At 36.1% G+C, this 72,089-nt stretch overlaps 1 long non-coding RNA gene across 6 annotated transcripts; it reads left to right on the plus strand.

The window, feature by feature from the left end:
• The first annotated feature begins 16,713 nt into the window (after positions 1-16,713).
• Positions 16,714-35,635, plus strand: LOC122029361. 6 transcript variants are annotated; one of them, XR_006125021.1, is made up of 8 exons: positions 16,714-16,885; positions 18,434-18,478; positions 22,567-22,617; positions 27,310-27,503; positions 32,518-34,472; positions 34,769-34,838; positions 34,913-35,035; positions 35,142-35,635. It is a non-coding gene; the product is annotated as an uncharacterized LOC122029361 (long non-coding RNA). The 6 variants fall into 6 exon arrangements; XR_006125024.1 differs by lacking the exon at positions 27,310-27,503 and having other exon boundaries at positions 22,567-22,631; XR_006125019.1 differs by lacking the exon at positions 27,310-27,503.
• The last annotated feature ends 36,454 nt before the right edge of the window (positions 35,636-72,089 follow it).

Here is a 72,089-nt window from a genome sequence, read left to right on the forward strand (position 1 = left end):
TTATTTCTAGGGTTCAGCTTTGGGTTATAGTATTAAAGTTATTTTTTTTTAGATTTTACCTCTAAGGTTCAGGCTTTAGGTTATAGTATCAAAGTTATTTTTTTTTAGATTTTACCTCTAGGGTTCAGGCTTTAGGTTATAGTATCAAAGCTATTTAGGGTTCAGGCTTTGGGTTATAATATCAAAACTATTTTTTTTTAGATTTTACCTCTAGGGTTCAGGCTTTAGGTTATAGTATCAAAGCGATTTTTTTTTTTAGATTTTACCTCAAGGGTTCAAAATTTTCAATTAGGTTATAGTGTTTGGTTTAAAAAATAAAATAAAATAAAATAAATTTAAGTATTTATTGAGTATTGAAATATGTTGAGGGGATATATTAATGTATTAAAAATTTATATAAGGAAATGTTAATTTTTTTAATTAAAAATATTAAAAAAATAAAAAAACACCTATTGATTGATCTCTGCACGATGCGCACAGTCACACACTGTGCGCGTCGCGCATGAGATCAGATCTCTCTCTCTATCTATCTATATATATATATATAATTTCACGTTGAAGATATATCCATATCTTCAATTAAAATCTCCTATATATATTTTATAATTTTCCTATTTCCATTATTTATACTATATACTTTATAGAGTTATGTTATCCTGTGCGACGCGCACAATCGCGCACGCGCATTGTGCGCGTCGCGCAGGAAATTAGTATTTTTTTGTTCTTTTAATTTTTAAAAAAAAATTTGAATTAAGAAAATTCAAAATCAAAATAATAGATATTCATTATTTATTATTATTATTATTTTAAAATTTTGAATTAAAAAAATTGATTAAAATATTTTTAAGATTTTATTTTAGGGTTCATGCATCCCAATTGAATTATAATTTTCAAACTATTTTTTTTAAAGATTTTACCTCTAGGGTTTAGACATCCTAATTGGGTTATAGTGTTTAGTAAAAAGAAAATTTAAAAATAAAATATATTTAAATATTTATGGAGTATTATAATGTGTTTAGGGGCTATATTTATATATTAAGGATTTATATATAGAAATATTGATTTTTTTAATTCAAAATTTAAAAAAAATTATAAAAAAAATTACTAATTTCCTACACGACACGCACAGTCGCACACTGTGCGCGTCGCGCAGGATAACATAACTCATACTTTATATTTCTTATATATATCCATGGTTATATAGATTTTTATATAAAAAAACTAAGTAGTCAATTTAATATAATTTTACATGGATATCCATATATATAATATAGATATATAATTCATACTAGTGTGATCGTGCACACGCGTTGCGTGTGTAATATAATAATAAATATATAAATTATTTGGGTCTTTGAAAATCCAAATTGTTTTGGATTTTCTAGTGTCACCCTTATAAACCAAGAATTAATTATTTGGGTAAGATTCTTCAGACCCATGCACTAGTGACGCTAGAGAATCTCAGCAACAAACTACTGTAATGGGCTTTCCTATGCAAAAAATTATTTTAATTTAATATTATACTTTCTTAGTAAAAAAACTAAGAAAAGTATATTTTTTAACATCGTCGGACTAAAATATTTATAAAAGCTTCTTTGATCATAGTGTTGTCAATTCTAAGATATGAGACTAAAGAGAACTATATTTTTTTTATATAAAACAACCAGAGAAAATTAATGATGAGAAAAATTCATAATAATACGCTGTAGTTGAGTCTCAAACTCTAGATCACTGATTGGTTCGCTTGTGGAATTATTAATAAACCTTGAAATTATTTTTAGTGTAAATAGAAAAAAGGACATTAACGTAAATGCATTTTAGGCTTCACCAAAGTTAATTAGTAAAGGGGGAGATATATATATATATATATATATATATATATATATATATATATATATATATATCACACATATATGGTAATATATTTAATTCATATTATAGTTTCTTAATACTAAGTCATTAATTTCATTTTTGAATCAAATTATGTAAAATACGGTACTCAAATAATATTTAAATAATAAGGTTATTTGGCAAATAATTTTAATGAAATTTTTAGGAATTTTCTGAGATTTAATCGAAGCTTGTATGACGTACTTAGAGGGGATACATTTATGAGCTCGAAAAAAACTTGTTTGAGATACTCGGAGGTGAGAGTTGATTGAGGAATTGATCTAAGGTTTAATTTATAACTTAAAGTTATGTGTTGCGCCCTAGCTCTCCACGCCGACCCCTCTCTTCCCTCTCCTCACTTGATCTCTTCTCCCCGACGCTGATGCCTCACCGAAGCTTCATCTGCGTCGCCCACAGCCGCACCGCCGAATCTTTCCTTCTCTGTTTCTCCTTTGTTGAGCTAGGACTGTCGACCCCTGTTGTCTCTCCATTGTCGGCACTTGTGCACTGTCGATCGCCACCACCATAGCTAGGCGGCAGCGTTGTCGGAGAGGAAGGAGCCAGTGCAAGGGGGCGAGGCTACCACCGACAAGGTCTCTACTCGTCTCCTCCTCAACCCTAGCGCCGGTCGTCTTCCTCCTCAGCCCTAGCGCCAACCCTCTTCTTTTCTGCCCTGGCTCCCATCATAGTTGTCGTCGACTCCGATCAACCCACCGTCGGTCAAAAGGAAGAGGATCTGAACCCTAGATTCGATCCCTCGTTGCCTCACCCGTGTGTTGTGGTTTCAACCACTAGAACCTCTGCTCCAGTCGAGATGCTATTGCCATCTACACTGTCGCTGGTCACTGGTTGCAAGAAATGCATATTAGGCCAGAGAACCATTGGAGAAAGGGTTGTTGACATGGAGTTAAGGTAAGGCTAAGAACTGATCTTGTATCTTATTATAGGGTGATTGATAGATTTCTTTGATTTGGTTGTTAGGTTAGTAGGTGATGGAAATGTGGGCAGCAGTAAGCATCACACCTGTGATTTCCAACAGTGATTTACTTTGATCGCAAGCTAACAGTGGAGAATGGAATGCGTAAGTTGTGCTATGGATTCATTACAATAGGTATTGGATTAGATTAAGAAATTCAATATAGATGTTGATGTTGGGTGGTTAATTTAAGTTTATTGTGATTGATCATGGAATTGGAATTAAGTATGGAATGAAGATTTGAATTGGGTTAATATTGAATTAAATCTGCTATTTTGTTTGGGACTTCATTTTGAAGTGGAGGGTGTTAATTGTGAGATAGGATCGATTCATTTGTGTATGTGGAGATTAGTGTGTATTTTGTTGATGAATTGGTTGTTAAGTGATGATGGTGTTAGATTGGGTAGTAATTGAACTACTAAATATAAATGTGAATTGGAAGGGGGAATGATTGTGTTAATTAAGGATTATTTGGTGGATTATTCAGAGATCAAATTTGTTTGGAGTGATCCTAATTAGGATAAGGATTTTATTTAGCTATTTAATTTATATGAATTTAGCTAAGTAAAATATATATATTGATTGATGTAGGACTTTGATATGGGGCGATCATCATGACGTGGGATTGGTTATTTGACACAATCGACAGATAAAAGTGGGTACTTCTTGCTTTGTTTCTTTTAGTATTTTGACCTTGGTGCATGAGCTATTTTGGATAAGAAACTGTTTTTACCTTGACTCCACTCTTATTTTCCTGCGCTTGATACTTCCACCGATCTTTGAGAAACTCGTTTCCATATCTATACAGTCTCTCGTTGTTGTTCATAATAGGTAGCAGATACTAGATACCATGGTTGTATGCTTTGATTTTGTTTATGTACTATATTGAGCATGCTGACTTCATGTAGCATACCTAATTTCTGCTTATATTTGTATGATGACTGTTGTATGTTGCGCATCATATCATGACATGCATATCAACGACCAATTCTCCCTTGCGGTCCAGAGAGTCGTTGACCAGGACAGCATCCTCGGCCACTCGAGAGAGTGGTAGTTGGAGTTGATGTCGCTTGTCCTGTCGTGCCACATTCGGCCACTCGTGGGTAGTGGTAGCTGGAGTTGCGAGCAGCAGGGACCCCCTTTGCTGTGTAGCTAGTTAGCTACTTAGTGCTTGTCCATCCGGTCACTCGAGAGTAGTGGCGGCCTTTGGGTGGTACAATTGTCATCGATCCGGCCTCTCGACCATACAGGGGTCATGGTGCAGAGAGGTGGGCGGGGTGACCATCCGTGCATACGCTGTTATTATACTTGCTTTGACTGTTGCTGTTTACATATGCTGTTGTTGTTGACTTACTGCTGTTGTTCACATATGCTGATATGCTTACCTACGTTGAGATGTACTCTTATTGTAGATGTTTAGACATTGGTTTATTCATTGGAAATTTGTATATACCTTGCTTATTACCTCTGTAGCTGTGAGCAGTATTGTAGCAGATTAGTACTACTTCTGACCTTCTATTGCTAGCCTAGGATATGGTTTCAGGTATGAATATTTATTATGATTTTATTTTAGTATATGTTACTCTCCTTATGAGACTGTATTCCTTTTGCCATTCTCCATTTGTTTATTTTGTTCATGCACTATCTTACCTTTACCCGTTGAGTTCCAATACTCACCACCTCGCAAATTGGTTTTTTCTTTCGTCAGGTAGCAGTAGATGATTCATGTATGCTTGGAGAGATGTCGGCTACCAGCCCTGGGTCCTGCGTTATATCGATTTTATTTCCGCTTTACTTGTATTTTTAGTATACAACGATTTTGGTATTGTATGAATTGGTCTGTGTTCAGAGTTTGATTTGTGATGTTTTGCTTTCATGATCTTGTGGTTGTTTTATTCATTTATGTTCAGCCGGGTAGGCTGCGTATATTAACTGCATGGTTCTGTTGTTTCTATTTTATGTATGTGTTAGCCATGTGGGCTGATGAGTATGTTGTATATGTTATTAGGTTGTGTGTGTTTGTATCTATTGTCTCATATTGTCACCGGTACAAGGGAGATGCTGTCGAAATTTTATCGGTAGAAACTCCTCTGGGGGCGTGAAAAATTATATATTTCCATATACTAATTTCATATATATAAATATCCATGTATACAATACTGATATTATACGCGATTTTATTTTACGCGCCCGTACGCAACAATAAACGTGGCATCTAACGTGGCATCTCATGCATTTTTTTTCCTTTTATTTTTCTTTCTTTGTCGCATCATTTGTTATTTCCTTTTATTTCTTAAACCTAACTTTCGACGCTGTTCTCGCGACGCCGCTCGTCGATCCCCGCCTCGACGCTCCTCTCTCACCAATCTCCGCCGTCTTTCGTCACTGCCGCCACTGGGATCAGCGAGAGCCTCCTTCCTCGCTCTATGATCCTCGCAGCCCTAACCTCGGCATTCCTCGCTCATCGATCCCTGCCGTGTTTTGTCGCTGCCGTCGCTGTTTGTCGAGAGCCACTGACGCCACACCGTCGCCTCTCCGTGAGACCCCTCCCTATTTTGTTTCTAATATATAGCAAAACTTTTTCTTGTAACACAACCTTGTTGTGCCTATCCTGTTCACTCTCGAATATAGCCTCCTGTTTGAATCGAATCAATCTTCAGTTCTAGTAGTTCAACTTGCTTATAGAAATCATTATTTCTTTTTTCATCCAATTCAATTTCAAGAAGTGTATCCTGTCGATGCAACTCTATCTCCTACCTCTTTAACTTTTCGGTTAGTTTGTGAAGAGTATAAGACTTTCAATTGTAACATGCAGTTTTGTATTTGATCGACTCAATAGATCATACTCCTCTAACACTTCCATACAGCGATTTTTTTGTCTCTTGTAGCTTTTGTTTAGTTCTAGTTTCTATCATTATATGTGAAACATCAAGAGAGAAATTATTTTCCAAAATAATGTTACTGACATTTTGTGCCAAATAATGACACCCCTCTTGATCATGCCTAGAACGTGTAGAAAATGAGGTACTGTACATCTGATGTAACGCCCGAAAATTCTCAAACTTGCATTAGAATTATTCTATGATTTTTCTGGAATTTTTAGATATTTTTCCGGAATTTTTCCGAGTAGCGGAAGTAGCAAAAATAATTAGAACCGCAAAATAGCTTAGGCGGGAATCGAACCCGAGACCTATGGTGTAAGGGATAATGCTAGTAACCAGTTGAACCCAGCAGGGTCGTGCTGAAAGAAGAGGGAATCAATTATATTTATAATTGATTTTTGGATGAATTAATTAGTAAATATAAATAAGGATTTAAGTGAGAAGTTTTAGATTATTTCTCACCGTAGTTTTTCCTCACCCGAAACCTAAAACCGCCGCACCTCTCTTCTTCTCCTCTTCCTCACGCACGGCACACCAAGCCAAGGGGCAAGGGAACATCTTCCAGCGACGACTCCAACACGAAAAAGGTTCTTCTCCGCGAGAGGAACGCGATGACGTAAGCGGTTCGTCGAACGGAGCAGTTTTTCCGGAAAACCTAGCGGATAGAATCGTAAGAAAACCTTGCGATTGAGGTAAGAAACCCCTCACCTGCAGTATAATTGCTCTCGCTTGTTAGTTTTGGCATTAGTTCAGTAGTTCTACAGTTTTCAGTTTTAGGGTGTGCTTTTAGTGCACACCAAGCATTCGGTAGAATGCCCAGTTCAGAAGGATGCACCAGTAGGCGTCCTAACAGCATGTAAAATGTATTAGAAACATTTTATTCAGCTTATTATCAGTTATTATAGCTAAATGGATCAGATATCCATTGGGTGGGCTCCCACAGTAGCCTCTAGGTTCAGATAACCTAGCTCTAGGTTCAGATAACCTAGAACAAAAGTAAAATAAAGCAGATTCAAGATTTTACTTTTATTGGGTATGTACTTGGATCGATATCCATGGATCGGACTCCCACGTCCCCTAGGTTCGAGATAACCTAGTAACCTCTTGGATTCGAACTTGCAATCCCGGGTCTCGTGGGGATGCGCGCACAGTAAATACAGTTGTAGGGCCCCAGCAGCATGTTTAGTATTTTCATCTATTATATGTATAGTTTTCGAATTTGAAACCAGTGATGAGAACACTAATTTAGCTTTCAGTTCAGTTCAGGTTCAGTTTTCATGATTTGAGTTCATGTACAGATTAGATATATGCATGACTAGTTCAGTTTCATGCTCAGTTTATAAGTATGCCATGTTCAGTTTAAAGCATGTTTAATTTACATGCTATGCCATGTTTCAGTTCCAGTTTATGCTTTTATATACCATGCCATGTTGTCATGCTCAGCTCGGTTTTCAAATAGCATGTTTTAAAAGTCATGAAATGCATCGTTGCATGTTTTTGTGAGGTAGATGGTTTCTTACTAAGCTTAAAGCTTACAGATACTATTTTTCTTATACTGCAGATACAGGAAAAAGGAAAATGGATTAGCAGTGGAGGCTGGAGGTCAATGCAGATGAGGATGTGTGTGGAAGGAACTGGAATAAAAGACCCTTTGGGGATTTAGCATTTACTTTAGCACTTTTCAGTTTATTAGTTCAGTTTCATGCTTTAAGTAATTAGAACTTTTAGAAATTCATACCTTCATGCACTTTAAGTTGTTAAAATGCCATGAACTAGTAAACCTGGCTTTAGCTTAAGTTTAGAATTGTTATTACATGTTGCTAGAATGTTTATTATGCATTAGATAGTGGTAGTGTGAGGTTTTGGCACGAATCAGTGCTGGAAATCAGAAATTCTGATTTCGTTTCAGACTATCAGAACCTGGATCGGTCAGCAGACCGATCCAGTGTTATTCCTCTTCCTGGATCGGTCACCGACCGATCCAGATGGATACAATAGCCTACTGTATCCCGCGTCTCCAGTGCCGGATCGGTGCGGATCGATCCAGACACCTGGATCGGCCCGCCGACCGATCCAGTCTCGGATCGGTCCGCAGATCCGAAGGCCTGAAGTTTGATCGATCCGTGGATCGAACAGCAGCTAGCTGGGAAGTTAGATTCGAGTTCTAGCTCAAATGGGAGGTCAAGTATCCTCCTCAGCACATATACCCCAATCGGAAAGGTCTTGAACCCTTCCTTAGAACAGCATGGGTGTACCAGTTGTCAGTTTAATAGAGTCAACTAATGAAATTTTATTTTACCCAGTTTCCGCACAGTAGCATCAGTAGATAATGTAGCGTTCCGGCTCACAGATTAGTACCCAGGAGTCGGGTTGTTACATCTGAACTCTATCTCCTGCCGCTTTATTTTTGAATTGGCTTCCAGATGATTCCATTCAAGTTTAGTTTATCTGAACGCAAGACAGATGCCTCTTGCACGACATCTAATGCTATTTTTCTTAGGTCACCTTGGTTTGAGGACTGATAGGGCATCCAAGTATTTCCCATATGTAGAATAAAAGAAAATTTTCTTGTACAAATGTTGCTAAGCAGTGGATGAGTGTTAAATTTGTTTTTTAAGCATTTTTCTTTTTCTTTCTCTTTCAAAAGATATTGTGCTTAAAAGGGATTACCAATAACAAAATGTGGTCAGGACTTGGATGACAAGGTTGGGGTTGTATATATTGTTTCGCTTACAAATAATTGAGGCATGAAAGGTTGAAGGTATTTAGTGAATCTTGTTGGTGTTAAGCTGAAGGTATTTAGATTTTTTATTTGTTTTCAATGTGGGACTTTATTTGCAAGAAATAAAATAGGGAGGGGTCTCAGGGAGATGCGACGACGGTAGGGACGGCATGGCGTCAGTGGCTCTCGACATACAGCGGCGGTAGCGACAAAACACGACAGGGATCGACGAGCAAGGAATGCCGAGGTGAGGGCTGCAAGGATCGGAGAGCGAAGAAGGAGGCTCTCACCGATCCCAGTGGCGGCAGTGATGAAAGATGGCAGAGATCGGCGAGGGAGGAGCGTTGAGGTGGGGATCGGCGAGCGGCGTCACAGGAACAACGTCGAAAGTTAGGTTTAAGAAATAAAAGGAAATAACAAATGATGCGACAAAGAAAGAAAAATAAAAGGAAAAAAACGCGCATGAGATGCCGGGACCGGATCCTCTGATTCCCTTATCCTGGTCCGCTCCTGGATCGGGACAAGAGGATTGGTGGGAGACAATGACCCCTATCTGTTAATAGGTGGGGTCCATTGTCTCCCATCAATACAAAGGCTGGACCATGAATTGGTCCAACCTTTGCGGACCAGAAGATCCGTCGCCTGAGATGCCACGTTTACTATTGCGTACGAGTGTGTAAAATAAAATCGCGTATAATATTAGTATTGTCAATGTATATATCACATATACATGGTAATATATTTAATTCATATATAGTTTCTTAATAATCAGTAATTTAATATTGAATCAAATTATATTATATTTTATATATATATATATATATAATTTCACGTTGAAGATATATCGATATCTTCAATTAAAATCTCCTATATATATTTTATAATTTTCCTAATTCCATTATTTATACTATATACTTTATAGAGTTATGTTATCTTGTGCAACGCGCAGGAAATTAGTATTTTTTTGTTCTTTTTAATTTGTTTTTAAAATTTTGAATTAAGAAAATTCAAAATCGAAATAATAGATATTCATTATTTATTATTATTATTATTTTAACAAATTTGAATTAAAAAATTAATTAAAATATTTTTAAGATTTTATTTTAGGGTTCATGCATCTCAATTGGATTATAATTTTCAAACTATTTTTTTTAAAGATTTTACCTCTAGGGTTTAGACATCCTAATTGGGTTATAGTGTTTAGTAAAAAGAAAATTTAAAAATAAAATATATTTAAATATTTATGGAGTATTATAATGTGTTTATGGGATATATTTATATATTAAGGATTTATATTTAAAGATATTGATTTTTTTAATTCGAAATTTTAAAAAAATTATAAAAAAAATACTGATTTCCTGCGCGACGCGCACAGGCGCACACTGTGTGTGTCGCGCAGGATAACATAACTCATACTTTATATTTCCTATATATATCCATGGTTATATAGATTTTTATATAAAAAAACTAAGGGGGCGTTTGGTTCTTTCCTAGGAATAGGAATCGGAATGGGAATCATTGTATTGTGGAATGGGAATGAGTATGAATATGGATATCACTATTAAAAGCAATGTTTGGTTAGTTGCATATCTTCTATCGGAATAAATCAAAATTTCCTTTTCTACCCTTAAAGGAAAATAAGAGAAAAAATTAGATGTGAGAGAGATGAATGTGAGAGAAAAATATGATGAAAGAGAATGATGAGAGAAAAAGTGTGATGAGAAAGAATGAAGAGAGAGAAAGTGTAATGAGAGAAAATGAGAAAAGAGAGTATGATGGGAGAGAGCATGATGAAAGAAGATGAGAGAGAAAATATGATGTAAGAGAAAGTATGATGGGAGAGGATGAAGAGAAAGAAAATATAATGAGAAAAATTGAGGAGAGAGAGTGTGATGAGAGAGATTAAGGAGAGAGAAAGTATGGTGAGAGAGAAAATATGATGAGAGAGAAAGTGTGATGAGAAAAAAAAAGAACAGTGAGTATGATGGGAGAGATTGAGGAGAGAGAAAATATGATGAGAGAGAGTGTGTGTGTTGAGAGAGAAAGTTTGTTGAGGAAAAAAGGAGGGAGTGTGACAAGAGAGATTGAGGAGAGAGAAAGTGTGATGAGAGAGAAAGTATGCTGAGAAAAAAGAGAAAAGAGAGTGTGATGAGAGAGATTGAGGAGAGAGAAAGTGTGATGAGAGAAAGTTTGATGAGAAAAAAAGAAGAAAGAGAGTGCGATAGAAGAGATTGAGGAGAGAGAAAGTATGATGAGAGAGAAAGTGTAATGAGAAAAAAGGGAAAGAGAGTGTGAAATGAGAGATTAAGGAGAGAGAAAGTATGTGATAAAATGATGAGAGAGAAAATATGATGAGAGAGAACAAGGAGAGAGAAGTGATATAAAAGAATAAATAAATAAATATATTTTGATGTTTGATATTAATGGAGAAGATTTTAGTTTTAAGTCAAGGGTATTTTTGGAATAAAGGAATATTTTGATTGATGAAAATAGGGTAATGGCTCATTAAAGGGGAGGTACATGGGAATGAGTCATTACCCAATTTCAAGGATTCATTCCCTTATTTGTATTCCTATTCCTATAATTCAAACATTAACAATGACAATCAATAATTCCCATTCCTATTCCCCTAAACCAAACGCCCCTAAATCGTTCATACTAGTGTGATCGTGCACACGCGTTGCGTGTGTAATATAATAATAAATATATAAATTATTTGGGTCTTTGAAAATCCAAATTGTTTTGGATTTTCTAGTGTCACCCTTATAAACCAAGAATTAATTATTTGGGTAAGATTCGTCAGACCCATGCACTAGTGACGCTAGAGAATCTCAGCAACAAACTACTGTAACAGGCTTTCCTATGCAAAAAATTATTTTAATTTAATATTATACTTGTCTTTGTAAAAAAAACTAAGAAAAATATATTTTTTAACATCGTCGAACTAAAAAATTTATAGAAGCTTCTTTGATCATAGTATTGTCAATTTTAAGATACGAGACTAAAGAGAACTACATTTTTTTTTATATAAAACAACTAGAGAAAATTAATGATGAGAAAAATTCATAATAATACGCTGTAGCTGAGTCTCGAACTCTAGATCATTGATTGTTTTGCTTGTGGAATTACTAATAAACCTTGGAATTATTTTTAGTGTAAATAGAAAAAAGGACATTAACGTAAATACATTTTAGGCTTCACCAAAATTAGTTAGTAAGGGGAAGGGGGGGGGATTTTTAATAAAATAGTAAGATAGTAAGATATTATATGATTAAATTTCTTAATCATTATTTACACTATATTTGTTATACGTTACTTACATAATATATTAATCTTTTATATATATATATATATATATATATATATATATATATATATATATATATATATATATACACACACACGAAGTTGTTATCCTGCGCGACGCCACAGTGTGCGACTGTGCATGCGCGTCGCGCAGGATAACAACTGTTTTTTATTTTTATTTTTTATTTTTATTTTTTAAATTTATAAATTAAAATATTTTTTTAAGATTTTATTTTTAGGGTTCAGGCTTTGGGTTATAATGTTAAAGCTGTTTTCTTTTTTAGATTTTATCTCTAGGGTTCAGATTTCCCAATTAGGTTATAGTGTTTGGTTTAAAAAGAAAATTAAAATAAAATTAATTTAAGTAGTTATTGAGTATTGTAATATGTTGAGGGGATATATTAATATATTAGAAATTTATATAAGGAAATATTAATTTTTTTAATTGATTTTTTTAATTTAAAATATTAAAAAAATAAAAAACTACTGAGCGATCTCCCGCGCGCACAGTCGCGCACTGTGCAAGCGCCCAGGAGATGACACCTATATATATATATATATATATATTCTTATTTAAATTATAAGTTTTATATTATATATATTATTTACAATACACACGCTACATAAAATTTTAGTCTTGTATTTTTTTTTATTCTTATTTAATTATATATTATATATTATATTTAATATATCTTATTATTTTCTTAATTTGATTAATCTAAATTTCATAATTAAAGATTAACTTGATTAATCCTAACTAACTCATCTATTTAAATTTATAATTCTTAATAAAATATGAATTCTAATTAAATTTCAATTACTCAAATAAATATCCTTAATTAAATAACTTCAAAATCAAATTAAATTACAATTAATCTCCTTAATTAGATAAATTTAAATTCTAATTAAATTATAATTTAACTCAATAAATTTCATTAATTAATTAAGTGGTTTCGGACACTACAATGTCAAAGCATCGGGTCATTGTATGGTTACTTGCTCATGGTAGACTACAAACAACTGATAGAATGTCTTATGTGGAGAACAAGAATTATATGTTTTGCCAATGTTAAGATGAATCGAATAGTCATTTGTTCTTTAAGTGTCCTATCACATGTGCTCTTTGGAATAAGGTGAAGAGTTGGTTGGAGATAAGTTATGAAGTTAACTTAGTGGCGGAGTTATTTCACATTCTTGGTCAACACTATAATGACACAAGCCGACGAATGAAGGCCCGATATCTTGGAGTTTCTAGTATGATATATATTTTGTGGGAAACTCGCAATAGGTATCGATCGCTATGAGGGAGTGGTTCCTGATATTGACAGAATGTTGCATAAGATTCAAATCTATATTTATCGTTTTATGGACTTATGTTGAAATTAAAGAGGTTAACCTCACCTTGAGATGATCTTCTGGTTAGGGCTGGAAAAAAATATCGAAATATCGAAATACCGAAAAATCATACCGAAAAAATACTGTATATACCGAAATTTTCGGTATACCAAAAAATTCGGTACGGTATCATATCGTACCGAATTTGTCGGTAACGGTAACGGTAACGGTAACGATTTAAAATATTTCGGTATACCGAAATACCGAGTAACTATAGATTAAATGATTAATTTAGATTCCCCTAAAGCCTAAACCAAACCCTAAACGGCCCCAAACCATGTTCGCACACGTCGCGACTCGCGATTCTTTCCTTCCACAGTCGACCACCGCACGTAGTCGCTGGAGAAGATGCACAACAACTTAGAAACTTCTTCTCCATCCCTAATATTTTTTTCCCTTCATTGAATCTGAAGAAATCTAATCACCGAGCTCTGTTCTGACAGTTATGCTTGCGCAAGTTCTTGTCCGATTTTCCGCTGAGTTTTAGCTTTTGTTTCTTTGGTGGATTTATGGTATTTTTAGTAGGGATTGAAGCCTATATGCTTCCCCTATTTTTCCAGCTAACATTTAGTTATTTCTGGCAAGATTTCGACAAATCTCCGGCGAGCCACCACCCTGGGACCACTAGCTACTGGTTTAATCTTCAATCTTGCATATTTGGGTCCGAAATCCCAACTCTTGTTCTTATATGATCACTGCCTTCATTACAAGAGAATTATTTTTTATATATTATATGTAATATATATATATAACTTCGGCATGACGGTATTTTACCGATACCGTACCGATATTTCGGTATATCGAAATTCGGTATACCGAAATATCAGTACGGTATCAGTATCATTTCTTAGAATACCGATTTTTTTGATACGATATACGGTATTTGACTTTGGATACGATATATCGTACCGATTCAGACTTACTTCTAGTAGCTCGAGCAGATTGCGGATTGTGCAGATAGCGCGGGAATGCACGTTGGCCATCTTCGTGGTCGTTGCTGTGTAATTTTACTTTGGTGGGTGGCAGATTGACTTTGGTGGCTCGTTGGTGGCAAAATGTGGTAATATGTTGGCACCATTTGATAGGACTTGTATTGCATATCCTTGCATTCTTTGTCTTATATAGTTTTGTACGCAAGCCAAGAGATGTCATGCACTCTCTTGTTGATTGACAACTCATACCTGGCACCGTGAGCTCATGTGTCTAATTCATGATGTATTTTTGATTGCATGTTTAAGGTTGTAAAAGTTTGAACATTTATAATATATTTATCTATTTTCGTGAAAGAAAAATATTTTCCGAGTTTTGAGAAAAACAAAAGTGAATTAATAGATTCTTAACTTGCAGGGGTGCAATGCAACTATTTGAAAAAGCTATCTATTTATTATTATTTATTATTATTATCATTTATTAATAGACTATTTGACTAGTCTGGAAAGTGAGTGAGCTTCTCCTAATTGGTTCCTCAGATCAATTCGTTCTCTTGACACGATAGATTAGTTGTCTTGGTAGATTGAGGACTCATTGTGCCTCTTTACCCAACTAATCCTTGAGGCAATTATCCCGATCCATGGAAATTTTTCATTGGTTTGTAGAGTAAATCATGGAAGCACTACAATAAGAATTTTCGCCATCCCTATGAGATCGTCCAACGTCGAATCGATATTTCATTTGTGAAGGCAAACTCATGGTGAGCCAGGATTTCCTGGACCACTTTTTGTGGTTTAGGGGATGTGCCACTCCTATTTACGGCCGGATCATGAATGCGATCCGGCCACAATTGGTTGTGATCCCTTATAGGGTTCAACGTCCCCACCAGGTTATAGTTTTTGTTCGGAGCGAGCAGCTGGAGGCCGCCCAGAGGACACCCTCGCTCGGCGCCTAGTAACCTGACCACTTATCCATCATCGGAGGCCTTCCGGGCGGCCTCCGGCCGCCCGCTCCGAACAAAAACTATAACCTAGTGGGGACGGTGAACCCTAGAAGGGATCGCAACCAATTACGGCTGGATCGCGATCACGATCCGCTACAAATAAGAGTGGCACATCCCCTGGACCACATAAAAGTGATCCAGGAGATCTCCTCTCTTTTTTCCGCTCATGGGTACTAATGTGATGATAAAGGAGGGCCCGTTCGGTACAAGTCAACTGTCAAGGTAGAGGTCAAAGTCAAGATGGTCAACGCTAGGGTATTAAAGGTAGATCCGCTACCTTAGCGGCCCCCTAGTGCCGGTCCCACGGATATGGAGGGAGGTTCATACAGGTACACAGGCCATAGGCGTATAGCGGGGTAAACCCCAGGTCGTCAGTTCCTGAGAATCGACCCCTGACCATTACGCCAGAGATACCATGCGCCCACGTCTGTGCTACGCCCTAGGGGCAACGCTAGGATATTAAAGAGCTTGCCTACGGTGGTCGAGCGGAGGTTGACTAGAAGGGCCGGTCAGTCAGACAACATCTGATCGAAAATAGGCTCAACCGAGCTGACTGCTGATCTAGCTTAGAATAGTATGGTAAGATTGTCAGACGCTTGGTATGGAGCTGCAGAATGCCAAGAGACTGGATCGCTTATCCTATCGGGAGGTGATAATTTCTATACCCAATCACCATAAAAAAGAACAGTCGAGACCGATTGAGTGGAGTAGTCCCCTACCGAGCGACTACCTCGCTCGGTCAAGTAGCGGGATCATCATTGTATCTCTCAACATCCTTTTGGGAGATAGTGCTGCTGACACAAGGCATGGTCAACAGGCGGATTGTACAACGGAAACTTCTACTTTCTTGTCAGGGATATACACGCCCTATTAAGGTATGATGTCAGAGACACTTTCCAGACAAGTCCTTTCATAGGACACATTGGAGAATGTGTCCACACCTCAAGGAGCATGCATATCGTCCACCAGAGCTCTATATAAAGGGGGTCCATACACCGACGGAGGTACGCGTTAGTCACTATTCACGCTTGTCCTACTGTTGCTCCACATTCTTCTACAATTCCAGTGACTGACTTGAGCATCGGAGGACCAACACCGAGGGCCCTTTCTCTGTCTCGACATTGACGTTACTTGTTTTGCAAAGCAGGGTGCGATCTACATCAAGTCAACGCAGTAGCTACATCTCTAGCTAGTCACCTTCCTATTTTTGGATAGGATCAGGTACTTTGGCCCACGACCACTCAACCCAAGTTTTTCTACTAAATTTAATGCCAACACATACGCCAGCAGATGATCGAACCATGACACTCACTTTATCTATGCTACGTCTTGACCATTGTGCCACACTAGTGGGGCACCCCTGCTTCTTATGGTGGTAAAATATGACTACGCTCGCCTCCAACGATCCCACCAATTTACCTCAAGACCAACACGGAGGAGGTAAATCATAATTAACTATTAGCTTTTAGACCCTTGCTTCTTATCGTTGCACGAGAGGGGAATAAAATAAAAAATGAATGCAATTTTGGAAAATGGGCTGTTTAGTTGGGCTGACTGGAGAAACTTTTGGGCCAATAAAAATGAACACCCTCAACGGAACGACAAGGGTTTTTATCGTGACTGTTATTGTGGGCAGCCGAAGAGCTCTCCGACGGGGCTCTTGGTCTGATCCCGATAGTGCCATGGCGACGTCGTCCAGATTCGCCTTCTTCCTCTTCTGCCTGTCACTCCTGTACTCTACGGCGCTCTCCGACCTCGTGATCTCGAGATTCGATCGACGGGTGAGCAGATCTGTTTCTCTCGCCTTGCTTTTGGCGGATCGTTGGTTGACTAGGATTATTTTTCCTCGAATTCGATCGTTGGATTACATACAGGTTGAATGTGATGCTCTTGTTACTGATCTGTTTCACGAAAATGGATCTTCTTTTATAGAAGAAAAAAATTTGTGATGTGGTAGCTAGGTGAGCGTACGAGGTTTGCAGAATGGAGTGTTTGTTCGATTACCTTTCTTCTTCACTTGGTGCGCACAATGACGTATATTTGATGGGTTAGTCATCGGGGTGTCAAAAAAAATTCGAGTTTGAATTTGTCCTAGTGTATATTCTTTCGCGAGTTGAAAGCATCTTATTGCTGAGCATTTTGTATACTTGGAAGCTGTATGCCAATGGATGGGTTAGCTCTCTCCATCTTTGGAGTGACAGAGATCTGTTTTAAAATGTTTAATCGCAGTGCTTTGGTGCTGTGACTAAAAGAGAAAAAAAATATCTTGAATTTGTTATTTCAGTGTCGTAAGCTTCTTGTTATTTTGGATCGAAAGTAAGCAGAGATCCAGATAAGTTAACTTAGATGGTTTGGAAGTAATAGGTTAATATTATTAGAGTTGAGATACTATTATTATTATTAATAAAAATCAAGCTCACAAGCAATGACACTATATCAGGCAATATGAAGTCTGTCACATTTTTTGGTAACTGTAACCACGATATTTATCATTAGTATTTCTTGAACTTTCCTAGTGGAATCAGTGGTTACATATAAGTAGGAGAAGGTCCTTTACATTAAGGTTGTCCAATAGATTCGGATAGATTTGGAGCAGTATTTTTGACCAAGTTCAGTGTGAATCTGTAGAATCAGAATCAATCACTGGTCTAAATTGTTTTGATATGCTAAAAGTTAACTTGAAAATGATTGCCGAATATATATATATATATATATATTCAAGTAAGACTAACTGATTCTTGTTGTTCTCCGGCTAACTATTTTGTTCCTCACTACAAGGATGCACTGGGAGGGGAGATGTATCACTTAATAGAGTTATATGACAAAGTCACTAATATTTATTGATAATGACATCTTTTCAGGTCTAGAATTTTACATTGAAAACTTGAAGTTTTCTTCATTTCAATATGCTTATACAACAGATGGATGTGTGCCAATTAAAATATATAATTCATTGTTTGCTTTTTCAACATCTTCTTGCTGTATAATTGTTTTACACAGATTTTGTTAATGTTCTTGTCAATCTTATATGAGGACACCACAATTTGTTTCTTGTTTGAAGCACTTTTGATTTCATTGATCTAATGCTGTTGCATGTTTGTTTAGTTCTTCATTGTAGCTTTAGTGCCCTTTATAAATCACTGTGTCTAGCTATGATTCTGAGAGACAGATATGGTAATAACTAATAAGGTTGGTTCTGCTTTGTCAAAGATATTCTTGGTCACTTAACATTCTTTATCCTTTTTGGTTCCTGACCTTATTTTGATCTATATTTATGTTGCTTTCCACCTTCGCATTGTTCACAAGAATGAAACATCTATTTCCAACAGGTGGATTTGACTTCCCACGTTGTACGGATGTTGTCCTCGTGAAAGGTAATATATCACTTCTCTACATATTTTTCATGATCTTTAGAGTACTAATTGGGATTTTGTTGTACCGTTTGATATTTACAAGTTTCTTCCATCTAATCTCTGTGAGAATCGCCATAGTTTTTCTTTATTATTTTCTTGTTATTGAAACCTAGCCATTTCGTTCTACCATCTGCACCATATTTCAAAGTCACAATTGAGTAACCAATTCCTTTGGTTCTTATATCTGTATTATTAGGTTGAGTTGTGGATGTGAATGAAATTCTAAAGAATCACCATTTCAGAATAATCTCTGTTGACAATTGTTCTTATTGTTGATTCTTGTGTTCCATGACGATTTCTTTTTTAAGAATTATTAAATAAAAGAATCATGATTCTGACTTCTAAAGTTTTAGCCTAAGTTTTAGAATTCATGTCTCTTAAGGTAGGAAGGTTATTGTCTCCATTGAAATCATTCTGTTATGGTAAAATTCAAGCTATGAATTGGTTATCCTCCTCAATCATTCTAAAGCTTTTTTCTCACTGTTATTCTAATTAGATTAGCATTGCACGTCCATAGACGAATGCATTTTCAACAGCAGTGACTTCAACATAATGCTACTGTTCCTTGAAGAATCAATGTGATCAATATGAAATTCACTAGCACTACCATAAACATGTCATTTTCTTGCCTGTGTTCAGATCCCGTGAAACTAATTCATAGTTCCTGTTTTTTGCTTTCCCAGCATTTGCTAAAATGCCTTTTCCTGCATATAGATTTTCTAAATTGCGAAAGCAATGTGAATGCAACTATACAATTTGCAGGTGTTGATAATAGTTTTTAAAATTTTAATTGGTAGTAAAAATATTTTTATCAATTAGTACAAGTCAGGTTATGCAGTACTAGTGTCAGGAACTATCAGATGCTCTGGTTATTTGTATCAAATATTTTCTAGGAAAACTTTTACAAGGAAAATGAATTATTTTCCGTGGTTGGGATATGATAATAAAATATGTTAGAAAATATTTTTATGTGGTTGGTGCAAAGGGGAAAACATATTTTCCTCCTCTTTAGGTTGGTCCGGAGTGGTCTGGTTGAGTTAGGTTAGCTGGTTGGTCCGGAGTTAAGGAAAAGGAAAAGAAAAGGGTTCTAGTGTTAGTCTTCCTAGTACACTAGTTGAACCAAAAGGAATTCCTCAAGAGTTGACTTTTTATTCTGTGTCCTTACCTAAAGGTTTAGGAAAGGGAGGAGCTATTACTTTGGATGTGCTAACTGTATTCACTCATTCTCCGCAACCATTTTCTGAAGAAATTAGTCAAGCTGAGGTGCAACTTGTACTCTACCAGGATAGTGCCTACTATCTATCTCCTTACAAAGTGAAAATGCAGACTCTTGGATGGAAAGTATATGCAGACTCTTGGATGGAAGAAATATCTGGGTACTTTTGATGAGACTTAGTTAAGTGTTTGATGAAATCACTTCCATATGAAATATATTATTATTAATCATCCATCTATATTTAGAAATAAATTTTGTCTTTCTATAACAAAATAAACTGTCTTTATATAACAAATTAATATTTTAAAACTCTATCACCTTGAATCTGTTTTCCATATTAATTATTCACTAAAAAAATTCTCACAATTATGATTGAATTAATTTTAAAACGAAAAGAATTATTCTTTTCCATTAATAATTTTCTGAATTGTTTTTATTGAAAGAAATCAATTTTTTTTAATTAAATAAAATTAAGGTAATATTTCAAATTTAGTACATGTTTTCAATTAACATTGATTTTTTTTTTTTTACATTTTAATAATTTATTACTTATAAATTATCTAAGGTTGTTAAATGGATTGGGCAGCTTGACATGTCGGACCTAACTTTACGTACCTGTGTGGCTAAGCAAAGATGGCTGGCCCACTGTGATGAGAGATTCGATCGTGCTCAACTTCGTACGGAATTGAGTTAGATATTGTTCTAGTTTTCATGTCATTTTAAACCTAGTAACACTAAATATAAAGCCACGAGTTAGCAAAGTTGGTAATTATATGGATAGTTGTTCTAATAGATTTTAGGATTAGGATTGGGTGTTTGACTTTCTACATGCAAAGGGCCTTTGTGTTAGGGTAAAAATGCCTCCGTGATTTACCTGTCTGTATCTAGTTGGGGGTCGATAATAATGGGCTGTTTAAAGTGAGTTATTCCCTTTTGTCCTCACGAGTTGACATAGTTGGTAACTACATATGGTTTTAAAGCTTGATATGCGATTTGATATTATTTAATCATGAAAGGATGAGAGATTGTTGTGCATTAACTGCACCATGCAGTGGAATGGGGGCACTTGCCAGTTTGGGAGAGTGCCCTATGGCGTATGCAATCTGCAATCACAAGTGGGATGTGGATACAGAAAAATCCTCGCTGCAAAAAGTTGTGCAAACTGTTTGTTTCGTGACTCAAAGAATTGGACTTGCTGATTGCCAAGGAGAAAGACTTGGAAGACAAGATGATGTTGAAACACTCCACAATAGTTGATTGTTTTGAAAAGAAGTACGGTGGATAAGATATAGAGAACCACATTGCTCCTCAGCAGCAGAAATTAACTGTCCTGAGGCAAGAGATGGATGACCTTCTCGATTTCCTTGATGAGATCTAAGATCATCACAATTCCCATCGTAATCCTTAACATGATGAAATGTTATTGAGAGTTTTGTGGTACAATGAGATGTCTTGATTATTAACAGTACTAGATGTTTTAATTTGTTTTATCAGTAGGTGGCTGGAAAACAATCTGTTTTATAGATACTCAGCATTCTCTATCATGGAACCTGACATCCCTCAATTTTTTTTTTTGGCTAATGCAAATCCGCATAGCTAGTAGAAGCTCGAATTATGGCATGAAGATGGAGAAAATAATTGTCACCGAAACAAAATATCTCATAGTTCATGTTATTTTCAAGTATTCAAGTTTGCAGAAATATTATGCTGCACACTTATCCGTGAGCATTTAATATTATTTTTTTAAAAAAATTATTTTTTAGGATTTAGGATATAGTATTTAGGTTAAAAAAAGTGAAAATTTAAAAAATATTATAGTAAAATTATAGTAAAAAATGATTACATTCATTCTAGACGCCCTCATAGTGCATCCCCATGTTTATGTGAAGGAAAGTAAACCACAAGGTTAGTTTATAGTCGACCGTCAAGTAGTTAGGGAGTGGGAGGAGTTTTTCTCCGGAAAAAAAGATTATTAGGTGTTCATGAGGTGTTCATGGATAACATTCATTGTTATTGTGTTCACATTGTGATGCTTTTCATTGCTATTGTGTTCAGATGATGAATAATCTACGTGAATCAACCATTAGCCACTTTTAAGAAGAGGGTTTGCAAGCATGGGAAACAGAACAATACCAGCAACCAAAAGCCTATGCTAATTTTTACAATTAACAGAGGCCAAAACTAGAATGAAAAATGAGACCAATTCACAAGTTAAGGTCAATGAAAATCAACTTGGAGAATGAACTCATATGATGATTTGAGGAGCAAAATTCTTGAGTCATCAAAGAAGGTAGTTCCCATCAATTCCAAAACAAAAGAGCAAGAAACACCCATTACACTAGAACCAAACTGGGTTTGACATATTGATAACAAAAAGAAGATACAAATGTGTGAAGTTATTAAAAAGGAACAACTTGTAAATGATAGGGGAGCCCATCCAGTAAGTCTAATATTCTCCAAGTTGCCATGGTTAGCACCAACAATGATTAGTCAGATAAATGGAATGGAAGCAAAAGGGTCAATTTTGAATAATTTTCTGAGGTGATATTGCCCATCCCAAGTGGTCTTAGTATCGTTGACCCTATGGTAAGATATAAATCACGAAAGATATTTTGGTATTTTATATGGAAAAAGTCAGACACCCAACTTAAATAATATGATGAGGGTATCATGAAAGCTAAAAATGAAAAAAATCAAATCAACTCAAATTTTGGTCATTCAGGGCTTCAGGCTCAGCTCACCAAGTTATAATCAATATGGGTCTGACCCAAATACGCTATATCTGTGCTTTAGCTCTTTTAAGTTCTAATGACCTTCTTGTGCTCTTCTATAGGAGAGTGAGAACTCGCCGCCGCCACTTCGACCTCCACCTCTGCTGCTCCTGGTGCGAACCCCTTGGTCTCTTTTTGTTCCATTTGGCTTATTTTTCGAGTTTCGATTTGTAGATTGGTTCTTCTAGATAGCGTGTTCTTTGTCAATATTGTCTCCTTTTCTTTTTGATTTGATTACTAGATGTAGTGGATATAGTGGGATCTTGTTGTTTGGTTGGAGATCTTCGTTTTTGATTAATTATAGGCAAGGTTCTAAAATTCGCTATTCGCTAGGCACTTGTCGGGCACCAGACCAACGCTTAGGCCACTTAGGCGGGGACTAGGCGCCGCTAGACGGATTCCATGGTATCAACATAAATCACATTCTATAACTTCAACACTATAACATCAAATTTAAAATGAGTTCAAAATTACATAATTAATAAAATATCACAAATTTATTCTACTTCTCCATAATTTTCAACAACTTGATCTTCATCGGACATTAACTTAATATCATCATTGTGATCCTTCTCTTCTTCTTCGGATGCAAAATCATCCTCGTAAAATTCTCACTCTAGAGCTTCTTCAGAGTTGTCTGATGAAATAATGTTTCCAAAGGATGAGGCTTTGGCCAACCTTCGATTCAATTGCTTCGAAGTCGCTCAGTTGAAGAAAGATTAAACAATAATTTTTCTTCAAATCAATTTCTTCAGCCTTTAAACTATCTAATTTATCATAAATGTGGGTTTTTTCATTTGCTCTAATTTCTCCTGCTGAGTAAACGATGAAGATGAAGTTTGGTACTAACCGCTAGGGCAAGCCAACAAACCGATTTTTTTATTGGACAAAAGTTTAGGGCTTATAAAACTTAAGCCCAATATAAAAAAAATATTACATTTCTATTTTTTTTAATTGGGCTTTAAATTTAAAAGCTCAAACTAAAAAAAATCATGAAAACCCTGCACTATTTCCGTTGTGCATAGACGATTCGATCGATTAGTCGGCGCCTAAGGCTGCCTAATCCCACTTAGGCGTCAAGACCGCTTAGGCTGACCGACTAGTATGTTTTCAGTGCGACTGACTGACACCTAGCGCCTAGGCGACCCTAGATCGATTTTTAGAACACTGATTATAGGTAGTTGTTTTTAGTTCAGAGGTCATGTTTGTTTGATTTGAGGGAAAGATTTCTTGTTCCCTTTTACTTAGCTTCGGTTTATAGATTGGTTCCAGATAGTGTGCTCTTTGTTGATATTGTCCCCTTTCTTTTTGATTTGCTTACCAAATGAGTCGATTTGGTGGGATCTTGCATTTCTTGCTGTTTGGTTGGATAGTTTTTATTTTGATTAATTTGAGGCAGATTTTTTTAGTCGAAAAGTCAACTTCCCTTGATTTGAGGGTTTATCACTTTAATTAAATTGTGGATTGACCTAAAAAGCAATAATGCTCAGCTTTGATTTTTATTGTGTAATGTAAGTATGTACCGAGAAAGCTCTTATCAAATAAAGAACAACTAAAGGTTTGACTTGCTAAAAAACTTATTTACTTGTCAAATTACTTGGTCTATACCAATCATGATTAGTTGAATGTTGATTTAAGACCTTTAGTTGTCTATATCAAGGATGTTGTAAAATGCGAGAATGCATGCCTACTGGGCATCATTACTGAAATGATTGACCGTTTAAACTTAGAACAAAACATTATAGATGCTGATGACAAAGAGATGGATAACGATTCACATTCAAAAGACAGAAAGCGAGAGTGATATTGAGAACTATGATGATAATGTGTAAGTCGAAATAAATCAGATTAATGGCTAAGAGACAATATAAACTACTAGTGATATCACCGTAGTAGATTTAAGGTTCTTGTATGGTGATTACAAGAAAACACACAAAAAAAACTGATCATCGTTTTAAATCGTTAAAACATATCTAAAATAAACAAGAGTATCAGAGTTCAAATCTTAATAAAAACAATGCTTTGAAAGTTGATTTCTGAGTATGTGTAAATTATGCTATTAATTTATTAGATAGATGAATAGGGAGAAAGTTATCTATCTACCTCTAGAATTAACCAGACGAAATTTAGACACCTAAATTATATAAAAAATTAAAGGCATGCGATACATTGACTGCAGAATTAATTTGATTAATATATTATATAAAATATAGGAGCCAACTCAAATTATATATTTATTTATTTAATATTATGTGGAAATATTAATTTTGTTGTAGATAGCTAAATGTTCGGTTAGTAATTTTAAATGTTACTGGTCAAAATATACTTGTCTATTAAATTTAATAAAAATATTGATTATTTTTTATTAATTTATCAGTCATTTCTATAAGGAAACAGTGGGTAAATTTTGAAATATTGGTCAAAGTTACATTATTAGTTTATGTGAATAAAAGAAGTTGATGAACTTTCTCTTGTTGGAGCAAATTGTGATATTGCTCACCCCAAGCAAGCAGTATCATTGGTCCCATGGTAAGATTCAGGCACGTAAAAATCACGGGGATATTTTACCCTAGCGGTCCCATGGTAAGATTCAGGCACGTAAAAATCACGGGGATATTTTACCCTAGCGCAACGACTGTTTGCATGGAGAAGATTAGACACCCAACGAGGCATTTTGCACCACTAGGAATCCAAGACCTATTAGAGTAAACACTCATGCAGTACCAATTGTGTCAACCCGTGGGGATAGATAAACTTACTCTTCTTTGGAGTATTGCTCATCATATTATAAATTAAATATTCTGCTATACAACTTCTAGTGTTTCTTTAAAGATCCCTGCTTCACTTTATGAATTAATCATAACTAGCAATTAAGTGAATAGGTGCCAAGCTACCAATCCTAATCTTTAAGCATGATCACTGCAATTTGGGTGGGTCTAACCAAGCGATTAACAAGTTGAAGGACCAATTGAAGATTGATAAGGAAAAAATCAAGGAAAGGGCTAAAGTTTCTCCTTTAAGGATTTAAGAAAGACGGCAGGAGGATAAAGAGAGGGGACAGTAGGTTTGCACTTGGGACTAGGAGAAAATATGATTTCTCATTGTGAACCAATACTTGCAGTTTCTAACCACAAGAATAATAAACCGACTAGAGAATTATACTGAATAATATAATATTATAAAATGTAGGAGCTAAGACAATTAAAAGTTTATTTTATTTGATATTATTTGGATGTAGATAGCATAGATGTCTAATCCACACTATCTACATCTCCTAATATGACTCATCATACAACATGGTCTGATGTGTTTAGATAGGATAAGTTAAGGATGGTAATGGGCGAGGCGGGGCGGGGGCGGGTTTGCCATCCCCATCCCTATCCCCGTCCCATCCTCATTTTTTCGGGTTCGGAGATTCCCCGAACTAATCCCCGAACCCGAACCCATGGGGATCAAATCCCCATCCCCAAATTTAATTTATATTATTATCATTATTATTATTTTATCATTATTATTAATGATAATATTAATATTAATATCAATATTAATAATAATAATATTAATAATATTTTCAAAAACTTTAATATTAATATTAACACTATTATTGATATTTTTTAAAAATTATTATTATTATTTATTAATATTAATAATAATAATATTCGGGGCGGGTTTGGGGATGGGGATAGTATTCCCATACCCGCCCCATCCCCGAAAAAAATCGGGAATCCCAATCCCCGTTTCAGATTTTCCCCGTGGGACCCCGAATCCACGGGGAAAATTGACATCCCTAGGATAAGTTAGTGTTGATGCTTGGTTAAGAAAAAACTCCTCCATTGTACCATTGTAATATTAATATTATCATTAATAATAATGATATTAATAATATTTTCAAAATTTTTAATATTAATATTAACACTATTATTAATACTTTTTAAAAATTATTATTATTATTTATTAATATTAATAATAATAATATTCGGGGTGGGTTCGGGGATGGGGATAGTATTCCCATACCCGCCTCATCCCCGAAAAAATCAGGGATCCCGATCCTCGTTTCGGATTTTCCCCGTAGGGTCCCGAATTCGCGGGGAAAATTGACATCCCTAGGATAAGTTAGTGTTGATGCTTGGTTAAGAAAAAACTCCTCCATTGTACCATTGTACCCAAATATTATTCATGATAGCTTCCTGCTTAACGTAGGGTTATTACAAACCAAGTCTGAGGTGTTGAACATTTTGTAGGAGTTTAGTTTGCATGATTAGGGTTGTAAATGAGCCAAACTAATTAAGCTTTGTGATGTTTAAGCTTGTTTGATAAGATAACCAAGCCAAATCAAGCCGAGTCTAAAATGAATTAAGCCATTAAAATGATTGTTCAAGTTTGGTTTCATAGTTGTCAAAAGCGCAAAGTGCAAAAAAGCGCTCAAGGGTCTTGGGGCTTAAAGCGCAAAGCACAAGGCGAAGCACGAGCTTTACGGAAAAGAACATAATAAACAAAAGGGCTATTATATCTATTAAAAAAACTTTCAAAATGTCTTTGAAAATCCAAATAACCATAAACAAAATATTCTTTGATGAAGTTGCAGATTACTGAAAATTAAAAGTCTTTGAAAATATGATACATGAAATATCAAATATCAAAATAATCATCTTCTTCATCTTCATTGTCCAAATCTATGTCATCAGCTCCATCGCTTGATTTGTATCCATCAGTATCTTCTTCTTCAGTTTCATTATCAAGATTAGTTTCTTCTTCATTTACAAGACTAGTTTGAGCTGAAGACTACTTTCTTTTTGCTAATGCAGATGATGATGTCCCTTTTGAAGAAGACGCATTTCGAGATCGAAAGCCATATGCACTTTCACCAACCCCAGATGCTTGTGCTACATCACTCCAACGCAAATCTTCACCTTCAAAGACAAAATCATTATCATCGTCTTTATCACTGTCATCCAATTTTCCCAACAACCATTCATTACTATCATCTATCTCTGACAAAGTAATAGGATCAATCTTATCTCGCATGTCATATCTTCTCCTCAAAGCTCTATTGTACTTGATATATACCAAATCATTCAATCATTGTTGAGACAACCTATTTCTTTTCTTAGAATGTATCTACAAAAAAATTAAAAAGTAAAAGGTTAAGTTCATAATATAAATTTTAATATGTATTAAAAAAAATTCAACTTACATGTTCAAAAACACTCCAATTACGTTCACATCCTGAAGAAGAGCACGTGAGGTTTAAAATCTTCATTGCAAATGTTTTTAATTCAGGCGTTGATGCACCATAAGAAGACCACCAATCAGCTTGAAAAATAAAAACATATAAATTATAAGATTAACTTTATTACCATCCAATATTGATATTGATTATTGCACGATATATTATTTATAAATTTACCTGGAGATTTTAAAGTTCTTTGTCGGATAGCCATTGGCAAACCAAAAAGTCCTTCTGCTTTCTTGTATTTTTCCAATTGATTCGTGATCTTATCTTGTAAATCCTCACCTCTCACCAATCTAGATATGCACTTGTACAAACCCTCCATCACTTCTGTATCATTTTCTATATCAGGGTTTGAGTAAAAACACTCTGGATTCAAGAAATATCCGGCTGCGTGCAAAGGTCGATGCAGTTGAATGTTCCATCTTTTGTCAATGAATTCAAAAATGCTACGATATTTCTCTTCATTATTGTTAAATGATGCAGCAATAGCTTCTTTGGCCCTGTCCATTGCCTCATAAATATAACCCATAGGAGATCGTTTTTCACCGTCTACCAGCCGTAATACTTTTACCAATGGACCACCAACTTTTAATGCAAAAACCATATTTTTCCAAAAAGAAGGCATCAATATCACTTCTGCTACACGTTTTCCTGCGACCTCTTTGGAAAATCGACTATTTGCCCACTTTTCAGTTGTAAACATTTTTCTCAGATTTTCTTGTTGTACATGAAACCGCTTTCAAGTAAAAAAAGCGGTTGCGAAACGTGTCTTTGCGGTTCTTACCATGTCTCTCTGTCCAGTAAACTCTTTCATCATACTCAATACTTGTGGTCTGTTGTAAATATAACCATTCACCATCAATGCCCGTTCATGCAATTTTTTGAGATGAGGAATTTTGAATATATCCTCAAGCAACAAATCTAAACAATGAGCTGCACAAGTCCAGTATAAGTGTGGAAATCGGTTTTCCAAAAGACGACCTAAAAAAAATATTTAATCAAAACAATTAAAAATATAATTCAATTATTAATTGGAACTTGGAAATAACAGACTAATATTTAACAAAAATTTAAAATATTACCTGCACTGACATTGCAGCTTGCATTATCTGTTACAATCTGAACCACATTTTTTTCTCCAATGCGATACACAAATTTAGAAAGTAACTCAAACATTTTGTCCGCTGTGTGAGAATAGCCTGAAGCATCAACTGATTCGACGAATAGACTTCCTTTGGGACCATTCACCAAAAAATTTATAAGAGTCCTACCCTTTTTATCTGTCCATCCATCTGCCATGATTGTGCACCCAAACTTGCATGATCTTCTTAATGGGATTTGAGAAGTGAGTTCGTATTTGCCAACTCCTTCTTCAAATACTTAACCCTCACTTCATGATATGATGGAGGTTTCATCCCAGATCCAAATTGTCCAATAGCTTCAATACAAGGCTCAAAAGAATCATATTTAACAGCATTGAAGGGAATCCCAGCATCATACATCCATCTTGCAAATTTCTCAACTGCAATATCTCTTAACTTCTTTTTATTTTCATCAAATTGTCCTTTGCTTTTTGCACGTCTTTGTTTGACAATTCCATCCACATCTTTCATAAAATAAAGATTAATAGGCCCGGTTTGTTTACACTTTTTACCTTGGGTCGTAGGATGGTTGCTTGAATCTGATATTGGTCGTTTCCCTTTCACTTTAGTTTGATGATCATCTTCTTCATCTTCTTCCAAATCTTCCAAATTATCAACATCATCAGAATGAGGAATTTCATCCATTTGATTCTTCAAATTATTCTTTTTTTTGCATAAACTCTCTAATTTCTTCTTTAACATGCTCAGGACATTTCGGGCAAGCTTTCACATTTCTATTGCCCCCGACTAAATGTAACTTGTGTCGATAAATTCTACCGTTTGTTATTTTACCACAAAAAATACAACTGACAACATTTGGATTTTTAGGATCTGAACATGTTGCATAATTCCAAGCAATATCTTTTCGAGTGGATGAAATTGTTATATTTGACATGGTTAACTCAAGAATCAAGAGCCAAGAGCGCTGCAATTAGTAATAAACAATCAATAAGTAAAACAATATAAAATAGTAAAAAAAATATCAAAATATAAATTTTATACGAATTAATTACAATTTTAAATTTTAAATATATATATTTTTATATATTTAAATCTGATTTATATGTCTTAATAAAATTTATTAGATTTTTTATTTTACATATATTTTTTATATATTTAAATTTTAAATGATTAAATCTGATGTATATGTGCTAATAATATTTATTAGATTTTTATTTTTTATATATATTTTATATATTTAAATCTGATTTATATGTATTAATTGAATTTATTAGATTTTTTATTTTAAATATATTTTTTTATATGTTTAAATAATTAAATCTGATTTATAATTAATAAAGTTTATTAGATTTTTTTTAAAATATTAAGGTTAAATTTTAAATAATTAAATCTAGTTTAAAATTAATAAGATTATTAGATTTTTAAAATATTTTTGATACATTTAATTAAAATTTAAATAATTAAATCTGATTTAGAAATTAGAATTAATAATATTTATTAGATTTTTGTTTATTTTAAATAATTTTTATATAATTAAATCTGATTTATATAAATTAATGCAATTTATTAAATTTTTTAAAATTTTAATTTATCTTTTATATCTTTAAATTAAATTTATATGAATTAATAAACTTTATCAATTTTTTTTATATTTTTTATTTCGTTTATATATTTAAATTTGATTTAATAAAATCAAACTTTTTCTCCCCCACTTTCACGCGAGTCCGACCGCGATGCCATCGTGATGCCCGCGACGCGGCCAGAGCCGTCGCCGGAGGCCACCGACGTTGCCGGAGGCGTCGCGGGAAGCCTCCGGCGGTGTCGCAGGAAGCCTCCGGTGTCGGAGAACTCGCGCGGCGCCGCTGAAGGCGTCGGGTCCCTCTCGCGACGCCGCTCGAGGCGTCGGGGCCCTCCCGCGACGCAGCTGGAGGCGTCAGAGGCCTCCCGCGACGCCTCCGACGCTGCCGAAGGCATCCCGCGATGTCGCCGGGGGCGATCGCAGAATGGCCAGGATGCTTCAAACTGAATTTAAGTAACAGAAATTGAAAACTTACTTGCAGGCGACGCGTGAAGAAGCAGCAGCGAAGTTGCCACGGCAAATCCGTCTAGTTGCAGCAGCGGCGGACGCAACGAACAGCCGCGGGAGACGAAGAGACAGGTTTAAAGAGATTAATTAGGGCTTTAAATAAAATGTAAAACAAAAAAGGAATCTTAGGGTCGCGCAGAAGAGCTGCGCTTCGCTCGCTTCTGCGCGAAGCGCAGCGACGCGCGCGCTTCTTCAACCTGCTGCGCTTCCATGTTCTCGGAAGCGCAAGGGCTGCGCCTCACTTCGCTTTGCGCTTAAGCGAGCGAAGCGAGCGCTTTTGATAACTATGTTTGGTTTGGTTTTTTTTTTATGAGCTTAAGCTTGGTTCAAGTTTGTCTTGAGCTTGGTCGTTTAGATCTTATAAGCTCTCGATTCAAGCTTATTTGATTGTTTGAAACTTTTATATTTTAAGCTTGTTTGATCGGTTATTAAGCTTGATAATATAAACTTATTTATTCATTTTGAAAGTTTATTTGTTTATTTAGTATGTTGATAAGAGTTTTATTTATAAATATTGTTCAGGAATATGCTCATGAATATTAACGAGCTGAGCATATATGTTTAAGCTTATTCGTTTAGTTTTACGAGTTGTTTAAGATTGTTCATTTAATTGATCTTGTGTGTGTTGAACAAATATAAATAAGCTATTACCAAGCCTAACACCAAACTTTTTCACGAACGTTTAGTCCATTTACAATCCCATGCATGATCATTTGTTTTCTCTGGGTCTACTTGTTTAATTAATAAAACATGAGGGAGGAGGTGTTGTCGTTGTCATTTTAGTTAAAGAAAAGGTAAGAAGGGTCGGTCAAAGGAAAAGACTGGTGCAGCTATGTTGTCCTTAACTAAATTGAGGAGTATGTAGAGGCATTTAAATTTAGATTTCCTCTACAAAGTTATGTCTCAGTAAAATGTTAGACTTGGTAAGAGCACCATATATTTTGCATATGATGCACATCATGATTCAGAGTAACGTGCAACGTACACGAGGAATGTAGACTCATAATCTTGTACACATACTATCTCTTCATGTATGATATGCCATCAAAAAGAGACTTACATGCACACTTTGTTCTCCATACATACACTAACAATCCATGATAACCTTGAATTTTGTGATCAATATTATTCTCATGTACGTGCAGCCAATTCTGGGTATGTTTTGAGAAGAAATCAAAATCAATCAACCCCTTCCTTTTGGGATGACTTTTAAACATCATATGTTTTTAGAAAAAAGTGATTCTATAAAGTCTCACTCTGAAATCTTTGAATGATCAAAATGGGCAACAATATTCTAAATTGAAAAATTGCAAAAAGGGTAAAAAGACCATATAAAATTTAAATTTAAGAATCAACTTATATATAATGGCACTTGATACACTAATTAAGCCAGCTTGGTTGGTTTCATATAATGTCATAATTTAATTTTGTAACATGATCGTAATTGATGCTACAATTAGGATAGTATGTTGTTGCATATGGTTATAGTAAATGCTACTAGTTCATTATATTATGTGTTGCAGTTTAGTTAAAGTGATACAATTTTATTTTATTGTATATTGGCACACTAAAAATCGTACTTGAATTACAGTGGTTGTTACTATAGTTGTACTGCCGTTTTGCACTGTTACAGTGCTCTTACTATAGTTCTCTGATTCAGTTTCCCAGAATGGAAGACAAATATTAAAAATAAAAAAGGACAATATTAACAAGTAAAGGATGAACTTAATGAACCAACCATTCCATTAAGACTCAAGTCTGAATTAAATTTATCTGTCTTATTGTCATCAAATAAATTTCTTGTGGTCCAATTTGAAAAAAAATAATATGATTAAAATAGATATAACAACTTCTGCAACCAAAAAAATTAAGAAACTTATAGATTTGGAATTTTTGTTAATTCTATGAAGGCCTTTACTCTTAGATCCAGTCCAACTTTCTAAGATAGATGATATGCTTTTGAGATCATTCCATCTGTCCATGTAACTTCAATATAATCATCTTGCCGATCAATTATACTTCAACCCAATATAAGTTAGCAAACTTCTCATAAACTTCATTTTGACTTGATGTGTCGAAAGTTTAGATTTTGTTGAATTAAGAGAAATAATTGGAGTGGTAGAGTGCACAACATTATCATATCAGTTATAATAATTCAGATGTGGATCAAGTGTATATGCCCCAACAACTTACAATCGAATTCCAAGTTTCAAGCTTAGACCATTTTACACATGTAGTTTGTTTTTGAAAATTCACATTTTTTACTATAGTGTGGCTACATTCAATGGAATTGTTCTTTTTTGAATATCTTTTCAATGACATATTGTCTTGGGAAAAATTCATTATTTTGTGTATGTCCAATTAACAATGTTGATTGCAGCCCATATGCTTTAGTTCCATCTTGCTAGAGCACATCCATCTTGATAATTATGTTTGCAATGAGAAAAGCTCTTTCACAGTCCTCTTCTTTCCTGAGCTTTCTTAGCAACAAATGGCAGAGGCTGACAGAAATTGGTTAGCCTCTGCCATTGTGAACAAAGGGTTGCTCTTTCTTAATGAAAGAGCTCTTCTCATTGTGAACATACCTACCAAGGTGAATGTGCTCTAGCAAGATAGAACCAAACCATATGCGTTGCAATCAACATTCGTTAATTGGACGTCATACTTAAAATAATAAATTTTTCTCAAAACAATATGTTATTGAAAAGGCATTTAAAGAAGAAGATAGTTCCATTGAATGTAGCCGCACTGGCATAGCAAAAATGTCAATTGTCAGAAATGAACTACTTGTGTAAGATGGTTTAAGCTTAAAGACTTGGAATTTGATTGTGATGAAGTTGTTGGGGTATATGCACTTGATCCACATCTAAATTATCATTACTACTATGATGATGTTGTGTGTTCTATCACTCCAACTATTTCTCTTGATTCAACATAATCTGAATTTTCGGCACATCAAGTTAAAATGAAGTTTGTGAAAAGTTTGCTAGATTATATTGGGTTGGAAGTATAACGGATCGGTAAGATGGTCATATTGAAGTTACATGGATAGATGGAATGATCTCAAAAGTATATTATCTGTTTTGAAAAGTTGCACTGACTCTAATACTTAAAGGCCTTCATAGAATTAACATAAATTCTAAATTTATAAGTTCCTTAATTTTTTTAGTTGCAGAAGTGGTTATATCTACTTTAATTATATTACCTTTTTTCAGATTGGACCACATGAAATTTATTTTGTCAATTGGTATGATAATGAACTCACTCAGAATGGTTCTAATATTGATGAAAATAAGACAGATGAATTTAATTTAGACTTGAGTCTTAGTGGAATTGTTGATTTAATAAATTCACTCTTTATTTGTTAATATTGTTTTTTTTTAATTTTTGATATTGGTCTTCCATTATAGGAAATTGAATTAGAGAACCATAGTGAGAGCATTGCAACATCGCAAGAAGATAATACTGGCAGACTAGAAGCCGGAGAAATGGAAGTTGATGACATTTTGGACCAATCATCATCAATACAACAAACTGATGACAAAGGTAGAAATATTCTGGATGATGTGTATAATTTCAAGAACTTTGATGTTGCTAAAAACCCACTGGATCATCATTATCTTGGTGGTGTTGGGATGATAATTGATTATCTATTCAGTTTTATGCTCAATTTTTTAGGCAAAATTTTCACTGCTAAATTGTACATTCTTCATATATCTGCTTTACTTGAAATCTGTCACTATTTATTTCATTCTCAAATATGTAAAATTTGTATTTAGATTATGTGCGTGTTTTTTTTTTTGAGTTTGTTTGCTGTATTAATTATGGTAATGAAAATGCAGCTTAGTGATGCAAGGAACTGGATTAAAAAGATCCAACAAGAATGGAATATTCTTGGGACGAATCTATCTGGTAAGTTAAGATGACTGATCAATCAGTATTCAGTATTTATGCAAGCATGAATTCTACTTATGCTCTCTTTACAGATGCTATTTTTGTTCAAGTATCTGAGGAGCGGTAATAGTTGGAGCAAGTGGAATGTCATACCATGATAGCATTTTCTTCTTTGATTTTTTTATCTTCGTCCATACTACCCTCAAGTCCCACCGGTAATTATAATATTGTTATCTTCTGTCCAGATACTAACATTCAATTCACTATACACTTTGCTAGTTGTTTATTCTGAACTGACCAAAAAGTAATCCTATTCCGCAGTCTGTCTATTATCATTCTGGTGGCTATGGGATATACCCAAATCTGTTTGTTGATGGGAATGTATGCTTAAGTTTGCTAAACACATGGAAAGGGAAATGAAATCTGGGTTCCATCTTCCACAATCCTCCAAGTCTTTTTTTCACTACAAGGACTGGTTCTCAATGATAAGCCCTATTTCAATGCAGCTGGTTATCATCAGAAGATTCAAACAATTGAAGATGAGAAGAATGGAATTTTGTACAATGAGAACACCTATCTACTCAACCTGAAAACGATGCTGTATCTTTTGTAAAGATCTCCTAAGGTTGGTGCGACAAGCACATCCTATCACCAATTAATTTTGACTGCAAACCATGGTGAATTCATATTATTTAGTTTAGTTCTTCCTATTGTGTAAACATTTATGCAGTCATATTTGAATTATAGTTGGTCATAATTTTTCTGTGATGTGGCTGTTTGGACACTTGAAAATCAAGTATGACTTTTGATTCATAGATTCTAAAACTCTCTTCTAGTTATTGTTGTTGATGACTACAACCAACAGTTGCATATCATCCTTTTGCATTCCAATTTTTCCACTTTGTTTATTTGGAGAGACAAATCCTATCAATTCAACAATCTTTTTATTGTATTTTCTTTCCACGTCGTTTTTGCTGATGCATTTAGGTTTTGTTTTTGATGGTTATGTAATTGGTACAACTCTGCCTATGATGATCGGTCATGGTTGATCTTAAGTCAGGATAAAGATGGAGGATTGCGTTAGGTTGTTAGTCAGCGTTAAAACTATGACAAATATTCAATAAATGAATTCATTAAACAATTGTACTAATACTATATTGTTTTTCAGAAGGAATGTGTTACAGGGTCCGACTGTAACGTTTCGACAAGGATCACTACATCTCAAGAACTCAGGTGTAGTATTAAATATATAAGAGTTCTCGTTACAGGGTCTGACTGTAACATATCAACAAAGATATCTACATCTCCATGAGAACTTGAGTGTAATGTTAAATAGGTAAGAGTTCTCACACTATAGTTCGGATAAAGACAAATATGATAGGAAAATTAATAATCTAAAATTTGGAACATAGAACATAGAAACTCTTATCGATAAATCAATGGAAGTAGTAGATACAATGATTAAGAGAAGAATTAGTATTTTATGTGTACAAGAGACAAAATGGGTAGGCGAGAAGGCAAAGATAGAGAACTTGGGTTTTAAGTTATGGTACACTACAAATAGTAAAGTAAGAAATGAAGTGGGTATTATTGTAGATAGTTCGTTAAAAAATAAAGTTGTAGGAGTAGTTAGAAAAGGGGATAGAATTGTAGCCCTTAAGATAATAGTAGCGAAAGAAACTATGAATGTCACACCCCAGAGGAGTCCCTGCCCGAGAAAATTTCGGCAGCATCTCCCCTGTACGGTGGACAATCTGAAACTTTTCTACATCCTCATATACCTCAGTCACATGCGGCTGGAATAATAACATGTAAATAAACCATCACCACGCAGTTTATATAAGTAAACCAAAGCAGTAATACCATGACTCAAAATCAACCCTACTCAACTACACTCGTAAAGCTCAAATCCGATGAACTCACCTCTTTTGCCGTCCAGGCAGGCCTGTAGTAAAACATATCAAAATAAAATCCATCGACATCATAAAATCCATACAATGTCCATAAGTAAAATAATCCAAAACATAACAAGTTCAAAACAGTCTAGAACAGAAAAGAAACCAAAAGAAAACCAATCATATTCTCGAGGTCTGCAGGGACCAGCAACTGGAACTCTCTCCTGACAGCATTAACCTCAAAATATCAACAATGGAGGCGGGGTGAGTCCAACACTCAGCAGGTACAACTGATAGACAAAGTATGGAAATAACACCTAGCACTAATCATGCGTACAGTCTCCTGATATAAGAAAGATAAAAATATGCATCTGAAGTAAACAGGAGAGAAACTGTACTAACCAGGACCTGAGTATAAGGACAAACAGTCCAAGTGGTATAGGAATCTTGTATGCATGTCAAACATAGGTATCCAAACAATATGCAGCATATAAATGCAGCAAGCACAAACACAAACAATAAATGATCATGCATATGATGCCAATGATGCGTCCTGGTCACCCCTGACGCCAGTCGATCATCTCACACACAATAGTGAGGCCGAGTGGGTAGGGCTGTGACAACTGTGCACTCTGTCGTCACTACTCCTGATGAGTGACCGAGTGGACGGGATGCTGTCGGAGTACACCTATCCTCCTACCCCAAATCATAAATGGGGGAGTGCAATGCTCTCATCTCCCAGTAGACAATGACGAGGAGGAATCCCTGCCGGATAACACGTTGTGTCACACTACCCATGAGCGGACCAACGGTGCCTAACAGAGTCCCTGCTGCAACACACTCTGCCTGAATCGACCACTAACCCATGAGTGGTGGTGTGTGCAGATCCATGTAACTGGCGATGTGCTCAACAATAATAGAGCGGACTATCGCACAGCATGCAATCATGCAAATGGTGCATGACACTAACCACAAAATATCTTGACCTAATCCACATATATATAACAATGCATCATAGGTCAACGAATCAAATCAAATCAAAGGTACACAGAAGGTATAAAACCTAGGTCCTGAACATGGTGAACCATGGTATATCACTACCCCTACAAGCATGTATAAACAGGTAAAGTATACATGAGATGCAAACCAATCAATCAATCAAGCATATATCAAGTTTTGGGTAGTGATTAACCGAAAACAGAATGAGAAACATAATTAATGAAATTTGTTAAATTCACTACTATGTATATCAAAGACATAAAGTCAAAAGTACCCGCCTCCAATAAGAAGGTCCAATCCGATAATCGAGATACTCGTCTCGCGTCAAAATCCTGTACCAATTAATGCATATATTTTATTCAGCTAAATCCAAAATAAATAGCTAAATAAAAAGCTCTGACACTAAATTAGGGTAAGATTGTAATCCACATCACTATTATCATCCTTTATAGAAATGAAATAACATCAAGACTCACCCAAATCCGTATACCCGGCTATTGAGTCACTATCGGAGACACTTACCTTGGGGCGATAATGACCGGAACTAGGAGTTGCTGCTGCAGAAATCAACAATGACAGAATTCCTCTATGATCAGCTAACAACTCACACAAAATCGCTCCCGTCGATCCTCAGCCAGGTAGGGCAGCCGCTGCAATTTAGTAGCTGCTGGAAATCCACCCTAATCTTGTCGTCGGAAACCCTAGGTTGGCGATGGCAGCAAGCTTCTACACAGCCGGACGCTTTCATACAATCTGTGACTTCACGATCTGCCCCAAAATCAAAGGTGTCAACGAAAAGGTAACAAGAACAAATAACACACTGCTGTCCTCCAACCTAAAATACCTTAGAACAGTACAGAGCAAAAAATCTGGCACATACCCGAGCATAAATCTAAAGGATACCATCTCGAAATGGACCAACGAAGATAAATCCGACGGTGGATCGTCGGCTAAGGCTCGGAATGTGCAGAGGTGTGGCGGGTCGTGAGCACAGGGAGGAGAGGGAGTCGGGAGTCGGCCGACCTAGGGCAGAGTAATGCTAAGCAGTGGCCGTCGGAGAGCGATCGAACTGTGGCCGTCGACTTCAGGCTAGGGCACAGGAAAGGTCGGCGGTGTGCAAGCGCAGGGGAGAAAGAAGACACTCAGTCGCCGACACTCTGTTCCCTGGCGTCGTTGGCGTCGGGCAGAGGAGAGCAGGGTGTCCGCGCGAGGGAGATGAGGACAAAGAAACTGCTTCAGTTAGGGCACGACGTTGAGTTCGGCGGGAGGAAAAGAAATGGGCTCGGCTCGGCTCGGGTGAGGGCACGTGGGGTTCGGCGAAGAGGAAAACGGAGAAATAAAAGAAAAGAAAAGAAATAAGAAACAAAATAAATAAATAAATAAATCCTCACTTAAATAGGGTAGCCTAAATAGGCTCTCTCGGGGCCTAGTTTTATCCCCATAAACTCAATCATACGAGCTCCGAAAAATTCCTGAAAAATTTCCAAAAATTCCGGAAAATTTCCTTATTATTATTTCTCTATTTTCCGGTATTTTACATTTCTCCCCCACTAATAAAAATTTGGTCCCTAAATTTCGTTATCTACCATCAGCAAGTACTAACAACAGATATAGAGTATAAATGCTGAACGATAAATAAATCACATACCTCAAGTGAAAAGATGGAGATATCGAGCTCGGATAGTATCCTCGAGCTCCCAAGTCGTCTCCTCGTCCGAATGATGCTGTCATCCGACTTTAACCAGCCGGATAGTCTTGTTCCGCAACTGACGCTCTTTCCGGTCGAGAATTCGTACCGGAACCTTCTCATATGTAATGTCAAGCTGAACTGGGACTGAGACATCTGTCAGCACATGCGTCGGATCAGGTACGTATCTCCTGAACTGACTTCGGCTACCCCAACCGGTGACAGCCTCGATCTTCTGAGGATCAACTGAAATACCTCTGCTAGAAACCACGTGTCCCAGAAAACCGACTGAGGATAACCAGAATGCACACTTGCTGAACTTCGCTTACAGCTGATGTCGTCGAAGAATCTCCAAGACTGTGCAAAGATGCTGTGCAAGCTCCTCCTCGGAACGAGAGTAGACCAATATATCATCGATGAAAACGATAACAAATTGATCCAGATACTCTAGAAAGATGCGGTTCATCAAGTCCATAAACACCACTGGAGCATTGATAAGCCCAAATGACATTACCAAAAACTCATAATGACCGTATCTGATACGGAAAGCTGTCTTCTGAATATCTGAGTCTCTGACTCTCAGCTGATGATATCCGGATCGCAGATCAATCTTAGAATACACTGATGTACCTCTGAGCTGATCAAACAAATCCTCGATCCGTGGTAATGGATATTTATTTCTGACGATAACTGCATTCAGCTGCCTATAGTCAATACACAACCTCATAGTACCATCCTTTTTCTTGACAAACAGAACTGGAGAACCCCATGGTGAAACACTAGGGCGAATGAATCCTCTGTCTAAAAGCTCCTGGAGTTGAACCTTCAGCTCGTTCAACTCTTTTGGTGCCATACGATACGGAGCTTTCGATGTCGGCGCGGTTCCCGGAATTAGCTCAATAGCGAACTCCACTTGCCTTCTGGGAGGCAAACCTAGTAGCTCCTCTGGAAATACATCTAAGTACTCCCGAACTACAAGAACCTCGGAGAGCTGTGAATTACTGCTGCCTTCAGTACTAATCAGGGATAATAGAAAACCATGACAGCCGTGAGACAACAGCTTCTGCGCCTGAATCGCCGAAATAATCGAGATGCCGTCGTCTATGATGCTAGTGAAACTCCACGAGGGTTGGTTCGGAGGCCGGAAGGTGACCACCCTCGTCTGGCAATCAACGGTAGCATGACATACTGACAGCCAATCCATGCCAAGTATGATATCAAACTCGACCATTTCCAATACTAGAAGATCTACCGTAAGTATCATGTTGCCAAAATCTAACGGGCAACCTCTGACCTCCTGAGTGACGTCTAAAGTATCACCGGACGGTAGGGAGACGGTCAGTCGCTGCAGTCTAAAAGTAGGTAATATACTAATCTCCCGTATAAAGGTACGAGATATAAAAGAATGTGAGCTACCAGTATCAATCAATATATCAGCGGAAAATGCATAAATGGAAATCATACCGCGGAAAACGGATCCGTCGGCCCGCTGTGCATCCTCCCTGGTAATCGCATGAACTCGTCCAGTCTCTGGCGGAGGAGGAGGTGGTAACGCTGCCAGCGGCTGCTGCGGCTGGGCAGAAGCCTGCTACTGAGGCTGTGCTGGATAATGTGCCAGTGAAGACTAAGAGGACGGTGACTGATACTGTGCAGCTGGCTGGGACTGAGTCTGATACTGGCCTAAAGGCTGAGGTTGCATCTGATACTGCCTCTGCGTCGGATAGTAAGGTCCAGGAACAAAACTCTAGGGTGTTATGGAAGCACTGGAGTACTCCTGTCCAAGCATGCCAAATGCTGCTGCAGGTGAAGCTGTCCCCTGCTGACAATGTGAAGACTGGGCCTTCTGCCCTCCTCGATATGCCTCTGTCTGACTAGACTGTCCCCTCTGACCTGACCCTCCGGGAGCCGTGTGCTGAGCCTTCAGCTGACAATCTCGGCTCTGGTGCCCAGGCAGTTTGCAATAAAAGCAAACTGGTTGTCCCAGAGAGCAAGCTGAGGTGAGGTGATCTCTGGATCCACATCTGAAACAATGAGTATCACTGGAAGGTGGTTGCCGATTCTGCTGAGAAAACCGGGAACGTCCTGAAGAAGACCGCCCTGACTTCTGAGGCCTACGAGATGCCCCAGAAGTACCCTGACCTGACCGACCGCGACTACTCTGCTGCTGTTCGGTCGTCTGTGTCTGCTGGATCTGCCCGGATGCTTGACCTGTATGCTTCCTCTTCCTGTCCGGAAATGCTCTCTGTTGAGCTAACTCTATCATCAAAGCTCGATCCAGCGCATCTGAGTACGATGCGATCCCTAAACCGGCAAGCCTTACTTGCAGATAACCATCCAGTCCTTGTATAAACTGCATCATGCGAGATCTGTCCTCCGCAACTAACTCTGGACAAAACTTAGCCAACCGGTTGAATTCAGTATGATACTCTGTCACCGTGCGATTGTTCTGACGCAGACTCATGAAATCCTGCCGGCAAGCCATCTGATATGCTAGTGGAAAGAATCGGCTCTCAAAAGCCTCTCTAAACCTGGACCAAGTAACGTTCCGCTCGCCGATGATAGAACGCTGGGTAATCCACCAGGTGTTAGCCTCATCCCGTAAATGGAAAGCAGCCAACTCTGCTTTCTCCCACTCTGAGCAAGTCATATAGAAGAAGGTCTGCTCCATAGTCTCTATCCATGATAGAGCCATACTCGGGTCAAGGTCTCTTCGGAAGAGTGTGAATCGAGTCTTCATCGACTCTGCTAATACTGGAATCCTAGCTCATGCTGCGACAATATCAGTGAGCTGTGTCGGGACGACCGCAGAAACTGGCGGAACTACTGGAGCTGGTGCTACAAGTGGTACCGCGGAATAAACCTGAGGAGGAACTCCCGGTGTTGCTGTATAAACTGGAGCATAAACCGTCGGTGGTACTACCGGGGGAATAAAAGTGGCCGCCGCTGGAGGTACAGTAGGTAGTGATACCGGAGGTGGAGCAACTGCTACTACTGTAGGCACTGGGGGCACAGGTGCCACTGGTGTCGAGTACACTGTAGGTCCAGGTGGCGGTGGTGCTGAGTATGCCGTAGGCTGCTCTGGAGCAAATGTCAGGTATGCCAATGGTACCCCTGATGGTACCGTAAATACGGTAGGAGTGGATACCGTCGGTGTGGCCAAAGTAGGTATTTCTACAGGAGCTATCGGGATTTGAGAGCCCGACGCTCCCGCCGCATCCTGAGTCTGTCCCTGACTGACAGGCTCATCAACAGTAGGCATCTCTGGCATATCCAGAGATCCCGTGGTCCTCGTACGTGGTCGTCCAGCACCACGTCTCGCAGCAATACGTGTAGACCTCCTCATATCTGTTAAGTTATATCACAGATATCAATACCAGTATAACAATCATAAAATAACAACATACCTATTTGCCGTCTGGAGATATTCCGTCGCTGTCCAGTCCCAAATTTGACCTCAAAATTCCGAACGAGAAAATCCCCGGAAATTCATATAAATCCCAAATGGAAGTCCGAAACATAACCATAACGGAAATCCGTACAAACCAAATAGACATCCAAAAATCCAGAACACCAAAAGCAGATATCCACAACCTGCTCTGATACTAATAAATTGGTATCAGATAAATCTCGAAAATCCAAAATATAGAAATCCAACAAATATCGCCAAACTTGGCGCTCTGATACCAAGTAAATAAATTGGTATCAGGTTATCCCAAACATCCAAAATACGAAAACAAAGATCGTACACCTGTGCTCTGATACCACTAAATTGTCACACCCCAGAGGAGTCCCTGTCTGAGAAAATTTCGACAGCATCTCCCCTGTACGGTGGACAATCTGAAACTTTTCTACATCCTCATATACCTCATCCACATGCAGTTGGAATAATAATATGTAAATAAACTATCACCACACAGTTTATATAAGTAAATCAAAGCAGTAATACCATGACTCAAAATTAACCCTACTCAACTACACTCGTAAAGCTCAAATCCGATGAACTCACCTCTTTTGCCGTCCAGGCAGGCCTGTAGTAAAACATATCAAAATAAAATTCATCGACATCATAAAATCCATACAATGTCCATAAGTAAAATAATCCAAAACATAATAAGTTCAAAACAGTCTAGAACAGAAAAGAAACCAAAAGAAAACCAATCATATTCTCGAGGTCTGCAGGGACCAACAACTGGAACTCTCTCCTGACAGCATCAACTTGAAACTATCAACAATGGAGGCGGGGTGAGTCCAACACTCAGCAGGTACAACTGATATACAAAGTAGGGAAATAACACCTAACACTAATCATGCGTACAGTCTCCTGATATAAGAAAGATAAAAATATGCATCTGAAGTAAACAGGAGAGAAACTGTACTAACCAGGACCTGAGTATAAGAACAAACAGTCCAAGTGGTATAGGAATCTTGTATGCATGTTAAACATAGGTATCCAAACAATATGCAGCATATAAATGCAGCAAGCACAAACACAAGCAATAAATGCATCATGCATATGATGCCAATGATGCGTCCTGGTCACCCCTGACGCCAGTCGATCATCTCACACACAATAGTGAGGCCGAGTGGGTAGGGCTGTGACAACCGTGCACTCTGTCGTCACTACTCCTGATGAGTGACCGAGTGGACGGGATGCTGTCGGAGTACACCTATCCTCCTACCCCAAATCATAAATGGGGGAGCGCAATGCTCTCATCTCCCGGTACACAATGACGGGGAGGAATCCCTGCCGGATAACACGTTGTGTCACACTACCCATGAGCGGACCAACAGTGCCTAACAGAGTCCCCGCTGTAACACACTCTGCCTGAATCGACCACTAACCCATGAGTGGTGGTGTGTGCAGATCCATGTAACTGGCGATGTGCTCAACAATAATGGAGCGGACTATCGCACAGCATGCAATCATGCAAATGGTGCATGGCATTAACCACACAATATCCTGACCTAATCTACATATATATAACAATGCATCATAGGTCAACGAATCAAATCAAATCAAAGGTACACAGAAGGTATAAAACCTAGGTCCTGAACATGGTGAAGCATGATATATCACTACTCATGAGTGGTGGTGTGTGCAGATCCATGTAACTGGCGATGTGCTCAACAATAATAGAGCGGACTATCGCACAGCATGCAATCATGCAAATGGTGCATGGCATTAACCACAAAATATCCTGACCTAATCCACATATATATAACAATGCATCATAGGTCAACGAATCAAATCAAATCAAAGGTACACAGAAGGTATAAAACCTAGGTCCTGAACATGGTGAAGCATGGTATATCACTACCTCTACAAGCATGTATAAACAGGTAAAGTATACATGAGATACAAACCAATCAATCAATCAAGCATATATCAAGTTTTGGGTAGTGATTAACCGAAAACAGAATGAGAAACATAATTAATGAAATTTGTTAAATTCACTACTATGTATATCAAAGACATAAAGTCAAAAGTACCCGCCTCCAATAAGAAGGTCCAATCCGATAATCGAGATACTCATCTCGCATCAAAATCCTGTACCAATTAATGCGTATATTTTATTCAGCTAAATCCAAAATAAATAGCTAAATAAAAAGCTCTGACACTAAATTAGGGTAAGACCGTAATCCACATCACTATTATCATCCTTTATAGAAATGAAATAACATCAAGACTCACCCAAATCCGTATACCCGGCTATTGAGTCACTACCGGAGACACTTACCTTGGGGCGATAATGATCGGAACTAGGAGTTGCTGCTGCAGAAATCAACAATGACAGAATTCCTCTATGATCAGCTAACAACTCACACAAAACCTCTCCCGTCGATCCTCAGCCAAGTAGGGCAGCCACTGCAATTTAGTAGCTGCTGGAAATCCACCCAAATCTTGTTGTCGGAAACCCTAGGTTGGCGATGGCAGCAAGCTTCTACACAGCCGGAAGCTTTTATACAATCTGTGACTTCACGATCTGCCCCAAAATCAAAGGTGTCAACGAAAAGGTAACAAGGACAAACAACACACTACTGTCCTCCAACCTAAAATACCTTAGAACAATACAGAGCAAAAAATCTGGCACATACCCGAGCATAAATCTAAAGGATACCATCTCGAAATGGACCAACGAAGATAAATCCGACGGTGGATCGCCGGCTATGGCTCGGAATGTGCAGAGGTGTGGCGGGTCGTGAGCACAGGGAGGAGAGGGAGTCGGGAGTCGGCCGACCTAGGGCAGAGTAATGCTAAGCAGTGGCCGCCGGAGAGCGATCGAACTGTGGCCGTCGACTTCAGGCTAGGGCACAGGAAAGGTCGACGGTGTGTGAGCGCAGGGGAGAAAGAAGACACTCAGTCACCGACACTCTGTTCCCTGGCATCGTCGGCGTCGGGCAAAGGAGAGCAGGGTGTGCGCGCGAGGGAGATGAGGACAAAGAAACTGCTATAGTTAGGGCACGACGTTGAGTTCGGCGGGAGGAAAATAAATGGGCGAGGCGAGGCTCGGGTGAGGGCACGCGGGGTTCGGCGAGGAGGAAAACGGAGAAATAAAAGAAAAGAAAAGAAATAAGAAACAAAATAAATAAATAAACAATTCCTCACTTAAATAGGGTAGCCTAAATAGGCTCTCCCGGGGCCCAGTTTTATCCCCGTAAATTCAATCATACGAGCTCCGAAAAATTCCCGAAAAATTTCGGAAAATTCCCTTATTATTATTTCTCTATTTTCCGATATTTTACAATGAACATAATTAGCGTATATGCACCGCAAGTAGGATTAGATGAAATTACCAAATCAAGATTTTGGGACGACTTAGATGAAATATTGCAAAATATTCTACTAAATAAAATAATTTTAATAGGAGGTTATCTAAATGGGTATGTCGGAATGAAAAATGAAAAATTTGAGAGGGTACATGAGAGTTATGAGTTTGGAACAAGAAATGAGGAAAGGAAAACTATATTAGATTTTACGATAGTATATGACCTTATATTAGTTAATTCGTTTTATAAGAAAAGAGAACACTTAGTCACATTCAAAAGTGAGAATAATAAATCACAAATTGATTTTCTTATGGTTATGAAGAATGATAGAAAAATTTGTAAAGATCACAAAGTCATCCTTGGAGAAATCTTAACTACCCAACATATGTTAGTAGTGTTGGATATATGTCTCAAACATATTATCAATAGAAAGAAAATATATACGATTTCTAGAATTAAGTGGTGGAAGTTAAAGGTTGAGAAGTAAAATATATTTAAAGAGAAGGTAAAAGTACAAGTATTAGGTAAAATATACGATGACTCTAATACAACATGAGATAAGATGGTATTAAAGTTGAAAATAGTAGCTAAGAGTGTATTCAGTGAGTCAAAGGGACATGCACTACTAAGTAAGGAATATTGATGGTGGAATGAGAAAGTACAAGAGAAAGTGAAGGAAAAAATGAATAGCTTATAGGGAATTATATATTTGTAAGAATGAGGAAAACTTAAAAAAAATATGCAAAAGAAGAGGAAAGAGACATTTATAGAATAGTTAAACTAAGAGAAAGGAAAACAAGATATCTTATTCAAATAAAATACATTAAAGATGAATATAATACAGTATTAGTAAACGATGGAGAAATAAAAGAGCGGTGAAAGAAGTATTTTTATCAATTTTTTAAGGAAAGTTTAGGTGACCAACTTAACTTAAGTAATTTAAGTAGGTCAATGAGTATAGAAATTTTAATTTTTATCTTAGAATTCAAACTTCAGAAATAGAACAAATTTTAAATGAGATGCACAATGGAAAAATTGTTGGATTAGACGATATTCCGATAGAGGTATAGAAGTGCCTACGGAAAAAAGGTATTGAACGACTTATAAAATTATTTAACATGATATTGAAAATGAAAAAAATATCTGATCAATAAAGGATAGGTACTCTAGTTTTCTTATATAAAAATAAGGGAGATATATAAAATTATGCAAACTATAGGGATATTAAACTAAAGAGGCATACTATGAAATTTGAAAAAAGTAATAGAAAAAAAGATTAAAGAAGGAGACCACAATGACCAAAAATTAATTTGGGTTCATGCCTAGAAGGTCGACAATAAAAGTTATACATCTTCTTAGACAACTAATTGAGAAATATCGGGAGCAAAAATAAGATCTATACATGGTATTTATTAACATAGAAAAAGTTTATGTTAGAGTCTCAAGAGAAATTATATAAAGAATTCTAGAAAAGAGATGTGTTAGTGTAACATATATTGAACTAATTAAGAATATGTATGAGGATATAACAACCAGAGTAAAGACTTCAGGCCGAGTAATTGAAGCATTTCTAATAAAGATAGGGCTATATCAATGATTAACTTTAAGTCTCTATATTTTGACACTAATTATGGACAAACTCATTGTGCACATTTAAGTCATAGTATTGTAGTGCATGTTATTTGCAGATATTATTTTAATAGATGAAACACGTGAAGTAAATGCTAAATTAGAATCTTGGATGGAAACATTAGAAGAGAAAGATTTTAAACTTAGTACATTAAAGACAGAATATATGGAATTTAATTTTAACAATATTAGAAGTAATGAGACAATTGTTAAGATAAGAGATGACGAGTTATCCAAAACTGAGAGATTTAAATATTTAGGATCATTTGTGTAAAATAATAAAGGGATTGAGAGAGATGTCTTATATAGAATATAAGTAGGATAGTTGAATGGAGGGGAGCGTCGAGTGTTTTATGTGACCGTAAAGTATCTTTAAAATTTAAAAATAAGTTCTATAAAATCGCAGTTAGACCTGGTATGTTATATGGAACTGAATGTTAGGCTATGACTCGAGCACATGAGCATAAGATATAAGTTGCAGAGATGAGGATGTTAAGGTGGATATGTGAGCATACGAGGATGGACAAAATAAGAAATAAGAGCATTAGAGAGAAAGTCGGAATTGCATCTATTGAGAAAAATTCTGAGAAACACGTTTAAGATGATATAGATGTAGGACCGTTAGATTCGATAGAGGGGGGGGGTGAATATCGATTCGAAAATCTCGAGTTAAAACGCAGCGGAAAAGTAAGGAAGTAAAGAGATGAACACGGTTGATTTTTACTTCGTTCGGAGCCTGTAACGACTCCTACTCGAAGGCCCGTACTCCTTGAGTACTTTCGTTGGGCAATTCACTAGCAATTCGGATAATTACAATTTACGTACAAATATTGCTAATGAAAGAAAAACAAAGCTATACCGACAAATAATGAATTAACAGAAGACCGGAGTGAGTCGTCGGAGCTTTGTGAACGTCGTTGGAGCGCAGAGTAGCAGAGTGATTGAACTCAGAGTTCTCAGAAAACAGATGTCTTGAAGCTCCTGCCTGGGGCTTCTTTTATATGCTGCTCCGGGCGCCTGGATCCCTTCCGGGCGCCTGGAATGTGACGTAACACTCCCAACCAGCATGCTCCAAGTGTCAACGTCGCTCTGGGGATAAAACTTGCCTCCGGGCGCCCGGAACCATCCCGGGCGCCCGGACCCTCACTGTTCCCTACCTGCAAAACAGTGTTAGTCCGAGGCAAATAAAACCCTGCAGCACAGATTGTAAGCACATTTTTATAGATACGCTAAGTAATAAAAATTAACAACAAGAGTATGACTTAGATTCCGTCTTTCCGAGACCGGAATCTAGTCACGATCTCGACTTAGATATCCGAAATGGATCTAAGCCGGATCGACGCCTAATGTCCCTTCCGGGAACGCGTCCTCACTTCCCTCCAGTGACTTACCTCACTTACCGCCAGACGTCCGGTCGGCCCGTCGACCTGTCGGACTCCAAGCGTCCGGTCGGCCCGTCGACCGCTTGGACTTCTCGCCACTATCCGGTCATCCGTCGACCTAGCTGGACTTCTGCCAAGCGTCCGGTCAGCCCGTCGACCGCTTGGATTTCGCCGACTATCCGGTCCACCGTCGACCTAGTGGACTTCTCGCGTCGGTCCCGTCGACCGCTTGGACTTCTCCACTATCCGGTCACCCGTCGACCTGTCTGGACTTTCTGCACACTTGATCAAAGTGTCAGACAACAACACAACTAACTTAACCTATTTGTCATTCATCAAAACCTGGGTTAGACCGTTTGTGCTACCCGCACCAACAATCTCCCCCTTTTTGATGGAATGACAACCTGGTTAAGTTAGTGGAAGCATATGTACGAAACAACATGTATTTGTGTGGTTTTAAAGTCAGTTTGTGTTTTCAAATTGGTTTAGCTAACTTAACCACCTAACCCTTCTCCCCCTTTGGCATTCATCAAAAAGTAAGCAGGGGTAAACAAGCATAGTGTAGAGTAATAAAAAGTTTAGTTCAAAAATTCAAAGATACTGATAAAAGTACAATTTTTAACAGCAAGTTAAAAAATAGTCAAGTTGACTTGGGGGAGTTTAAAGTTTTGAAAACTTGTTTAAAGCATTAGCTTTTAGCTTTTAGAAGAATTGCTAAGTTTAGATAGTCTAATTTTCAAACATAAGTGTATAAGGTCTAAATTTCAAGATCAAGTTTAAATTTTCAAAACAAGTTTCAACTTTGAAACGCTTTTCAAACATAAGTTTTCAAAGCCAAAATTCCAAAACTAAGTTTGAAAAATTTATTTTTCAAAACTGATTGAAAAATACTAGAAAAATTCAGTTTTCTAGAATACTAGAAAAGTACTAGTTTCAAAACCATGGTTTAAAATACTAGAAAAGTTCAGTTTTCAAGTACTAAGTAAAAAGGATAAAAAGTTTGTGATTTAAAACAAACAATTGTGAGTTGATTTAAGAAATTTTTCATAATTTTAAACAGGTTGATTTTGAAAACTGATTTTTAAACTTTGATATTCAAAATTAAGTTTAAAATTCGATTTGAAAAACTGAATTAGTTTTATTTCTCCCCCTGAACCTGACATAAAATTTTGAAAATATTTGCTAAATATATTCAAAGTAGAAAAAAAATCGAGGTAGAATTTTATAGAGAGATTTTAAAGAGAAGGTTAAAAAATAACACTTAAGGAGATAATTAAAAACCTCCCCCTGAATTTGATACTCCTTTAATTTATTAATCCTCCTTATTTATTACTCCCCCTTAATATAAGATTTTACAACCGTAACATATTTTCGTACCTAAGTGTTTTAGGTGATTGTATAATTATCTTTATAAAATTGTTCATTTAAATTTGACTAAACGTAACTAACGTTAGATTCAGTTGAAATGAGTTAACCTTTAGTGTAATGTTAAGTAAGATAAGTTGTTGTTAATTCAATAATTAATCAATATTAATAATTTATTGATTAAATTTTGCTATAATCTAAATTTTGTATTAATTGATAAAGGTGTTAGTTATAATTTAACTTTTCATTTACTTCCTTTTAAGTTGGATTAACTTAGTTTAAAGTTGGTAGTAATTTGAAGTTAAACTCGTTATTAAACAAGGTTAAGGAAGGTTCAATTTAAGTCAAACTTTAATTATGTTTTAATAAAAATAATTAATATTTTAAAGGTTGATAAAAAAATGAGTTAGTTAATGAAAGTGTTAGTCATAATTATTATTATTTATATTTATTAATTTTTTTTAAAGGGATTTCTAAACCAGCATTTAAAAGGAATTTAAAATGATTTTTATGTCAATTAACATACGTTTGATTCAGTTTTGATTTTAGATTTAAATTAATATTAGTGGTTAATTTAAGTTTAAGTTTAATTTTAAGTTTAAGTTAAAATTTTTAATCAATATTAAGTTTTAATTTAAGATTTAATTTTCAGTTAAGTTAAATTAAAAAATAATTTTAAGGTTAAAATGATGTTTAGGAATAAAAATGAGTTTAAAGTAAAAATAATAATTTTTAAAGTGAAAATAGTCTATAGAAATAATTTATTATTATTACTATTTTTGTTAAGTTAAAAGAATTTTATTATAGTGAAAAAATAAGAAGAAATTTTCAAAATGATACATAATTTTTAAAATAGTTTTAAAATGATTTTTAAAATAGTTTTTTTTTAAAAATAATTTTTAAAATGTTTTAAAATAATTTTTAGAAAAGAAAATTTTTAAAGTTTTTAAAATGATTTTTTTTAAAAGAGTTTTTAAAAAAAATTAAAATAATTTTTAAAAGGATTTTTTAAAGTTTTTAAAATGATTTTTAAAAGAATTTTTTTTTAAAGTTTTTAAAATGATTTTTTTTTTTTTTTAAGTTTAGAATTAAAATTTTGAGATTAATTTTTAAGTTTTAAAATTAAAATTTTAAAATTAATTTTTAAGTTTAAAATTTTGAAATAAATTTTTAAAATTAAAAATTTAAAATTAATTTTTAAGTTTAAAATTAAAATTTTGAAATTAATTTTTAAGTTTTAAAATTAAAATTTTAAAATTAATAAAATTTTGAAAATAATTTTTAAGTTTAAAATAAAATTTTGAAAATAATTTTTAAGTTTAAAATTTAAAATTTTGAAAATAATTTTAAAATTTAAAATTTTGAGATTAATTTTTTTTTAAGTTTAGAATTAAAATTTTGAAATTAATTAAAATTTTAACATTAATTTTTAAGTTTAAAATTAAAATTTTGAAATTAATTTTTAAGTTTAAAATTAAAATTTTGAAATTAATTTTTAAGTTTAAAATTAATTTTTAAGTTTAAAATTAAAATTTTGAAATTAATTTTTAAGTTTTAAAATTAAAATTTTAAAATTAATTTTTAAGTTTAAAATAAAATTTTGAAAATAATTTTTAAGTTTAAAATAATTTTAGTTTAAAATTAATTTAAGTTTAAAATTAATTTAAGTTTAAAATTTTAAAATTAATTTTTAAGCCTTATTAATCTCACCTGATCTATATTATCAATCAGGGAATCCTATGATTTTGTGAGATGAAATTAGTTTGATTACAGAGTTTTGTTTTAACTTGTGTTAGATTCAGACTTAGCTTTGGTTTCCACAAATAGGCATTTTTCGGATAAACTTCTAAGCTTGGTGAGTCACAAGGACATCATTAGAAGTAACCAACCTTTCGAGGTTTTCCGAATAGTCCTATCCACGGAACTTAGTACTAAATCTTGGTCTAACTGGTTAGGATTCGTTTAAGGGTAGCTTCGGTCAGTTCCACTTGGCCAAATGCACCAGATCGAAACCATATCTTTCTAGACATGTGATGCCCAAGTTTCCCTAACGTACTATCATCCAAAAATTTCACCAGTACCATGTTTCAAGTTAAACTTGGTCTCTTTTTAACTAATCCTAATTACCCTGTCGGGTTAGTTTGTTTTGGGTTACCCTGTCGGGTATGTTAGTTTTGGAGGTGCCAGCTATTCTGGAGCCTCCCCCTGAATTATTGGCCATTAATTTAGATTTTGGTTTTAGGTTTGTATCGATTCTTTTTATAGTTATAATCAACTTGGTGATAATCTAAATTTTGTTGAGTTTTGAATTTTGATTTTAATTTAGATTTATATTTTAGTTTTTGATCTGATTTATTCAAGTTTATATAATGTATTTTATCTTTAGTTATATAGAATTGATTAAGTCCTACTTGCGTGGTTAAGCACGCTTTCGGGACCCAAGCTTGTTTAGTTGCTTTGTGTTGGGTTAATAATGATTTAAAGGTTTTGTTTGAGTTTGACTTATATCCAAGTCCGGTTTTATTATAGCATGCCTTTTAGTTATTTAGAATTAAATCTAAATTTTTAGATCTTGTTGTGAATTTTTCCAACATTTCCTTTAACTTATTAAGTTCATTTTTTAATGATAAATTCTCCTCCTCAAGTGTTCGATCTTGAGTTGGATTCGAATATTTTAATTGTTCCTTGAGGTTTTGATTTTCCTCAAGAAGCGATTTATTTTTATTTTCCAAATTAACTAATTTTTTATTCAAACACGAGATAATTCTAAAGAATTTACGATTTAAGTTTAGGTATACCTCTTTGGAACCTTCGGAAACGAGTACGGACTCGTGGCTCGATTCGGGTTCAGACCCGTCTTCTGATTCCTCTGATTCGTCTTCCGTTTCAGCTTCGCGAGCCATCAGCGCGAGGTGACTTTGGTGCTTTTCTCCTTCCGATTCGTCTGAGGAGGAATCGTCCCATGTTGCTTTGAGGGCTTTCTTCTTTGTTGACTTTGGTTTGTCAAGTTTCAATTTTGGGCATTCGTTCTTGTAGTGCCCCTTTTTGTTACATCCAAAACATGTGACATTTCTTGAGTCGGCTGGCGAACTGATCTTCTGAAGATCCTGTTTGCTGAAGCTTTTCTTTTTCCTGGTGAACATTTTCCTTACCAGGTTCACCAGGTGTTCTTCGTCTTCAGAGTCTTGATCGGAATCTTCTTCAGATTCGGGCTTGTTCTTCTTTTCTTTAGAGGAACCTGCAAATAAAGCTACACCTTTCTCGACCCCGGCGTTAGTTTGCTCATGAAGTTCTAATTCACAAAAGAGTTCGTCCAATTTTAATTTAGATAAATTTTTGAAATTTTGTAGGCATCTCGATTGATGCCCACAAATTGTTTCGCGGAAAAGCATTTAACGTGCACTGAGTCTCGGTTCTCCATTTGGTGGCCTATCGCGTGGAGACCGTTGAGGATATCTTTGACCCTCGCGTGGAGCTGACTTGCCGTTTCTCCTTCCTGCATTTTTATATTAAAAATTCTATTTAACAGCAAATCTCTCTTTGTTACCTTTGCGTCGCTTGTTCCTTCGTGCAGCTCGATCCGTTTATCCCAAAGTTCCTTAGCGTTTTGATGCGGTCCGACCCGGTTCAGTTCTTCTCGTGTTAGTCCGCAGTGTAGAGTATTGATGGCTTTGTTTTCAATTGATGCCTTTTTCTTCACATCATTTGTCCAGTCTTCAGGGTCTAGTATGTTCCGGAGTTGTCTACTGGAATTTTGTAAGCCCTTGTGACGCTCATCCATTGGTCGTAGTCTGTCTTCATGTAGACCTCCATTCTCCTCTTCCAGTACGAAAAATCATCCCCGTTGAATAGAGGAGGACGTACTGTGCTGAAGCCTTCTTGTTGAGACATCATTACCTACACACACGAAATTAACTGGAAAAATATCCCAAGACTTCGTCTTGGATTAGCAGTGCGGGAGAAACAGAAACTCTAAGTTGGTGTTGCACCAATTTAGATTTTAAATGCAAAAAAAAATCTTCCAAGAAGATAATAATAATATCAGTTTTAAAAAATTTCACCCCCTATCTGTTTGGTGGTTGCACCAAATCAAAGCGGTACCTGCTCTGATACCACTTGTAGGACCGTTAGATTCGATAGAGGGGGGGGGGTGAATATCGATTCGAAAATCTTGAGTTAAAACGCAGCGGAAAAGTAAGGAAGTAAAGAGATGAACACGGTTGATTTTTACTTCGTTCGGAGCCTGTGACGACTCCTACTCGAAGGCCCGTACTCCTTGAGTACTTTCGTTGGGCAATTCACTAGCAATTCGGATAATTACAATTTACGTACAAATATTGCTAATGAAAGAAAAACAAAGCTATACCGACAAATAATGAATTAACAGAAGACCGGAGTGAGTCGTCGGAGCTTTGTGAACGTCGTTGGAGAGCAGAGTAGCAGAGTGATTGAACTCAGAGTTCTCAGAAAACAGATGTCTTGAAGCTCCTGCCTGGGGCTTCTTTTATATGCTGCTCCGGGCGCCTGGAATGTGACGTAACACTCCCAACCAGCATGCTCCAAGTGTCAACGTCGCTCTGGGGATAAAACTTGCCTCCGGGCGCCTGGATCCCTTCCAGGCGCCCGGACCCTCACTGTTCCCTACCTGCAAAACAGTGTTAGTCCGAGGCAAAATAAAACCCTGCAGCACAGATTGTAAGCACATTTTTATAGATACGCTAAGTAATAAAAATTAACAACAAGAGTATGACTTAGATTCCGTCTTTCCGAGACCGGAATCTAGTCACGATCTCGACTTAGATATCCGAAATGGATCTAAGCCGGATCGACGCCTAATGTCCCCTTCCCGGGAACGCGTCCTCACAGTCACTCCCCTCCAGTGACTTACCTCACTTACCTGCCAGACGTCCGGTCAGCCCGTCGACCCATCTGGACTTCTCGCCAAGCGTCCGGTCAGCCCGTCGACCCGCTTGGACTTCTCGCCAGCTATCCGGTCAGCCCGTCGACCTAGCTGGACTTCTCGCCAAGCGTCCGGTCAGCCCGTCGACCCGCTTGGACTTCTCGCCAGCTATCCGGTCAGCCCGTCGACCTAGCTGGACTTCTCGGCAAGCGTCCGGTCAGCCCATCGACCCGCTTGGACTTCTCGCCAGCTATCCGGTCAGCCCGTCGACCTAGCTGGACTTTTCCTGCACACTTGATCAAAGTGTCAGACAACAACACAACTAACTTAACCTATTTGTCATTCATCAAAACCTGGGTTAGACCGTTTGTGCTACCCGCACCAACAATAGACATGTACTTAAACGACCAATAAATGTTCCTGTTTGGTAATGTAAAACTATGATACATATGTATATCAAACGAGGAAGAGGAAGAAGAAGATACAAAAAAGAATTTGTTAATAATAATAAAATAAGATAAATTTTATTTAAGTATAGATAATGATATATTAAGAGATAGAATTTAATGACGTAAAAGGATTTATATAACCGGTTTAGTAGAATAAAATTTAATTGTTGTTATTATTATATATACTTGTACAACATTTTGAAAGCTTTGTAAAGTACCACTTCCGCAGACGTTGCCATTATATTTGATAAGATATATGCTTGGCTCCCATGCTGCTGAGACTTATTTGACTTTAAAAAGTTGAGAGCATTTTTGTTCACTAGGTTTCAAGCTAACGCTTGCAAAGATTTTGTCTAATTGATATTTGCATTCAGGGAAGTAGGTGTTTGTAAAATTTATTTGTACACAACAGATAAATTTATCCATGAAGATATATAATTATTAGATTTCTAGCCATGAGTAAAAAAAATACAATTTGAATAATAAATTAATAAGTAGAATAAAAATATTTTTTTAAAAAAAAATACCTCTGCTCTAGATATACTTAGAAAAAAGGATCATTATTATACAATGATAGGATAAATAAGATTACTTGTCAAAAGCATATGAACCGAATGTCACATGTCGTGGAAAAATAAATTAATTCTATTCACATATAATTATGAATCATTTAATTTTTCTGAAAGAAAATTTTATGAAAATAGTTTTAATAAATTTTAATTTCTAATAATTATCAATGAAAACTCACTGTAGAATTATAGTGTCACCAATTCGAACATCTATTCGAATCTGAAACCCCTTCACCGAGGTAAACCGCCCAGGATTTTCATAATTTGGAAGCGCATAGGTTTGGAACGAAAGAGACGGTTATGTAAAAAATATGTTTTTTTTGTTTCAACGGCGGATGAGGAGAAACGACGGTAAAAATAATAAATTCAGTTATTATTATTGATTATATTTGAACAATTGATTTAGTTTTATAAAAATTTTTCATCGATCATCAGGATAAATTGGAATACATAACGATCAACTGAGAATCTTAATATCTTTTGATTATACTTTTTATTTGAAGAACTAGAGATCAAACTATAAATATTTGAATAACAATTTGAATGTTCTACGATCCCATAACCTTAGGATAGAAATGACTGCAGAATAGTGGAAGGACGATGATTGCCATACTTTATTATTAAAGCTGATGCATGCTTAGGGGAGCTCCTATTGTCGCGTGTTTACAGAGTTGTTTCTTTGTTAGTTTTGTTTAATATTATTTTTTTTTCAATTTCTGTTTTAAAAAGTAAAAATTATAACATATTAAAAAAAAAAGTTAACGTGAGACCTATGTGAAAGAATTATTGAAAGGTTTTTTTTTTTTTGACTTTCGTAATGTAGATGTGACAATGAAGGAGCTCTTGCCAACTTCAATTATTGTGAATGTTTTTATGACCTTTTCTTCCCTTGGTAGTACCTCCAACAAGATTGATCCATATGGATCTTGGTCCATGATTTTTTTTCCTTGATTTTTACGATTGGATCACTCCGGCAAGGAAAAAAAGAATATTGACCAAGAAAATCAATGATTTCTTTCACGATAGAGATGTACCTAAGGTCTCAAACGACTTAGCCTATATAGAAGTAGCAAGCCTTTCTTGAATAACAAAATTTTCTCTGTTAACTCTAATTCCAATCTTTCAGACTGAAAATGAATAAAAAAATCTTCCAATCAAAGAAATTCGAGCATAAGCAAGGTCTATGTCTAGCTAGTAGCAAGCGTAAAATTTGATGTATGGATTGATGGCATCCATGGTAGAAGGCCTACTATTAATTGATAAAGGCTGTGTGAAGGCTATTTTAAGTGTTAGAATCGTTGATTATGACTGTTCTGAAGAATTTTTTTTATTTTTTAAATGCTTGAAATCATTTGATTCCAAGATAATAAGGTTGAGAAGTGAGTAATAACATCATTTTATAAGATAATAAGAATAAAAAGATAAGCAAACTATATATAACTTTGACTTGTTTTTATATTTTAAAGGATTACGTAGACAATTTAAATAAGTATAAATTTTTTTAATATTTTTTTTAAAAAAATTAAAATAATTTTAAATCGTTACGAACCATGTAATTATCTTGAATGATTAAGAGTTGACATTCCTTAAACCATCAAACTGACAGTTTCTAATCATGGTCGAGTGGAGCTCCAAATATAATAGAAAGAATAAAAATGATAAACAATTGAGTAAATGTAGATCAGATTCCATTATAGAGAATTCTTCTGCTCTTAAAGAAACCAAAGGATACATCTTATTAAAGGGCACCATTGTAACTATTATGTCCCTTAATTGATGTGTATCGCTTTGCGTTATATAACTACCATGTCCTTTCCATGCCAAGAGGTCCAACCAATGGTAGGTTGGGAGGTTAGACCATCAGCGGGCCAGATGTCAAACCATCGGTAGGTCGGGAGGTCAGACCAACTCGGAACGTTTGACCATAGTTGCGTAGCTCCACTTTTTAATCTGCTGTCTTGACCTGAGCTCGGTTTTGAGTCGGGCTAGCTTGGTTTTGTGTTGATTGAACCTGCCACATGATGTGCGGATAAATAAGAGCCCCACATGGCAGGTACTTGAACGATTTGGTCAGTATAAACTCAACATGGTAGATCGTAAATCAGTCAATAGAGACTCAATGGGACAAATCCTTGACCTGGCCAACATAGATATGAGTCACTTGAATTCTTGACTGCATATGGTTTGGGTCAGATTGGGACAAGATGATGACTTCGAATTAGGTCAGTTGTACTTGTGGGAACTCAGGATTAATCAAAGTAACTTTTGCCGAGTCTATCATAATTTAGGCCGAGTCAGTGGAAGAATCAGCAAGGTTGTGTTTTGAGTATGGCAGAGCAAGGGACGCATTAGTTGCTGGAAAGACATTAGATCAAAAGACGCATCGGTTATCTTGATAGCCGTAATGAGCGTTGGCGGGAAAGAAGCGCCGGTTACACACACATGAAGTTATAGCCGTCCAAAATAATTACACCAAATAAAGGAAAAAGACGCAACCGTTCTATGGAGGGTATCCTTTATTGATACCTCCTCCTACTTCTTCTACTTTTTCTTTTCTTCTTCTTCTCTATATTAGATAACAATTTCAAGAAAGGCAAGGGTATGCATAATATACTTGATAATGTAATTTTTTATTCTTATCTCCAATTCTTTGCAACAAAAAGATGAAATCCTCACCCCCAGGGTCCCCATCGATCGGACCCACGGTCATTATGAGAGAGGTAAATCACAGCACCGAACTAACATGGGACGGACCGGGTAGAATACAGGGATAGGGGATTTATTCTCCCGTTGCCACTGAGTTTCGACCCGATGACCTCCTTGCAACAACTTCTGCCCTATACCATCTCGAATGATCCACGGGGTCATTCTTATCTCCAATTCTGACTTGAGGGCTGTAGCGGCTATGCTAAGTTACGCCTTAGCCCTTTTCTCCTGTTAATCTTTTTTAGAAAGAAGTAGACACTATGTTCTGTTTGCTCGACACCAATCCGCTAGAAACAGACCCACTCGAAACTGAATCATAAAAAGTTGACCCGATTGAAGTTGCTCTTCTAGAGATCTATTCAGCAATAGTTGACTCAGCAAAAGTCATTGATTTATCCTTCGATTTCAGACAGGACCATTTTAATATTGTAGGTTGAAATCTCTTAGCTGAGATATAAAGATAATGGATGCACATGATATTAAGAAATAATTATTATAAATAAATAATTATTTATTTACTAATTATTAGGGAATAATTATTATTAGAAAATAGTTATTTGTTTCCTATCTATTAGAGAATAATTATTATTAGAAAATACTTATTGTTTTCCTAATTTATATATTTTTCTATTTTCACTTGTAATGGTATCTATATATAATATGCTATCATTAATAATATATGTGAATTTTATCGTCAATATGGTATCAGAGCAATAAGCTTAACAACAATTTTTTTTAAAAAAAATTCTTTCTTTTTCTCCTTTCTTCCGTGTTTCCGTTTCTCACGGTTCAAAAAAAACCCTAACTTTCTTCTCCTTTCTCTACCACTGATGTCAACAGGATTTGTCGTTGTCGTGTCTTTTCTACTGTTCACCTGTTGCTACGGTCAGAGAAGGCGTCATCGTTCAAAGGCAGCCCACCAAAATGCAACCTTCTCTCTCTGCTGCTCTTATTTCAATGAGAAGTCAGATTCCAGCCTTCAAACAACAACACCTCGTCTCCTTTTAGTTGTTGTCTTCTTTCATCAAAGGTAAAGTTCAATAAATCGTCGTTTCGTTGATCACACTGATGGATTTTGCTCTAAAAGAATACCCATCGGCCGCCTTTTACAATGGTTGCCGCTGACGACATCACTCGCCGACTATCTCTCATAAATACTCCTGATTCATTTTTCAAACAACGCACGGCTACGTGCTCTTCAACTGAGGCTGAATATCATGTCATTACCTCTGCAACAACTGAGATTCAATAGATTAAGTCACTTTTGGCATATCTGCTTCTTCCGATTATCACGTCTGTTGTGTTTTTTACTGATAATTTGGGTGTCACGCCTCCGAACTACAAGTTACTCATATTCCTGCTGAGAATCAGTTGACTGATGCACTTACAAAGTCACTTTCTTAACCTCTGTTGTTTACTATTTGTAGCAAGATTGGTGTCATTTCTGGGACACCATTTTGAGATAGCGTATTAGGAAATAATTATTATAAGTAAATAGTTATTTATTTCCTATTTATTAGGGAATAAGTATTATTAGAAAATAGTTATTTGTTTCCTAGTTATTAGAGAATAATTATTATTAGGAAATACTTATGTGCGTTTGGTAGGCGCGTTTTTCATTTTCATTTTTTGAAAAACGCGCGTTTTCTGAAAAATGATATTTGGTTTGCATTTTTCATGTCTGTTTTCTAAAAAAATAAATAGTATTTTCTAGAAAAACAGAGAATGACAAAAAGTCATTTTCTGTTTTCTAGAAAATGCACGTTTTTCAGAAAATAAAAATAAAAAACACGCGTATCAAACGCACCCTTATTGTTTTCCTAATTTATGTATTTTCCTATTTTCACTTAAAATGATATTTATATATAGCATGTGTTATCATTAATAATATATATGTGAATTCTATCGTAAGCTAAGATGATAGATATACATGGAAGCTCGGGAGGATTTGTTTTAGGAGGAAACTATCAATTTCCCCCGCTTGAATTGGAACGCCTACCCTAGCTGCAGCTTAAGGTTTGTCTTGCTCATTGGCTCATAGCTAAATATCTTATTTCATTTAAGTTTTGATTTAAAACCCATAGTTGTTGACTTTGGTCTTCTTATCTATGGTTAGAAGCAGGGTGATCTCAAGATTCTCTTAGACATTAAATAATAATAATAATAATAATAATAATAATAAAAGTCCTTTAATATATTTTTAAATTTTTTGCTCAAGTTTATTTCATTTTAATTTGGGATTATGAATGATCGATTTAAAAAAAAATTGATTTATTTTTTAAAAAATAAAATATTATTTTTATATAAAATTTAGTTTTCTGATTAAGATTTAGATAATTTTTTTTAACATTGTTAAATTATTTAATCTTTTTGAGACATTATTGAATGTAAATAAAATTTTATTAATTTTAATTTTGAATTTTTGTCTGATGAAGCATTTTATTTTACGTTGTCGGGATAAATTTTTTTTTTATTTATGTTATTATCGAGGAAGAAAAAGAAATATTAAGCGTTCTCTGAGAGTATCACCGGCGAAAGAGCATAAACTTACAGAATTACTAATGAGAAAAGAAAAAAGATACCGACGAGAGCATAAACATACAAAATTAATTATCAGAAAAGAAATAGGTACGAAGCACTGGTGAGAGAATAATTAGTATTTTTTAGAGATATTGAGAAGGAAAGAGTTTATTAGTTTTATAAGATATATAATTAAATATATTAAAATCTTGACAAGTGTAATTATGAGGAAATAAGATTAAATAAAATAAAATCTTAGTTAATTGTAATGATGAAGAAATAAGGATACGTTTAAGGTATAAATAGGATTAATAAATTAATTGATAAGGTACAATTAATGAGTTAGTAGGATATTTATTAATGTGTATGTTATCATTAATTAATATTAATGATTCAATTTAATTTTTTTAATGTCTACTTAATTATTCAATCAACTGGCTCTAATAATATTAGGCCCTAGGCATAGGTCTTAATTGACCTATGCCTTGAGTCAGCCCGGGTTAGAAGAAGATGATAGAGTTCCTCTGGATACAGTGCGATGGTAACTAATAATACAAGTTTCCATGAAACTAGAATTCGATTTTCACACTGGGCATCTTATGTGTCTGCAGTGCTTGAGCCACTGATAATATTAGGTTATTCATAAATTTATTCATATTTTTTAAATTTATATTGATGATGGATAAATTTTTTTTATAAAAATAAATTGATATTAATCAGTTTCACAAACTAAATATATGGATTAAAAAACTTACTGTTTCAGATTCTTTCAGTGTCAGTGGATGAGAATGGCTAGTCATCTCTGCTAACCACATGGGACGACTTGTCAGGCGTTCCAATCAATTTAACAACACTAGATAATCCATAGTAAAAAATTATTAAAATGTAAAAATATTTTTGATGTTAATCGAAAAAATGTACGAAATTTGAAATATTAATTTTTTTAATTAAAAATTTAATTAAAGTGCTAAATAAAATTAAATTAAAATTGATTTATTTTGAACAAAACAATTCAGAAAATTATTTATGGAAAAGAATAATTCTGCTAGCTTTTAAATTTATTTGATCATAATTATGAGAATTATTTTAGTGGATAATTAATATGGAAAACCAATTCAGAGTTGAAGTGAAGTTTTAAAATATTAATTTGTTATACAAAGATAAAGTTTATTATATTATATAAAGATGATATTTATTTCTAAATATAGATGGATGATTAATAATTATATATTTTATGTTTGGGTTTTATTATTTTCTCAATTTAATTTTCTTTTTAGAAATTTAATTTCTAAATTTTTACTTGACATTGACAGTGCTCATAAATTAATAGATTAATTGTTAAGTTAGATGACATTTTATAGAGATGTAGTTGCTCTCTCACATTCTGTGTTTCAAAATTTATATTTATGTTATTCATAGTTTTCAAAATAAATATGTTGCTCACCTCTTTCGAGCCAAACGGTTGTATTTTTCACATTCTTCGGGGGAAAATAGTTACATTGTCCATATCTTTAGTAAGCAACGGCTCAACGCCCTGCCTATCAAAAGTTGGGTATATCGATCTAAATATGGAAAATCCATACTCGAGTATGATCTAAAATCAGAGATCGTTTGGAGTTGGGGTGGTTTGTAGATCGCATGAGTCAAGGGTGATTTGGAGTTAGAGACTACGTAGAGTTGGAGGTGGTCTAGAATCAAAGATCATATGGAGTTAAGGCGATCTAGAGTCAAGGAGCGGCTTTTTGTTGACTTTGACCATCATCTCAGTAGAAATATTGACTTTCCCTTAGCCACATAGCACCCTAAAAAAACCTCTTATATTATCAGTCTTCCCTTCAAGTCTAGTTGAAGGAGATAAAAGTCTGACTGATTGGACTATTGTGTAGTTGGATACGGCGATTATTATCGATGTAGCGGGGTCAGTAAGAGGGGATGAATTGCCAGTAAAACATAAAGTTAAACCCTTCTCGATCTTTCTACTCAGATTAGTAGGATAATTAAATTAAAATAATTAAACAACTAATAAATAAAAGATGCTGAATAATTACTTCGTTACAACCTAGGTAGTTATTAATTCAAGGCAAAAGAAAGTACTAAAAAAATCTCCTTCGTGTAGGCAAAGAAGCCTCTTACACTCGTTAAATGCTCAGAAATATGCTAGGGAATTAATAAAAGAGTTGTTGTTGATTTTCTAGGTCCATGGATTTTTTTATGGCTTCTGGAAAAAGTTATCCGTAACTTGAAGGCTCCTTCAAAGTAGTCCAAGGCACTTTCCATCGAATAAACTTTATCCCCCGAAGGATAAAATATTATCCTCGGATAACGGCTAGAGAAGGCGCCTTCTATGAGCTGGAAGGCGCCTTCACATTGTTCATCGAAGGCACCTTCGAAGTCATGGAAGGCACCTTCCATAAGGTAGATCAGCTCAACATAAGCTAATCTCTTCGCGTGGGTGATGCTTCGGCTGACCGGAATTGAGATCACTCGAACTCAACTCCGACCTTCTCCTCGAGCAGCCTTCCTACTAGGCTTCTCGTCCCTTGGACCGCCATGCGCGTCCTTCTTGTCCGCTGATGTACTCTTCCGTAGTGTCAAGCTCGTCTTCTGCTCGACTTTTTATGTTCCTAAACTCCTGTACATTTAGACACAAGGATCAAATACAACGGAACCTAACTTAACTTGGTTGATTATATCAAAACTATTACAGAGTACTTACAGTTACTTCTAACCCGAATGTATCAGCCATGTGGTGAATCTCAAACATGATTTAGACGATATTGTACATTAAATGTGGCCACACATATTAAATGTGCATCATGCGTAATCTGCCTTGATCTTCAAGTCGGGTTGCGTTGGTAATACATTTCTGAGATCATATCTATTAATGTGATGTTATCATCTGCAAAAAAAATAAAGCATCATCCTAAGCATAATGATTACTAAAATTTGGCTTGATCTATGCACTCGATCGAATGACTGAAAATTCATCCCGTCATTCTAATTGTAGAGATCCAACGGTCAGAGGTAGATGAGTGAAGGTAAATTAGGTCGAAAAGAGATGCCATTGCTTTTATCGCTCAATCTTTGAATCTATAGCTGCCACTTTCGTCTTCTTCGTCTTTGAGTGTTTCACGTCCAACCTTCCAGTAAGTGCCTATTCTTTACCTTCACTCTTTGCTTTGATCAACTATTTGTCTTCTAGCCCCAAGTTTCACCTTCCATTTTTCTATATCGTATCTTTCGATGGCCACAGTCATTTTCCACTCCTTGGTACAAGTCCATCGAGTCGAATTTTAATGGAGGCAAATTGGATCAAATAATGGTGTCTTGTAAGATCCCTGTCGACCATCGTATAATAATCCCAAACGGTAATAACCATCTTGATCGCACTCCCCTAGTTTTGTAACATTCTAACTGGGTCAATTATTGAACAGGTATAGTTTTCCCATCCCAGTTTTCTTTTTTGAAGTATATCAACATTTTCATATTCCTTTATCCTAACTTGGTCCAAACTTTGTCTGAATCCTCACTAGTGTAGTCATCCTTTTTTAACTATATCGAATCCCCTTGACTCATAGAGTCTTCCATTATTTCTTTTATGCAAAGAAAATGAAAGATGGAGTATTCTTCTTTTCCTCTCGAGCCAGATTCAACTTTTTAAAGAAATTTCCTTCCTCTCACAAGGGGTAGAAACCCCACTTCTTCTTTGTGAAGGGTTAGAGTCCCTCCTTCATTGAAAAATTATCATTTAGAGCCAAGTTATTTTGCTGCGTCTAGAAACTACAATATCTGAAATTCGATAGTAACCTTCTACTCAAGGAGGGGTTGCTTTGCAAATTTGACTGAGCCCTATCCCAACTCGTCTCAAAGCTCCATTCGGCAAGACTTTTAGCCTTCATAGGATTTGATATCTAACTAAAAGCTTGTCAACACATGCAGTTGACATTGTAGGATTGAAGCACACGGGAGAGGAGGAAGGGGGGGGGGGGGGGGTTGAATCATGTGTATTTTAAAAACAGAACCCTTTTTTAGAACTTGATAAAAAGTCAAGCGGAAAAACTAAATAAAAATATAAGACTTGGTCGGTTATTTGGTTCGGAGTCTTCGACGACTTCTACTTCAAGACCCATGATCCATTGGATGATATCGATGGACATTGGACAATCCACTAAATTCTCTTCTGGAACCGCTGGAAGAGTAATCCAAATATAAAGATGAGGAAAGTGTAACACTCTACGCTTTCCTTTTGAAAGTATGAAAAATATACAATAATAAAATCATTACTAACACTTCAAAGAATCGTGTCTAATTGAGCTCGTGTGTTAGTATCAGTTTGCCGGCAGCGGTCAAATGTCATGGAGCAATAGCACAGTATCAGCAAAGGGTGGTCAAAGTAGTAAAAAAAATCATAATAGCTCGTATGGAAGTATTATCTCTTTTGCTAGTCGAATACCCCTTTTATAAGGTATTGGAGGTGCCTCTAATGGCATTGGAGGTGCCTTCAACATCAAAATTCACCCTCAAAGAAGTGGCTCCTAATCCTTGATGAAGCCTTCTACCTTATCCACTTGAGGGCGGCCTCATTGAGATCCGAGGTGCCTCCTCGCAGGCCAGAGGTGCCTTCCCTCAGTTGGTTCGATGCAACAATCTTCCGAAGCTTATATCTTTTGTGTATATATATATATCTTCCCGCCAATTGTCAGTGATGGCCCTCGGTGAACCGACAAGAGGGGGTGAATTGGCCTAAAAAACAAACAAACCTTTCTCGATCTTTTGAAACAATTTAGACAAAATACTTGTATAAAAAGAAATAATAAACTAATTAATAAAAAATGAAGAGATATAGAAATTTACTTGATTTGCAATCAGAAGATTGCTAATCCAAGACTATGAAAAGCTCACTTAGAATTTTTTTTCGGACGGAGTAACCTCTTACAACGTTGACAGCTCACAATTGAAGTAATAGAACAGAAAAGGAACTCGCGTACAAGTGATTGTCTTAACTACTGAGACCAGGGCTCTATTTATAGCATGTTGGTCGAATCTGATCGTTTACTGATGTGGAAGCTTCGGGCGCTTGGGTATGGATAAAAGTATCCATGTCGCAATATCTCTATCAGGATAAAACTTATATGGTCCGAGCGCCTGGAGCACCTTCGATTGCCTGGACCATGCTGATGCGGCCTGTTCGAAGCTCTCTAAGGGAGGCGCCCTGGGGCTATCCCAGGGAGTTCGGGTGCCCAGAGCACCTTCGGGCGCTAGGAGCATCCAGGCGCCTGAAATTGTTCTAGACATTTGGAGCAGTCAACCTTTGTTGACTGCTCATTTCTCCTCCATTTGCTTGGTTGATTTAGGCAATTCGGAATAGAACTCACTTGAACCCATTTTTCGGCCTTCTCCTTGAGCAAACTTCCGATTCAACTTCTCATCCCTTGGAAACACCGTCACTTTCTTCTCGTCCGCCAACGTACTCTTTCGCAGCACCTCGTCCCTTGGACACACCAAGCCCGTCGACTCTCTCCCGTGCCATCCTTCTCGCTAGCTGCATCTTTCGCTTGATTTCCTGTGCTCCTAAGTTCTTGCACACTTAGACACAAGACATCAAATACATATAGAACCTAACTTAACTCGGTTGACCACATCAAAACTATCTCAGGATACTTACCATCTTCTCCTTTTTTATGTGCATTAACCTGAGTTAGAGTTAGGATAAAAACATAGAACTAATAAAATGTAAATTAAAATTAGAATTTTGCTAATTTCAAAATTATAAACATAACCTCCCCAGACTTAATCACACTTACAAATTTAATTTAAAAATAAATTTAATATTTCAAAAAAATTTGAAAATCTTTCTTAAAGTTCAACAAAAATATATGAATACGTAGAAAAATTTTTCATAAATTTTTTTAAAAATAAATTTAGCATAAACAAAGAATTTCATACAAAAACATAGTTTTTGCAAGATAAATTTTTAAATTTTATTTTTATTTAAATAAATCTCTCAAATTTTTCTAAGTATTGAGAACAGAATTCACAACTAATGAAAAATTAAAATTTTCAAAAATAAATTTTCAAGACTTTTTAGTTTTAAAAATAAAGTTTTTGGTAAATAATTCATAAAAGATTTATTATTTATAAAAAATTTACAAAAAATATTTTCAAGTAGAAATTCAATGATTCTATCGTTATAAAAATTTGGATAAGAATTTTGAATAAAAAAATTGTACGAAAAATATTTTAAATAGACATGATTCTTTTCAAAATTATTGAAAATTTAAAAATAAATTTTTAGCCTAAAAATTAGGCTGATTTTTCTCTTTATTTAAAATATAACTATAATTTTTCAAAAAATAAAAATTTTCAAAATACACAACTGAAAATTTTTAAATTTTAAATTATGTTTTGTCAATTAAAAATTCATAAAAAAAATTTATTTGAAAACAAATTCTAAAAAATTTAATAGTAAGAGAGTTTTCATTTAAGCAACATAAGAAAATATTTCAATAATAAATATTAACAGTAAACATACAAAACTTTACAAGTAAAATTAATATTTCTAAACATAAAACATGCATAATCATTTATTTATACTAAGTAAGATTTTGAGATCCAAAATAAATTTTTACCTATTTGATTGATGAGAAATTTCTTTGGAATATATTTTTACGATATTTTTATAATTTAACCTTTATAATATTTATGATACCAATTTAGACTTTTATAATTTCTCTAGATATTTTGATAACACATGCAGAATTTCTAGATTTTTTAATTTGGTCCTACTTGATGGAAGAGGGTCAGAGGGAGAGGATAGTGCATTGAGGATCAAACTTTAAAGGTGAGAGGTTTGGGTTTAAAAAAGAGAAAATAATTAGTGGGCTTGAGAGTTGAGGGCTCAAGAGGATAGTGGTTAGCTTGAATTAGGTCAGAGTTGAAATTGATGTGCTGATTCTTACAGGGAACCCCAGGTTACCCCTATTATCCTTTTTATGGTTGCCAGTTTCTATGTTCATATGTCATGTTAGCTGTAATGCATCAAGATTATTTATGCTAAACTAGTATAATTAGTGTAGCTTTTACACTGTTATTCAAAGGGTTAGAAAAAATTTGCTTGGGCACTGCCATTTTTGGTTTAAAACTTAGATAAGGAAGATCTCTTGGAATTAGTTTTAACACCATCATTTCCTTTCTAATGCTACAACCTGGGAGAAGAATACAGGATTCTGATGGTTTCATGTTTAAATTTGCAAATGCTGCATGGAACAAATTAGCTCAAATGAACCAAATAAGGTTTTTTTAACTGCACAACCTAACTCCATGTGCAGTTCAAGTGGGAATTTATCAATACCAGTTTGGAAACTATCATGCATCACTATATAGAGTTTAATTTGTTGGATATTGGGGTCTTAAATGGACCAAAATGATTTAGAGGAAGGAAACCATCAATTGTTGAAAGTCGTAATTGACTTCAAAATTGAAATCTACGATTCGCGTAGATAGATTTAGACTATTAATTTGCTCAAAACCGATTAAGGGTGAATGAGAAATTAATGTTTAAAGTCAACCCAAAATAACATTTGTTATTCATTAATAAAGTGCATAGGAGAATAGTCCCACATCGGAAATTCTCGATGTATATTCTCTACTTATTAATGAAGATGTGTTAATGGAGTTAACACAAAAAATAAAAGGACAGGTGACCCCTTAGCCCAGGGCGAGCAGGTGCTCGCACCTGTGAGCCCGCCACGTGCGCACGTGCGCAATGGGCGCTTTGTAGGCGCACTTTGCACTTCGCGAGGAGCATTGAGGAGCTTAAATTTATGCTCCAGGTGACATTGCAGTGCCTGCATGGCACTCGGGTGATGTGTCAGGCTCTTACCTGACGTGGCAGTGCCTATGCGGCATCCTCGTGGGCAAAGGGAGATGACTGGACAGTTGACTTAGGGAATGGATGGCTACCGTTGATCAACGTTGATCAAATAGATATGATGGATCGCTTGTGATGCGATCTAGAGCGTTGGATCGCAAAGAGTAACGATCTGACGGCCTGGGATGAGGCTTGATCTGAAGCATCGAATCAATGGATCCAGATCCGATGGCTGATGACAATAGGCGGGATCTGAGGGTGGCAACTCCTCAGATCTGATGGATGAGATTGAAGTGGGCTTGGTGAAGGGTATCAACGTTGATCAAATAGATATGATGGATCGCTTGTGATGCGATCTAGAGCGTTGGATCGCAAAGAGTAACGATCTGACGGCCTGGGATGAGGCTTGATCTGAAGCATCGAATCAATGGATCCAGATCCGATGACTGATGACAATAGGCGGGATCTGAGGGTGGCAACTCCTCAGATCTGATGGATGAGATTGAAGTGGGCTTGGTGAAGGGTTACAACCCTTCAGAATAGATGATCTAGATCGATCCAGCCCAAGGAACACATCCACTCACCCAAAGGACACTCAACCTCTTCGTTCAGTATAAATAGAACCCTCCAGATGATGGAATACTCACTCAATCTTCTCTTCTCTTCCTCAAGCATTCATCTCATCTTGTGCATTCAAGAGTCCAAGAAGTCTACTAAAAGGTTCGCTGGTCTCGGAAGTCGGAGTGCTACGATTCCGAGACGTTCGTCGTCGTTGTATCTTGGGAACGAATTGCAACAATCCGTTAAGCACCGTAGCGGAGCAATATCGTTTACGGAGATAGTGTCGAACACTAGCCTCGACGATCAGTTTGCATACTCCAGAAGCTACCCGGAGACAACAGTCGTAAACGATATTTCCTGCAAACTGATATGGCTACCAACGACATTCCGACGGCCGTTACGACCGCCATTCCGACAACCATTCCGCACGGAGAAAAGCCGGAGAAATTCATCGGAACCGACTTCAAAAGATGGCAACAGAAGATGTTGTTTTATCTAACAACGCTAAACCTTGTACGGTTTTTGCACGAAGACACGCCAGCCGCTACGGAAAGAAGTAAGGCTGCTAGCGATGCGTGGTCTCATGGAGATTTTCTGTGCCACAATTATATACTCAACGCCTTGGACAACACGTTATATAACGTATATTGTTCTCTGGAGACGGCAAAATCTTTGTGGGAATCCCTTGAGAAGAAATACAAGACCGAAAATGCTGGATTGAAGAAATTCATCGTCGGTCGATTTCTAGATTTCAAGATGGTGGACTCAAAAAACGTCTCATCTCAAGTCCAAGATATGCAATTAATACTGCATGATCTGGACGCCGAAGGCATGAAGCTGAACGAGACATTCGCAGTTGCTGCGGTAATTGAGAAGCTCCCTCCGTCATGGAAGGATTTCAAGAATTACCTAAAGCACAAGCAAAAGGAAATAGGGCTGCAAGACCTGATCCTGAGGCTACGAATAGAAGAGGATAATCGAAAGTTATCCGACTCCAGAGGAACCAAGCGGACTATAGACGAAATGTCCAACCTGGTCGAGCCGAACGCCAAAAAGCCGAAGCAGTTCAAAAGGAAGGCTCAAGCAAAGAAGTTCAAAGGCTCCTGCTACAACTGTGGAAAGGCAGGACACCTATCCAAGGACTGCAGATGCCCAAAGAAGCCAACCAAGGGGCCAAAGGATGTTGCGAATCATGTCGCAACCTCTCTTGAGGACTTGAATCTCACTGCGGTTGTATTTGAAGCCAACTTGGTGGATACCAACCCGAAGCAGTGGTTCATTGATACTGGAGCAACTCGTCATATCTGTTCCGATAAAGCGATGTTCTCCAAGTATACTCCGATAAATGGCAGGAAGCTCTATATGGGTAATTCCACGACGTCGCCAATTATTGGACTCGGAAAAGTTGTTCTGAAGATGACGTCCGGAAGGAGCTAACACTCATTGATGTACTCCATGTTTCCGACATCAGTAAGAACCTAGTTTTTGGAGCGGCATTGGTCAAGGCCGGATTTAGGCTAGTGTTCCAGTCAGACAACTTTGTACTTACGAAGAATGGTGTCTTCGTAGGAAAGGGTCTATTCAAAATGGTTGTAATGCCTGTACTCCGAAATTTTGATGGTAATAAAATAAATGCTTTCAGCTATGTTGTTGAGTGTTTTAATTTATGGCATGATCGACTCGGACATGTGAATAATAATACTCTCAAACGTCTCGTCAAATTAAATTTATTACCAAACGTCAATGTTGACGGAACACTCAAATGTGAAGTGTGCGTGGAAGCGAAAATGACGAAACTACCTTTTCATTCGGTGGAAAGGACGACAACTCCTCTAGAGTTAATACATAGTGATCTATGTGACTTGAAATTTGTGCAAACTAGAGGAGGTAAAAAATATTTTATTACTTTTATCGATGACTGCACAAAGTTCTGTTATGTCTTTCTTTTAAGAAGTAAAGACGAAGCCCT

This window comes from Zingiber officinale, chromosome 10B, assembly GCF_018446385.1.
Source record: "Zingiber officinale cultivar Zhangliang chromosome 10B, Zo_v1.1, whole genome shotgun sequence".
Taxonomy (NCBI): domain Eukaryota; kingdom Viridiplantae; phylum Streptophyta; class Magnoliopsida; order Zingiberales; family Zingiberaceae; genus Zingiber; species Zingiber officinale.